The sequence below is a fragment of the Cryptomeria japonica genome, chromosome 9 (assembly GCF_030272615.1).
Source record: "Cryptomeria japonica chromosome 9, Sugi_1.0, whole genome shotgun sequence".
NCBI classification, from domain to species: domain Eukaryota; kingdom Viridiplantae; phylum Streptophyta; class Pinopsida; order Cupressales; family Cupressaceae; genus Cryptomeria; species Cryptomeria japonica.
The window spans coordinates 538107708-538179796 of record NC_081413.1 but is presented as its reverse complement, the minus strand read 5'-3'; the positions used below and the strand labels follow the sequence as shown (position 1 = coordinate 538179796).

The 72089-nt window shown below is 37.4% G+C and overlaps 1 protein-coding gene across 2 annotated transcripts; it reads left to right on the top strand.

Annotated features, from left to right (window-relative positions):
* Positions 1 to 11784: 11784 nt before the first annotated feature.
* LOC131077111 (uncharacterized) lies at positions 11785 to 69701 on the top strand. 2 transcript variants are annotated; one of them, XM_058014543.2, is made up of 2 exons: positions 11785 to 12750; positions 69327 to 69701. In XM_058014543.2, exons 1-2 carry the CDS (start codon positions 12137 to 12139, stop codon positions 69457 to 69459), a joined length of 747 nt encoding a protein of 248 aa, XP_057870526.2. In that variant the 5' UTR covers positions 11785 to 12136; the 3' UTR covers positions 69460 to 69701. The 2 variants fall into 2 exon arrangements, with proteins under 2 accessions (XP_057870526.2, XP_057870525.2); XM_058014542.2 differs by lacking the exon at positions 69327 to 69701 and adding an exon at positions 59070 to 59741 and having other exon boundaries at positions 11793 to 12750.
* Positions 69702 to 72089: the final 2388 nt, after the last annotated feature.

Genomic DNA, 72089 nt, shown 5'->3' with positions numbered 1-72089 from the left:
AGTGTTATGAAATAAAAATCAGAACAGAGATAACCAAGTTACTTGCCAAGTTGATAGAGCAACAAACCAAGTAAATCGATGGTTAAATAGTAAGTAAGCATGAAAATTGTAACATGTATATGCTATGTATCAAGAGGAAACTTGCAGAAAAGAGATAGTATAAGGAAATAATTTACCAGAGTTAACTTGACAAATCGAAGGGAAGAAAGGTGAGTAAAGAGGGCGTGATTCAGCAGACAAATTGAACAACATTCATTTCCCTTAGGCGCCTTAGCATTGATCTGAAATCATGTGGAAAGAGAGGGAAATAGTAGAAGTGGTGTGGTGAGGAGGGTAGGTCACCAACGCCCTCTCCTTTTCCACCAATAATCTCCCAATCAACCTGCCAACTTTCTGATATGTGGAAGGAAAAGGAGGAAGGGGTGGTTCTTCCACAGTCAAATCGATCTCTCCTTCAAATCTTATCTCCGCAGCATGAAAAGAATATGGTGGTTTAAACTTGGACACCCTCACATGATATTTGGCTTTGAATTATACTAATTTGGCTGAGGGAATCAATCCAAAGAATGTGGATCTAGACTGGAGAAAATCATGGTAATTGAAGAGTTAGAAGTGAGGTAAACTCAATTAGATTAGCCAGTCAGGAAAATTGATTAAGAGTTGGACTGGATTTAGGAAGATAAAATTGAAAGATGACAAGAAGTTACTGAGAGTTGACAGGAAGAAACAATTAGTTCGATTCTACTCCCAAAACTCACATGTTTTATTTTAAAATTTAAGTCATTAAATTAATATTTTAAATTCATTTATAATATTTTATTTTAATATTTTATTTAATAGTTTATGTTTAAATTATATCATAATGTTATTTATTATCGACTTTCCAAATCGGTTTTATTATTTAAATTGATTAATTTAATTTATTTGTTTAATTATTACATGTGTGTGTGTGTGTGTCTGTGTGAATGCACATGCCACATTCCCTAGGTTACTGTCGATGAGCTAGGAGACCCCTCCTCGGTTATTTGTCCACCTTCGACAGTCGATCCTACATTTACTTCATACTTGACAAAGTCGTCAGATCATCATGAAAAAAACATATCATTCAATAACATCATAAAAACCATTAAAATATCATCACGTAATTAACATTACATTAACATGTCAACCATCATATTAATTGTCATTAACAACATCATAATGTCATAAAATACTTCAAATATAATTAAAATATCATAATGTTATCATGTGTAAATGTCTAATTTAATGTAAAAATTATTAATCTAATTTTTTGGGTTGTGACAAAGAGTCTACCATGACATAATAACAAACATCTTGTGAAATAAGGATAACATGTAAAATGATAAACATAAACACCTCAACCAAAGAATCTAAGAGTCCTCCATGGATCCATGATGTTAACATCTCCAAATCACCTGAAGATAACCATCTTCTGTCAATGAAACTAATAGTGCAAAAGATCATCCACCATCCAATGGTTAATCCACATCTTTGCCACAAGCTCCCACTAATACATGGCATCGTGATAGACCATCATCTAATTGAATACCATTTGTGGCCCCAACATAATAAAATAACTCAACACCAAGAACTCCCAAAGGGAAGAGTCAAACCACAATCTCCAAACTAAGAACATATAACACCACCAAACATCACTATCACAAGCTCCCACTGAAGTGTGTAATCAAGCTATCCATGACATCATGATAACAATATCCTAACTATGAAACAACTAGGTCCCTCACATATTCAAAGAAATCAATTGAAATATCATGAGCTCCTAAAAGCAAAACTAAAACCATAATCCACAAACAAAAATATATGTTGCCATAACCAATCAGGAATCAATCCAACACCACCAACAAAACACTTGCATAAATAATCATTTCATGCCAAACTATCAAAGAATAAGGAAATTCCATGACACCATGATCACCACCAACTAAACAAGCATCAAATTCCCACTATGTCACACATATCTATATGACATATTCAACAACATAGGTCCCAAATCAGGATTGTACCTAGTCTAGCATTATAAATTATACACCCTCAATTAGGGTTGTACAATTCCACGCCTAGGTTAGCACCCACCTTAGTGTGTTGCATTTTGCATTTTAAATAATTCTTGTATGTTTTTAATTAAATCTAAAGTCATGTCTTATCATTCGACACATTATAAAATTGGGTCCTTAATCCTAAGTGTGCCCCTTTTAATTTTATCTTATCTTCTTTAATTAATTAATTAATTAAATCTTGATAAGGTCCTATTTCGACCTTCAAGGCCCGATTTCCCATATCTAAACACCTTGGATTGTCGCACCAAGCTAGGATTAGCTTTGTAATCATGAAACCTTGCATCCCTAAAAAATTGGAAAGTCGGCCGAACCATGGTGCGAAACCATGGTTCTGACTTTTTCTCCTTGAATTTTGGGATCATGTTTTGTCAGTATTATAATGTTTAAATCTTGCTTTGTGCAAAATTATAAATTATATCAATTTTAGGTCGCCCTATGATTAAAAATAAAGTCAGGGTTTCATATATATAACCTTTCCTTTCCTCATTTGAAGGATCCATCTATAAGCAATTGAAGGAGACCTCTTATGAAGTGAAAATAAAGGTTTATGTGGAGTCTACGATCAACAAATCAAGCATTCATCAAGTCTTCATCAACCTCTTTCATCATCAATCGAAGCTTAGGAGATATTGAATAATAATAAAGAGATCATTGACTGTTGATTGGTCTGTACCTCTCCCTTAGGGTTTGGTATGGTTTCATGTTATTTTTATATGATCTCTATATGAGTTTCACATCATTCATTTTTAGATTTACATTATTGCTTTAGATCCATATTGCATTTTTTATTTGAAGCATTTACATTATGTTCATTTAGGGGTTTTACTCAAAACATAGGGTAGAACTCTAATTTGCATTCTAACTCATTTAGGATCTTACAAACAAATGAGATTCTAGAGAACACACACTTTTCAATATTACATCGTCTATTTGTGGAGGTGGAAATCACCAAAACAAGGGGTTTGACTAAGGAAAAACCCTATATAGCCACCCATACACCCTTTTTTTCACATCACAGATGTAGGTATAGGATTCCGACGGAGCTACAAACTTTTCGGAAGCTAGAATTTGTAGGTACAGGTTCAGATTAAGAGGAAGGCCCGAGATCCATGGAACCAAGGTGCCCAATGCCTTAGTACTGGACCAAGGTGCCCAATGCCCTAGTCCTTAATATTTTTAGGCAATTTTTGGCAACTCAGTTTGTGGGGATCTCAATTTATAGACTTATATTCTCAACTCGATATAGTAACAAGGGCGTGCCTTGGTCTAGCTTGGTCAGGCTCAGATTTTTCTAAGAGATGCATATCAGAATTCCCTTCCTAGCTCTGTACTTTGTATCTCAGTTTCATCTCTATATATATTTGTTATTTCAGTTCATATAGTTGCTTTCATTCATTTCTCTAGCTTAGTTTGTCATTACCTTACATTTAGCTCATCCCTCTTTCATAGTAGTAAAGGAATAGAAACTTTAAAAGTATTCCTTGACTTTGTTTCACAAGTAGTCAAAGAGAATCACTTCCTTAGGCTCTTTTGTATTCCAATGCATGGAGAAAAGTGGAGTTAAGTCCTAAACTAACCGATCCCATTCTTCACCATCACACCTAGTAACACCCTCTTTTCTCCTCAACATGACAAACAAAACTAGCAAATCAAGTGACTAGACTGAGACACAATTTTAAATATACATCAACATTGAAAAGTCTATAGGTATAGATAACCCACATCCAAGTCATATATGAAACATGTACATATAGACCAACTACAACATTGCATAAATTGTAGACTCAACAATGCAACATATAAATCCAAATAAATCTTGATAACAGTGGCAAAATGAGAGTAATGTGAGATTTACAACTAAGTATACAATGAAACAAGCACCAAATCACCAATATTTGACTTGCCATAAACTCATACAATCCCATAGACATAAGAACCCATAAACATCTAATAGAGGAATAAAAACACATAAATCACGACAAAAAAAACTCCAAACCTTATCCACCATGTAGTGCTTTGAACAAGATTTTCATCAGCTATTTGAAGTCCAAAATTCAACTCTGTTTGCACAAGTAATGACCTCTCCAAGTCAAAAAGGTGCATCAAACTTCCAATGATAAAATCACTATTAGAATGACAAAATCTAGAAAAATCAATAACACCACTATGCAATGCTTAAAACTACCTTTCCAACTCTAAGAAGTTGGAATATCAAAATTATACACCTACCCCTAAAAAAAACCTATTTTTCTATATATAGAGGGAAAAAATATGTCATACAACATGTTGAGGTCAACAGGCATTGTTGGGAATTAAGGCATCTCAACCTTAGCCATTCCTAGCATTGTATTTATTTATCTAATACCTCAAATATAATTTCTTGCTCATCATATTTTGTCATCTAGCGAGACATTACACGGTGAGTTGTTTTCACATCGGAAGGTGACATGGAAGATAACAAGAATATATTTTCTCCTTATATGGGCAAGTAGGCATCCCACCTTGGTAGAGTTATTTTTCTCTGTGTCAAAATCTCAGAAACCTTTGCAAGTTATTATTATGTGACAGATTCTTATGACAAGTTATGATAGATTCTTATTCTTATGAAATATTTATGTAAACCCATAATCACTTAATTAGTTTCCTACATAACCCATGAGAGAAAAGCTTTCATAAAAGATTATAGAATCACCATTATGAAAAGATCAAATAGACAAGCCACAAGATAACATAAGATATACCCTGGTAAAACCCTCACGAGGAAAAAAATAACCTCCAATAGCATTCATACTCCATGTATTAATCAGCCATAAAGAAATACAAAGCACTTATAGAGTTATAATGAATACCCTCGTGTTGGAAACAATGCATAAAATTGAGAGGGGGGTGAATCAGTTTTCTCACAAATTTTACTTAATTCAAACTCAATTTCAGATCTGATAATAAATAATGAAAGCATTGGTGCAGGAGCACCCAAGGCACCATCAAGCCTCTATGAGGCAAATTATGAGTCTTTTGTGTTTTGAAGGTTGAGAGTTGTAAATAAGGTCTTTTAAGACCATATGTGATGTAATAAGGTCATTGAGACCATTGGATGTTAGGTTAAGTCCTAGTAGGGTCATATTGTTGATATTGCTCAAGAATTATCAAAATTGTCAAAATTGCCATTTTGTGACAAATATGTCTTAACAGGGTCATAAATGGGTGTAGATGATTATTTTGGTCAATTTGGGTCCATTTTGATATGGAAAAGTGATTAGGAGTGAGTTTTGAGTCATATTGGGCTTTTTGAGCAAAAGTTGTCAAGTTGCTCAAAAGTTGCATTATCAATTTTTACACTTTTGTGTTAAATCATGCTCCCAAGGCTAACTGATTTGAAAAGTAGTTAGAATTAGTTGGGATTAAGTCAAAATGATTTAATTTCTATAGTGGGGGGGAGGATGGACATGAAGGAGGATCTTCCCGGGTAGTCCCTCCTTCATGTCCATCCCCCCACCCCCGGGCAAGAGTGGGAGGCCCATACACCCCCTGCCGGAGGCAAGACTAAACGCTATAGTTGTTTCTATCCCATTTCATTTGAATTTAGGGTACTATAACTAAATCAGACAAAACCGACTATAGAATGGTAGGGAATTGAGGGCATTTCCATCCTTTGAACCTATTTCGGGAGGGAAGAGTGGGAGGAAAGACACTTTTTTGACTGACGGAACTGAACTTTGGGAAGCCGGAGATAAGTTAACACGGGTTCAACTTCATTCACCCCTATGGGTCAGCCAAAGAAACTAGCCAGGAAGTCATATGACCTCAACTTAATATGTCTCCCCTCGGTCGAGGCATGGTTGTTGGTGCTTTTTATGGTGGAAATTCAATCAATAAACTCCGTTTTCTGCATTTTTATCACATTTTTATCTAGAATTGTCAATTTGTACAGAGTTGTACGGATCCACATGACCCGAAAATGAAATTTTGGGAAAGATGGGAGAGTTAGATTTAATTTGGCTTTGGTTTGGGCTCATTTCATTAAGTTTTGAGTGAGATATTGATTTTTTTGTAAAAACAGTCTAGAAACCCTCCTTATCTAGGGCTTGGACACAAAAATTGTAATAACTCCCATGTCCATCGTGGGAAAATTCTGATTTTTGGTGAAATGTTAGTTTTTTGTATTTAATTTCATATTCCTTTGGTTTTAGGGCAAAATGAGGAGTTGTCAAGAAGTTATTTGATTCCCTAGTCCTGGCATCTCTATGTGACAGGCCTAGGAAAGTGACTTAAGGCTGCAATAAGTGGAACAACAAAAGAAATTGACCCCTTTGATGCCTAAATATGATGGAAAGGGTCTTTTAGAGGCTAAATATAAGTGTTGGTTCTCTGAGTTGGATAGTGGGGTGGTCATTGGAGTGGAACTTGTGTGGGGAAAGGTTGTTTGTGAAGCACAGTCATAGAAGTCCTTTGTAAAACCTTCTAAAAACCTTTGTGTCTCTTTGTTTTTGTTGAAACCAACCCTATTTGGTGTCATTGGAGGGTTATCAGTTATTTGAGACCCTGGTTGTTTGCAAAACTCCATTGGGAAGGCTTATAGACCTAGTCACCCGGGTAGGTGCAAGACACCGTTTTCTTGTCCATTTTCAAGTCAAGGTAAGTTGTTTTGGGGGTGTTATAAGTGTCTCAAACATGTAAAAGTCATTATTTCCATGGGTTAAAGGCGTTAAGGCTTTGCTACCCGAAGAAGTGCATTTTCTTGTCAATTATGACCCTGGGTGTAACAGGGGTTGAAGTGGTTATAAGTCTAGATGGTCTCATAATCTTATAGGGTTGTAGTGAGTGGTTTGAGTTTTTCTATATCCCTCTGCATAAAGCATAAATCAATACCACATCAATAACACACATAACACCAATATTTTTTGACGTGGAAAACCCGGCTAAGGGAAAAACCATGGTGGGAACCTACCCACAATGAGATAATACCCTGTTAGGAGTAAATGAAATATTACAATGAGGAATACACATGCATTCAGGTACACTTCCTATAGATCATTTCTCAAAAACAACAAAGTGCTACAACCTTGGGAAGGCTCACTGCCTTACAAAAACATTGAGATTACAGCTAGAGGATCACGAACTGATAATATAACATCTCCTCATGCCTAGTTATAGTTCCGGTTAAGCACATAACACAAACTTTGCTCTTTCCCACTACTTCACACTTCTTTGCACTTCTTCTTTGCTACTGAAAGAACGAAACATTATTCACACACATAAATGATATCTCTCTCATGACTATTACATATATTTATACAAATCATCAACCTATGTCTCAAGGTCGGCTCATCACTTGTTACACATTATAAAGAATATAACCACACACGCTACAACAATACATGCAGACCAAAACAATGTCGACTAAGACAGTCTGGACCCAAATCAACACCTCAAACACACAACACCTTCAAGAATTATGCCTCAAACATCCACAACATGCTACAATCATCCAATTGGCCAAGAACACCACATAACATGAACATACCAGTTAAATCATCAATAACGTGCACAACGATCAATTCAGACCATCAACACGAATAAAACACAATTTTAAAATATACACAAGCATCATGAATTACCACAACAACAACCACAACATCATCACTTACTAGAATCTTCATTGTCATTATACCGAACCTCAAGAACACTAACTAAACTGACTGTCAAACTAAAAGATTCACTTGTAGACCTCAAAATCATGAACCATCTGAATTGAGGACACATATGGACGTCCCAAACACTCTGTTGAATCCGCAAACCAAGATATTGCAATTCCAAAGCATTGAAAAGCAAAATCCAGAGTACTAAACAACATAAACAACTGAATACCAACAATAATACTGGATCTCATAACTTGATCAAATCACCATGAGGACCTCTGAAACATTAGCTGAATCAACTAGAGATACTTATCTCAAAACCCTTTAATCCGTAACAACTCATCTGCAACACACTGACCAAACCAACTCACCCAATTTGACTGCAACACTGGAACACATGAATATGTTGACATCAACGACAACACATCATTCCAACAAAATTCTTAGCAATATCCAATAATACTTCTTAGCAATATCCAACACCTCGAACCATCAAGCCCTCCAATGTATTCTCATGTGTTCAAGCATGAATCCACACATCCCATGCTGTGCTCCACAAAGGCAATCCTCTAAAGGACTAATATAATGGCAGCCCAAACCACCAACCAACCTTAACCACTAAACATGTGCTTGCTTTTATAGACTCAAGCTCACATAAATCCAACCAAGTAGCCCTTTGTTTAATATTGTGTACTAAGTTTGCATTTTATTAAATACATTTCGTCAATATTAAATAATTATAATACAATATTACAATGTTACAATATAACATCATGGTGACCTCAATAATATTCCAATAGAATCTCTACATGTTACATGTCCATGTGCAACTCATATAAAAAATAAAGTATTACATTAGAACATTATTATGCAAGGTGTACAACACCTTCACTTGTTGTATACATTGTATAAGGGTCACTCAATGAAATACGTCATCATATCCATACATGTAACCACACAGTAAAATATATGTGAGGCTCAAGTGGATGAAATTAGAGCATCTATTTAAGACACATGATTGGGGCCAAATCCCTCCTCACTTCACTTTGTCCTCTAAACAAAGTTGTGCCAAAAATGATAAACCAACCTTATAGGGCTCGAGTCTTTCAACTCCCAATTGTTGAATTTATGTGCTTCACTTAAACACATGGGTTTGGGTCAACACTAGGAGATGAAATCCAAGTCATGCACACTAAAAAAAGAAAGAGAAGAGATAGATGTTTTTGATCACCAAGATCATGAAATTGCATAAGGAAAAAACATAAACACTCAATCTTCAAGTTATGCAAGTGAAAACTTATATTATTTATTTTCAAAACTACCTAATGATGTAAGATAAGAGCATCCATGACTAATTAATGATTTTCTAGTTTATTTGATTTTTTAAGAATCTTCACCTAGTGTAGTTGCACTATATAAACATTGATAATTTTGAAGTCAATATCTTTGATGCATGATATTTCCAAGCTATCCAAAATGGATTAGTAGCAAATCAAATCGTGAAACTTGGCGAGTGAAAAACACTTACAATTTTTATCAAATCAAATCATTAAATTATCACGTGAGACCATTAAACAATCTTAATTTCTATGATAACGATTTTCCAACCAACATTAAATAAAATGTGCCACATGAAGTGCATAGATCTGAATCGACTCTTTCTAATCGTGGGGAATAACTAATTTGTGATATTAAACTCAACATCTACACCACAAACTTCTCATATAAATGTTTCATACAATAATTACATTAGCAAAATTAAATTCCCGCTAGTAGATGTATCAACAAAATCAATGTTTGAATAGAAAAATACCAAAACTCACTTCCTTCTACTTAGATTAATGTGTAAAAAACTCACAAAAGAAGATTTCAGTGGCTAAATGTGTAATGTTTTATTTTCCTGAATCACTACAAATTTTGAATGGTATATCCGAGGCTACACAACCTAGAGCTTATCTAGAATAGTTGTCAATTCTTTGGAGGAAAATACTATTGTGTGATTTGTAATGATATTCAAGCATGAATTGTTTGACAAAGAGTTTCAAGTGATCTTAAACAAATAAATTGTACCTCCAATCTATAACTATTGACACATGTACATAAATCACTACTAAAGTCTTTAAGTTGCCATTCACATGTAAAAATTGCACCCAAAATTTGCCCCTTTATCTAAAAACACACCCCTTGCAAGATGTTTTCCGCCAAATTACACCTATTTAGTCTTTTTGTTAGTAGCCAACATAAAATTGCATCCTCATATTGACTTTGATGTAGACTAATCACATTGTATAGTAAAAGGTTTTACTCATATTGCCATCAAAGCTATTGCATCTCAAATAGTAACAAGCCTAAAATAAGAATAAATTAACATCAAAATTGAAATCTTATAGTGTTTGTTATTGTCAATACAATATAGCTAGATGACTCCATCTCTTGAGCATTTTCTCATTAAGTACACCTATAATATAGAAGAGTGTTAAACAACAAAAGCAATTACTACAAGCCCAAACCTAAAGAAAGTTATATATCCCTTAACTTGGCAACCATTTGCATTTGATACAAGAATAATAACAATTTATAGTGCCTTATTCCTAGCATAAAAGAAGCATCCCAATCAACTTCAATAAATGAACTGATAAGTTTTGGCAATATAAATGCAACCAACAATATTCATACTCTATTTAGCACAACTCCACTTCATAGTTGTAGTAGTTTGTTGTGAAAACAACACCACAAAAATAATTGAACTCAATATAACCAATTTATGATTTAATTTGACTTATTTGATGAGACCAATTGGTTATTCCAATCATATTTTTTAACAACGGGTAACATCATCTCAAGTGGAGGAACAATGAGAAATTGTTCTATTTTAAAAAATATCAAGACAAAAGCGTTGCCCCAATAGACATGTAAAAATTAATGAAATGAATTCAAAACAAAATTGAAATAAAAAAATATTAAATTCTTACTCTAGATTTATGCAAACCTCAAATGGAGCATGAAGTAGATTTGCTTGTACTTTAATGAAGGATTGTGGATGCTCAACTACCGTGTAAACTCTTCAACAACATGATGATATGATTCATATATTTAGAAATGGATAGAGATTTTTCGAAGAGCCCCCCCAAGTTTAAAAAAAGAATGGTGTATATATATGAATGATCAAGATTGATTTAACCAGTCTTAGAGATTATATACTTATTTAGAGTTAACTAGTTTGACTTACTAGTTCACTAACTAATTGAGTTGTCAACTAACTTGACTAATTGATTAATGAGTTTGATTCATAGTCAATTCACTTAAATATTCAATCAATTGATTTGATTTGATTGATTAGTTAAGTTGAACAACTAATTATTTAACTAATTTGTTTGACAAGTGAAACATGTAGGATAAGCTCATTGGTTAGTTGAATCTAATTAATGATAAAAGTATGAGATTGACTAATTGGTTATTTATTTTTATTAATGAGTGAAATGTGGCTGAGGATAATTAAGATTATTTATTTATTTTAATTGGATATATGTCTATAAATTAATTATGGTCTAATTAACTAATTAATGATAATTAATAAATTAGTTGGACATGAGGTGAAATAAAAGGAAAATGAGACTAATTAATTAATACAATGCAATCAATTAATCAACAAGATGAATTAACATGATGAAGTTGATTAATCAAACAATAAAATCGACCAATTAAAATATAAAATTAATTGACATCATAAAATTAAAATGATAATATTTAATGATTAAACCTAAAAAATTAGAACATACAATATTAATTTGAAATGTCTAGACACTTTCCTCAATAATACATAATGCACAAAATAACTACTATTCTCAAAACAAAATATTGTTTACTCATCTCTTTGCTTTTTACAAATTAAATTCAAATCCATATGAAATCCTATCACCATGCTGATTACACATTTTAATCAGTAAATATTATTAAAAAACACATATTTGTAAGCCCTTAAATTTCCTGTCAGCTCATCATTCATAACCCCTTCCTTTATAAAAGTGCTCTTCTATGTTCCCACTGCAGCCATGCATTTAACTGATATTGGAAAGTTCCCCGTACAAAACAAAAACAGTAGTAGAAACTTGATATATTTATTCCCTCCAAAATGATACAACAAGAATGTTAGCGAACAGAATCGGCCAAGAAAAGCTCATTAGACTTGTCTGTGGGGTAGCCCCAAAAGCAGAAACAGATCTTGTTAGCACAAAAGTGACATTTAGCTTTCAGAATAGCCGTGTAAGATGTTCAGATCCTTAAATTCCTTTCTGAATATACTACACAGCTGACAAATTCAGTTCTCTGAACTCTTGCTGAGAAGTTCAAAACGAAAAGCCCTTAAAAAATTTGTTCACATACCCATTTTCGGTCATAATGGGTAGCACAGGCAAGCAGAAGCTTGCTAAAAAGAATTCACAGCCACCCACAAAAAAAGGTTCTGAAAATCTTGCGACCAACATCTATCAGAGTTTAAACCCTCAAACTGATGCCAGCTGCAGCTGCAGTGACACAGAAGGAAAGCAACAGGAGGATCAAGCTTCAGACAATGATTTGGAAGCACCCGAGATATGCATTGATGGTGCCAAGGAAGATGCGATTTTACAGAATGCAGATGCCTTGACTGTCGAGGAAGTGGTGAGGAGAAGGGCTCGAAGGATGAGGCAGCTGGCTAGATTGTACAAGAGACATTATTGGGCTCTCATGGAGGAGCTGAAGTCTAAATACAGGGAGTTTTATATGAAGAACGGGAGAAGTGGGTTGAAAGAGGAAGCTGAAGAGGAGGACAAGGAAGAGAAAGATTTTGTTGATAGGAATGGTGGAGCAACTGGCTCTATGCATTCTAGGTCAGAAAATGGGGTGGAGCCTATGAAGTGTTGCTTTCAGGGCTGCAAGTCCAAGCCTATGGCTTTGTGTTCGTTTTGTTATAACCACATCCTGTCGGATGCTCGGCAGCAACTGTACAAACCCTGTTCTTATGTTATCAAGAGGTTGGTCCTTTCTTTTTTGTTTTGCTGTTTAAATTTCAGACCTTTTCCCGACCCATTTCTGTATATGAATAAAAGTTTGAGCTTCAATCTGTCACACACATATTCGCGAGCAAACTTGAATTTTGATGTGGGTAGAGGAAAGCCTCCTGTTAGGTGTGCGAAGGTTGGACCATTGGGCTTTTACTGTATACCGGGCTGGGGGTTTCTCTAGCAATTGGGTGCTATCCCTTGGTGTCTGACAATTCTCTGCTGGAGCATTTCTTTGCAGCCAAGCTTTGAGCTGGATTACTGGGCATTTGAGCGCTGAGTATCACCAGCTCAAAATCAAAATCATAGTGTTGTAGGTAGAGAAAAAGCAACTTTTTGTCCCGCCAATTGTTGTTTTTCCAATTGTCAAATGCTGGAATCAAGGTATGAAATATGTAGCTTATACAACTTTTCAAAAGCCCTTTTATATATCATAGGAGTGTAAAATTTCTTCCATTAGAATGTTAATCTACACTAAATTTTGTAGTAAATGAATTCTCTAAAAAAAACGCTTTATTATTCAATTGTGTTAAATCACCTGTAATCTATTTTTTATCAAGTAATCCTAGGTTCATTGTTAGGGTTTTTGAAAGCATAGGTAAGAAGTTCTTGTGTTCAACCATTTTTGCTTCTGTGCTACTCCATATAAGTGATAAAGTCGAAACCAGGTAGCTTAATTCAAGGCAGCTGATTTTGCAGCTCTACCCACACAAAGGCCTCTTATTTTCAACTAGGTGATAACTGACTAAAGACAGTGATTAATGGTTTATGGACTTGATATGTAATGTCCCCTTTTTGAATTGACCTAGAATTTGCCCTAGAATTACAAGTTCAATAACAAAAAGAGATGAAATATGGTTAGAGATATATCTGTACCAAGTAAAATGTCATTAACAAGATAAACCTTGATTTAAATCCTGCAACCACAACCAATGATATATACACATAATTTTCAATCAATAGGGTTAGATGAGAATATGCAATTATCTCAATTCAATAAGATAGAGCATATCTGTATTGCTACCTAGTATTCAATCACAATTGGGTTTGGAGGAAGAAGCATGATAGGTCTGCCTGAAGCCATCCCCACAGTAAGACCAACAGTGGACACTCACCCTCTTGGCCCCAGTGGTAGGCACATTGGACATCTGCTCGGGGTGGTCTACCTAGTGGGGTGCTTGTTTCTGCTTTCCCTATTCATGCCTCATCCCTTTAAGTCCATAGTCAATCATCGCAGAGATGGGAAAGTAGATCGCAATAGGGGCCCCCCGTAATCCACCTAAGCCCAAGAGTGGACTCTCACCCTCTTGGCCCCAGTGGCAGGCACATTGGACATCCACTTGGGGTGGCCTACTTAGATGGAGATATTATAATTACTTACCTTCCTTACACCGCCTTCCTTTCCCTATGTGACTGTTTGAAGGTCACAAACAGATCCTTATGTATTTTATATTCAACATATATAAGAGATTATATCATAAATACTAACTTATAGTGCATAGGCTGAACATATACCACAACTTTAGTTATTAATGTTTGGTATGAGAAATCTCTATTAGATGTTTGGTATGAGAATTCTAGATCTGATCTATTACAGGTCTGATATTTGTTTGTATTTGTTGGTCATAATTATCTTCGCCTGATTTGTGTGACTGCTGTAGATGTTTAAACTGTGGATGTTCTTCTCCCAAAGGGATTGCTTGATCTCCTTCGATGTCCCTCCTCAGATGCTGGGTCTGTTCCTTTATACCCCTCCTTCGATGGTGGAAGGTCATGATCCTTCCTGTTGAGGTGATTATTGTAGGAGAGGTGCTTCATTGTTGCTAATTGCTGTCCCTTCATAACTAATCCTCTGTTTTGAGACATCTTGTTCCACTTCATTAAACCGCTCCTCTCTAATCACCATTTTCTATTCCAATTTATCGCTTGACATAACTTGGACGAGATTGCTGTCATTGAGGGAGGGGAAAGCAAGCAATTACTGATCGATGTGTATGATAATTCTGATTTTATATGGTCTACTGCAGAGACACAGACTGCTGCTAGATTAACATTGAGGGGAAATTGTGAAGTCTTACTTATTGTAAGACAATTTCCTGATTGCTAATAAGATCTTGTTTGATGTTGGTTCTACTTTAAATGCGGGGGCATGACATGATAATATTTCCATGGATGAACTATTATAACAGACCAGAAGCATAAATATCTTAGAGCCTAGCTCAGCACCCCACAATTCTGCAATAATTCATATTATTGTTCCATAACTACAATTCAAAATTGTTCCTGTAAGTGACAGTCACAACTTTTAACGGCAGGAACTATGTCTCCCCAGAACACTTTTTAACAGCTTTACTACACTGCCTCACACCCTACAAGATAGACTACCACAATATTACCTTTGCTAATCTGGACTCTAAGAAATGAACAGAAAATGACCTCTGCTAATGCTCACGACTAGACTAAAAATTACACTAGATCCTCCTAGACGATGTATGACTCTTCTTCAAATTCCTCAGCTCGGCTTCTTCCTTTTTCCCCATTGATGACCAAACCTTTTGTTTTGCATTGTATAAATAAGCAGCATAGGAACTAAGTTTAGAAAATCGGAAATCTGCCACAGATTGTCGTTAGCTACAGGTGCTAAATATAATGTAAATAAGCTGTCGCCAGCAAGTAGAGATTCTCCACTAAAGGCTGCCATGAATTATATTAAGCTGTCTTTACTCGTCCATAATAAATAAAACTGTCAAACAATCAATTATGATGGCTATCAGTGCTAGAATAAGGAATGTAACTCCCACCAATAAATTCAGGAGTAATGCCTAACAAGTGGGACCTCCCAACATCTACAAACGTAACTGCACAGCTAAAAGGATCCGGTCAACAAGTGCAGACCTCAAAACTGGAACTGGTCCTGATACTCTTGCAAGTTGCATCAATAAGTTACAATCTAGTGAACAGGATTGATTTTGTTTTAAGTGAAAGACTAATTGTGAGAGAGTACATTGTTTGTTGCCAAAATATCAGCTACATCCATGCCAACACTACTCAACTTATGTCATACTTAATAGAGTTTTTAATGACTGAGAAGGCTGTTTACCTGTCTGAAGTGATCATATTAGTCCACTGGGTAGCAACCTCCTTGAGTAACCTTATTATTGTGTTAGCTATCCCTGTTTTGGTTTTAACTTAGAAAAACATATACAGCAGGACATGTAGTGATTGGGTTCATACTTCATACCATGTAAAGTTAAGGAACTCTGGTTCAATGCAGAGTTTCTTTTGTCAAGAGTTCATTAGATACCTCTGTTTCAGAACACTAGTTCAACTTTTGCTAAATATATATATTATAGTAACTTCACGACAACGTTAAGTGATTAACAATTGTCTAGATTCTATACATTTGGTTCTTGACAGCCTTCTCATGGATTGTCTGGTAGTCATGCACAATTCATTCTTCTTTTTGGTAGTGAGGTCTCGGTGACATGTATTATCTGTTTTGGCTCCATTAACACTGCTAAGTATATGTTAGTGTTTCAATATGAATCTGTAGTACATTTACAATCAGACATCAAGCTGTTATGGCTTATGCCAGTAACTGTTAATAAGTGCAGATGAATTTAACCTTCAGATCTTATGCTTCTAGTATCATGAAATTAGAAGAAGTCATACATCAAATTACATTGGAAAACAAGTTTGTTGGGGTTTAATGATTGATTATGGGGCAAAGTAAATCATATTGAATATTGCTACTGTTAGCACCTCATTTCAATGTGCCTTGTTTCTTTGTGTTTTGCTTCCGTTTGTGCACTTGACCATATATACCTATTGTTGGTAACCGATCCGAGAAATTTCCTGCTGGGTCCCTTGTGTTATATGTTGCCTTAGAATGTTCATTCGAACTGTTCTAATCTAAAAATTAAAAATCCTTAGTAAAATTTGTTGGTGTATATTTTTTGTCAATGCCTTGTAACGTGGCCCTACCCTAGGTGATATTAGGCCTTTTTGGGTTTTGGACTTTATAGGGATATTAGGACATGCCCCTAGCTCCTCTAGTTCCTTGAATTTCCTTAGAGATGAAAATATGAAAGGTCTTGGGTTTGATGATACAAGGGGTTATATTATAGTTTGTAGATGAAATTATTCATTGTGGGGTTGGTGGTGGTATGAGAAAACTTGAAATTGACATGTGTGTTTCATTTTTGTTCAGTTCATTGTCTCTTTCATTGGGTTTTTGGACTTTCAAAGGTACTTGGCACCTTGGTACCAAATGTTGAGGTGTGAAGCTCCTTCAAAACTCCAAACCAACATTCCTTGCTATTTTCCCTAAGGTCTTAGAGATCCTTGATCCCTTGGAACCTCAGGGTCTTGTGCTCCCCATTCCTTTGTCCCTCTTGGGATTTGATCCTTGACATCGTTTTGTGCCTTCTCCATCTTCCCCTTTCCTCCTTGACTTTGAGACCCCAAACCCTTGCATGGTTCTAGATCTTGGACTTTTGGGACATTGTGCACTCTTGCACTTTTCTTTAGGTTCGTTATCCCCTTGCCTTTTAGAGGTCCCTTTACTATTCCCTTGGTTTTGGAATTCCAAGTTTCCATGAAACTCTAAAACCTTGAGACCTTGATACTCTCATTCTTTGTCCTTCTTGTTCCTCAAAGCCCCCTCTCCCCTTTGGAACCTATACTTTTGGGGAAACCTTGCACCCTTGTACCTTTCCTGTCACTCTTTGTTATCCTCGAAACCTTGAACTCCAATTCTGTCTCATGATATCACAATTTCCTCTAGATGCCTAGATCCTGATGTCCCGACTCATTCCAAAGTTTGGACTTTTGTGGTAACTTGTAACCATTGCACTTTCTCCCATTTTCCCCGAGGTCTCCATTTTCTTGCCTTCCACCTTTCCACCTTGCATTCCTCATCTCCAAGACTTTGGACTTGTCTTGCACCTTTGCACATGTCCTTGAGCATCTTAATGACCAAATTGTTGACATTGTTCCAATGGAACTAGAAAAAATACCGTAGATCAGTATGCTCCTCCCACGTACCCTCCTGCAATTCCAACGCTTCTCAGCTAGTAGAATGAATGGCGCTTGACCCTAGAGGGTTCCCATGCAGATTTCACAACTCTTCTCCATACCCTAGCATGCCAAAATTGAATTGCCATTAATGAAAAGGGCGAAATGTAGATTAAAAGAATGTATCTTCATGCCTCGTGGTTTGTAGGTAGTTTTGTATGCTGTAGATCAGAAAAAGAAGGTGCAAGTTGTATGGGCACCACTAGATGTTATCATGAATTTTGGACCTCTGAGATTTCTTTAAGGCATGCATTTTAGGATTTTGGACAGGGTTTGCACTTTAGCCTTTTGGTGCATCTCGCAAAAGGGGTATTTAAGCTTGAAAGTTCATTATTCATGTGGATGATGGATAGTTGGTAGAAAAGAGGTAGAAAAGAGGAGCAGTTGCAAAGTAAGCAAGAGAAAAATATTGCAGAAAACCCCAGGGTTTTGACTTCTAGCAAAAGGGAAAGGACATTTTTTGTATTGTAATTATTTGGGTTCATCCTGAAATTTGTAATGAATACTTGTAGCCATTGAACAATGAATTTAACGAGCAAAATTGACCTTGATTGAGTGTCTTCATGTATATGGTGTGCATATTTGGATGTGTTGCTGATTAGTTTGCTAGCTAGACAATTGTAAAATCCTTGCAAAGCCTTTGCAAGATATTTTTTCAGGGCATAAAAGAAATGTGTGGGTATTCTCATGGATTACTATGTAAACTCATTTAGTTTCGCAAATATCTATTGTCTTTTCATTTGTTTGTATAGCCTAGCTTACATTTATGGTTGAATATATATAGTTTTTAGCAATATCTTCATTAAGGTGTCACAAATGATTTGTAATGTCCCCACTTTGAAATAGGATTTAATAATAAAATTAAAGTACAAAAGAATAAAAAATAAAATTTAAATTAAAATATAAAAGAATAAAATAAAATATAATTAAAATTTAATTAAGTTAATAAATGGTCAAAAGGCATGAAATGAAAAGTTGTGACTCACTCAAACATGAGATATAAAAGGGAGAAGAGAACCTCATTTGAGAGAGGAGAGGGAGGAGGAAGAGAAATTATGGAGCATGTGATTCAAGGAAGAATCAACGGAATAAAGAAGGAATGGAAGGTAAATAAGGAAGTGATTCTTCCTAAGGAGGGCAGAAATTATGAAAGGTTGTGACTCTTTCAAAGGGTATAAAATGATTGAGGGTTGTGACTCTTTCAAAGGGCATAATTACGGAAGGTTGTGACTCTTTCAATGGGCATAAATGATGAAGAGTTGTGACTCTTTCGAAGGGTGGTGATTGTGAAAGGTTGTGACCATTACGAAGGGCAGGCATGATGAAGAGGTGTGGCCCTCCTTCACATTGGAAGATATAAGGGGAGAGTGTTTCATTTGATGAGGACATCTCAGCATAGCAGGGGTTCTCATAAAGCAATCAGATCAGATCTGAACTGTGATACTCTAATCTCTTGTGGGTAAAATATAAGGTGATTCAAAAAGGGGACATTACAATTGGTATTAGAGCATGATTTGGCCAACCTGAGGGACATTACAAGTGGTATTTGGTTGTGATTGTTTTTAAAGGGCATAATTAAGAAGGTTGTCTCTTTCAATGGGCATAATTGATGAAGGATTGTGACTCTTTCAAAGGGTGGTGATTTTGAAAGGTTGTGACCATTACAAAGGGCAAACATGATGAAGATGTGTGACCCTCCCTCACATTGGAAAATATAAGGGGAGAAGGTTTCATTTGGTGAGGATATCGAAGCATAGCAGGAGTTCTTATAAAGCAATCAGATCCAATTTGCATTGTGATACTCTAATCTCTTGTGGGCAAAATATTAGGTGATTCAAAAAGGGGACATTACATGGTTATAGTTATTGCATCTTTTGAATGAATTCAATGACTTTGTTGCTTAGTTGGATACACGCGTTCGTCTGCCATTGGCTCCACTTCCCCCATCATCCCAACACCCAAAATATTAAATTTAAACATCTTTTGTAATATCCCCAAATTAATACCCAATTTATGCCTTAATTGAAGGGTTAACCCCTATCTCTAACTTTGATTGAAAACTCTGCGAGTTAGAAAATATACAATAATCATATTTCAGTAAATAGATCTATTAATTAGGAAACACCAATCATACGTATATAAGATATAGTTCTAATTACAATATTAAATTATGATTGCAAGTTCAACCATATGAGGTGGAATACCTAGTGAGGTATCCTATCACCGTTTTCCTTAACCTTGTCACCCCTATCCTATATCTCATGATTAATACATTCATTCACCATGATAGAGAGCATGAGGGCCATCACAATAGGTTGCCCATAAAGTCTATCCTTCATGGGCCCAAAGGCAACACCCTTTGTACCATAGAAGCAAACATCTTCAAAAAATCACGATTATACGCAATTAATCGGCGATCAGGGAGCTTGCTGATTTTTTCCCCCAAAAAATCGCCAAAAAAACGTTGGATTAATTAGGGATTAGCCGAGAAAAAAACGCAAACCCTAAATGGTGCAAAGTGAAATATTTTTCAGTCGTGTTTTTTTATGAAGGCCACACTTGTTTCAGGTTCATCATGCACTGTGTCATAGGGTTCGCCGAATTTTCGGCTTAAAGTTCGAAATTCGGGGAATTTATGAAAATTGCACGGTATTCGTTAAAATATGGGTGAACATTCGTACGGAAAAAGGCGACTTCACTTCTATTAAAACATATTTTTATAAAGCGTTTTTTAAGGTTTTTTTTAATAATTTCTTCTCTTGAAGATGGATTTTTTTTGTTGTTGGCGGCTAGGGCACAACAAATTTATTGTGTTTGCATTGCACTACGTCTGGAATAGGGAAATTTGTTGAACAGGGCATGGAAATTGTATGCAACATTGCCAAATTTCAACTAATCTGCAACCTCTGCCACCATGCATTGCCAAATTCTAATCGCAACCTCTGCCACCATGCATTGCCAAATTCTAATCGCAACCTCTGCCACCATGCATTGCCAAATTCTAATCGCAACCTCTACTCGCTTGGAGTCTCCAAGCTAAGTCACCACCACATTTGTCCACGAATTTGTAGTTGACATTTTTTTATATTTTATTAAATTCCAAGCAATGATTTTACATTTTATCATCTTATTTATATAAAATTTATATTAAAAATTAATATTTAATATATTTAAATTTACTGCTATTTTAAAATTAAATATACTTATTAATCATATGTTTTTCAAATACAATAAAATTTGGTATTTTTATTTTGTTTTTAAAATTGAAATAAAAGTTAATATAGTTTGATTTTATACTTTTAAAACTAAAGTTAAGTGTTTTTATTTTGTTTTCAACGTTAAAAATATAAAAGTTTTTAAAAATAGAATTTAGTATTTTTATTTTGTTTTTAGAGGTAAAAATAAAATAATTATATAGATGTCTTAATGTTTTGTTAAATAAAATTTAATGATTGTTTTATTTATATTTTTTTAGACAAATGTTTTTAATGGTAAGAATAAAAATTTATTATTTAAAAAAATATAAATGAAATGTATTGAATCTCAACTTAAATATTAAATACTGTTTTTTATTATAACTACTCAAAAACGGGTATTTTTTTAGAACGTTCTATAAAGGATATTAATAAAAGATATTAAATAAATTAAAAAATATATAAATTCTTAATTAATATCAATAAATTTGTTTATATTTTGGAAATTTGTATTTAGTTTACAGGTTGATTTTGTACAAAGTCACAAACTATACTGTAATTGACATTTTGACAATTGTTACCATCTAGTTATTATTTGTGTTGTGGTATGTTTTGTGCAATGTAATCAGCTATATGAATATAAACAACAAAAATCTATTTTCTACAATTCATGTGTTGAAGTCTCTATTTTATTTGTCTACAATATCTCAACGCAATGGAAATGTTCTTAAATATAAAAAAAGGTAGTTTTTGATTGTTTTTATTCAATTTTTTACCTTTTTTTTGTAAATTTGTTTTTTCCCGATTTTTCCCCGATTTTTTCAAAACATCTTATGCTTTTGGTTTGCCGATTAATTCCCCAAATGATTAATGCTACTATGCTCTATACCCCTTTGGCCTCATGGGACTCCCCGGTCTTATACCATGAGGTGGCGTGCCTAGAAGGCAACCCCAACACCGTTCCCCTACTTGCAATCCTCTCTTTCTCTCTCTATCATGGCTGGAAATACTCAGAATATATGCAGATATACTGTTAGACATTGAGAACATGCACAGAAATATATTTGACATACAATAAGCCAACTACAGAATATAATTCCTCAGATTTCTATTTATTGATTTATATATAATTCATAAAGCATTGCATCATAAATTATAAGGATGCAGTAATAACATATGTAGTTACAACACATTATATTATGCACAGAAATTCATACCAACTGGAGTGTCGGGACAGACTGCTGAGAGGAATAACTAATGACTATTTTAAATTAGAAACCTTCAATGATATTTGTATGATTGATTGATTGATTCAATGAATTGCTTTGATTGGATGATTTGTGGTATTTGTGTGTTGATGACTAAGTGATTGTTAATTAGATGATTGATGAGTGAGTGGGTGATCCTTGAATGCTTGGAATGATCTCCCCTTTATACTTTATTGGGGGAAGAGTCACCACCTTTCGTAACAATTGAGTCACCACTTTTCATTGCTTCCTTTGAGAATAATATATTATTCTTCAAATTGATCTCCCTTCCCTCTCTTCCTCAAATGAACCTTCCCCCTTTAATATCTTCCCATGTGAGGGAGAGGTCACATCTCTTCATCATGCCTGCCCCTTGGCAAGAGACACAACCTATCACAATTTCCACCCTTTGAAATAGTACGACCCTTCATAACTCTTGCCCTTTGAAAGAGAGACAACCTTATCTACTTCCCATTCCTTTCTTCCTCCATTAATCCTTCCTTGATTCCCATGCTTCATTCCTTCTTTCCCTCCTCCTTTCTTCTTTCAAATTATCTATTCTCCCTCTTATTTGTCATTTTTGAGAGAGTCACAACTCTTCATTCAATGCCTTCTGACCATTTATTATCTTAATTACATTTTAATTATATTATATTATATTTTTATTATTTTATGTTTTAATATATTATTATTATTTATTATTAAATCCTATCTCAAAATGGGGACATTACATCTTTTCAATTTGTATTGTAAGTATTTTTACTCACTGACATGTCTAAATATTTACAAGAGCAATAGGGGCTATCAAAAGTCATATTTCAAACATTTCAAGTTGTAGATTTTTCACTTTAACAAGGTGCATGGCTTTGTATGTGCAAACCAGCATATAGATATGAGGTGACAACTTGAATAGGAGTATATTATGCAGTGGGAATGGTTTGCATCAAGGAAAACTTTTGTTGTTTATAATGATTTCTATTGCAACATCTTAGGAAAGCTCCCCTTAGTTAACTAGAGCTAGAATTTGAAGGGAGTTTTACCCGCATTTGTAATTGGTTTGCTATTGCCCAACTTGATCATGAGTTCATGATCTTTGTCCTAAGTTTAGCACCCTTGGGACTTGGGAGAAGATTCAACTTTAGGGATCTAGGACTCACAACTTTGGTCACCAACAACTACAAAGACACGTTTCTATGATGCCCAATCCCATGTAATTAGTCTTTGGAAAACATTTAGCTAATCTTCTTTGTTATTGCATTTGTCACAGGTATTAATGTTGACAATAAATCTATAACAACGATTCATCTTCATGCAAAACCTTGAGCCTTAGTTACATTGTAGGCCTTTACAAAACATAGGTGTAGATTAACCATCCTTCTCCCTTCTATTAGGATTGTAGGATCCTTAAAATTAAGTTTTGCTACCTCTGCTCCATATCCCTAAGGATAGTAATCCTCAAATAGCATGACATTATTGAAAATTCATTCTTGTCGTTTACAACTCTAGTAGATTGGCTAAAATGTTGTAAAATTCATCCTTGCCTTTATGAGGTCACTAACACTTCATCCTTGCCATTTACTAATTAGCCGAATGAATTTACAACCTACATTTTCATCACAACATTTACATAATTCATTTCAACATTAAGAGTCTTACTACGGATTGGACCCTATTTATGTAGAAAATAAAGTTTGTTATATTCATTTGGCTAATCATTAAGTATCATTATCTCATTGATGTTCTTATTGAGATCCCAACCTTTTATTTTTAACAAAGAATGGTAAACGCAACCTATGACCATGCCTTTGATGTGTTGGTGGTTTCAACTTTCAAGTGTTATGCCTTCTTGTGTACATTTTGCCTAGTAGAACAAGCACTCAACGTAAATGATTGGCATGTTGTGGGAACATGCCATGATGTATGTTGTTTATGAACTACTAAATCCCCATGTAAACAATTGGCACATTGACCACAATGTTTCTGTTTAATCCTTTACCAAAATGATTGAGGGGAGTTCCAAGCATGGGAGTGGGGCATGTGGAGAGACTTGACCTAGATTGTGGAGCAGTAAGGGGGATTGGGGTTCTTGCTAGACTAGTCACCGGATCCAATGGGGTTTGCTAGTTATTGCACCTATGTTGTGGCTTAGTGTTGGCTCTGGGAATCCTAGTAGCTTGGAAACTTGACCCCTCAATCATCTTTTTTGGGCACCTTTTTGGTTATTTGAAGTAAGCTACTCTACTCCACTAATTCAAGTATGATAATAGCCTGTTTTTGGTGCTAATATTAACCTACTTTAATCATGGCACAAAAAGGGTCCATATGAAGTTTAGTAAACAAAAGGAAAAGACGTGATGCACCAAAAAAAAAGGTTCAATTTGACTACTTCTTTTAGAGTTCAACCTTTCATTTGTGCTTTCAAATAAAGTGCAACTAAGGCAGGCCCAACCTACTTCTATAGTCTAATTAAGAGTTTGAAATGCATTCTTCTAACAAAGCATACATTCATAATACACTAATTAAACAATTTCCATTCGATGGCCTTGAGCAAGCACAAACACAAACACTTTTGAGCCTAGGACTTTAAGTGGGCACAAAATACAAACACATTTGGTTTGAAGACTCTCTTTAAGATAAGATGCTAAGCAACAATAAGTATAGTGGATGTATAACTTAAAGAGCCAAAAGTTATTTGTAGGATGGGTTTAATCCATATTTATACAACGTTATGAGCCCATAGGATCATGCCACCTTTAGTGACCCAGGGCATAGAAGAATTATACTAAACAATAGAAGAAAGAGAGGAGGATATATGTTAAGTAGAGAAGAACGTCAATTGGATAATTGATTGGAGATGTCTGATGAAAATGGTGAGGCAAACTCCCATCACAATGATGACAATTGATGAGTTGGAGAGAATCCATTAATTGTTTGGAGCAGTGTTCCACGGATGTTGGGGACGAGGAGACGGGGGGACAGGCTTCGGGGACAAAAGGAAAAAGTTTCGGGGACGGGTTTCAGGGACGGGGGGACTTGGGCTTGGGAGGGGGAAACACGTTTCCGTGGAACACTGGTTTGGAGTGAGTTCAAGAGATAAATTAAACGAAGACCCATAGATGAGTGTGTGAGGGGCCATTATTGTAATTGATCATGTTGTAAAGCAAGACATTCCTTAATTGTGCATGTGAAGTCATTAAGATCTTTGGTAGGCAATTAGAAAACAGCATCTACCATAGAGGGAAATGAGTGTGTGCATGGGTGGTGGTAGAAAACCAAGTGAGTAGGAATTTGTAGGGGCCTTCATGAAGATTCTTTGCATAAATGTTTACTAAATTTGGGAAGCTCTTTGTTCAATATGTGCATAGGTGGTGGGACTTGTGTGTGATGGGGCCTATTGAGGCAACTGATTTGCGGTGTTCGATGACAAGAAGACGTTTGGTTTGATAATGGGACTTAAAACTTGCAAAATGTTTTGCTTGATTTTTTTGACTCCTCTCTTTGAAGTGATTCAGTTTTGTGGATTTGCAAAAGGGTGTAGGGACTCTCAAATCTGCTACCTTAGTTGACAACCATGATGAACTTGGAGTTGAAAGGAGTTGATGTGTCATGGATGCCCCTAGTGAATGCTGTGCATTAAAGGCACAACATTTTTAGCAACTTTTAAGGGCTCTCACTTTGAAGAGGTAGAATGTGTGTCTTAATATAGTGGGTGGGAGAATCATGGTCTTCTTTTGGTGAATGTGGGTTTCCTTTCTTCAAAGGGTTAACATAGCCCAAGTGATATGACCAACAAAATTCATTGGGGCCAAGGAGATAAGGCCAACCACTTGATTGAATTGGTAGGAGAAGCAATGGAGTTGGTAAACTAGTTTCCTAGCTATCACCAAGGGACTTACATGCATTTGTTAAAGCCTTGGAAGACAAGGGGGAGTTCTATTGCTTTTCTTCTTGGTTTCATTCAACCATTGCAAATCAAGAGGGACTTAGGATGAGTGTCACTTGGAATACTGTCCACCAGGATTTGTGACCTTAGAAAACTGCCTACACATTATCTTGTGTGAGCCAATTAATTGAATATCTCAAGTGAGATGGTGGTTTCCAAACACTTGGAATTGCAAAACCATTTTGAAATGGTACTTTTGTTTCACTTCTCACTCAATGAAAGCCAAGATGTGGTTCTTCATTTATGGGCCCTTTTGAACTTTGAAGACCCATTCTTAAGTCCCTAGAACCTTTCTTTTGCGTTGGGTTTGGATTTGCAAGCCATATTTGGAAATGCTCAAGTGATGCCCTTGGTATCCAAAATTATAGCCTGATGCAATCCATAGAATCAATCCTCTTTTTTTTTCATGCATATCGTAGTGTTGAAATTGCTCTGTTTGCTTCATCAGTCTTGGGATTAGAGGTTTTGCATCAAGTCTTTTCTTTAGTGTTGTGTGGGACTTGCCATTGGTTGGAGTAGCAACATTCAAATGTGTGAAGCTTCTCTTCCTTAGGCTTCCTTGATGGGCTGTACTGATTGGTCCCATCATTTATTTTCGTGATATCTTTTCTTAGGTCATCTTCCATGGGATATTCTCATTACCCAAGGATCCCTTTGATCTTTTAGCTTCTCTTGACTTTCTTTGGAGGGTCGCTCTTTGACTTTCTTGGCTTCATTTCACTTTCTTGGGGGGGACTATTCTTTGATTATTTCATTTGCTAATATTCACCATTTTTGTCAAGGCATTGGAAGTCCGACAATGCATTTCCCCAAGGGGTAGGGGTAAAGAATGTAAAGAAAATAAAGAATTTGTAGTGAGAATTGAGCTGGGATCATGGGGGGTGAATCAAAATAAAAGACATCCACTCATCGTTGAAACTAAGCAAGGGCGTTAACCAACTTGTCCATTAGTCATCTTGGGGTTCCATCCTCTTTTAATTGCAACCATGTTTATGGATGGTGATATAGAAGTTCTATATGAAAATGTTAAATGATGGAATGCCAAGGCATTGATCTTTGCTTCTAATGTCGCAAGTGGCTAGATTATTTTGAAATTGTCTTTTTATTTTTTTTTGAAGTAGGGAGATTTTAGATGGTGGATTGGATTGTCCCCTTGTTGTGGAAGCATCCATTGGCATTCATTTGTCGGGACTAGTTCATCATTTGTGGTTTTAGGAGGTAAGAAGCCCTTTGGGACTAGACATTTGAATTCTCTTGGCAATTCTAGGACCATTTCAATTGTTAATGCTTGCCAACATTCTCATTGTTTGATTAGCTAGTTGAAACTAAGAATGTAGGTGGCGAAGATTGTTGCGACGTAGCAATTGCTTACACCAATACTTGCTAAATCATGCTCCGAGGGAGAATTTAGTAGCTTCATGAGTCTTTTATCTTTGTCAACTTTGCTTTCAATTTGATTGCTAGTAGAGGCGTTGACAAATTGCATATCCATCACCTTCTTTTCTAGAATCCTTATGAATTGGATGCCCTTGGACAATTTTGGTGTACAAGAGAGAATTTTGCCTAAAAACCAAGTTCATAGGTCTTATATAAATTGCATCAAATTGTTGCAAGCTTGTGCTTGCTCGATTTTTTGTTTTGCCTCTTTCAACGAGATTGTAAGAGATGCAACTCTTTGATCAAGACCCCTATTTATGTTTTGATCTTTCTCTTCTTATTGCATTGTGAGGTTGGATTTTTCTTGCCATGACCTGTAGTTACCTTGTTGCTCCTTGAGGCATCATCTAAACATTTTAATCTTTGTGCTCTTCTCTATGTGAAATAGATTTGTGGAGTTTAGTTCTATTGATTTTCTTTTTGATAAGCTCGATTTAACTTTACTCCTTGGGTGAGGTTTGGCATTCAGAGGAAGAGTGGCTTCTTGATGCCTTGGTCCTTTTGCCCTAAGCTTGTGTCTTAGCCTTGGAACTTAAGCTTGATGGCATTTGGAACCATTACCATATTTTCCTTTCAGATCTTCTTTACGTGGCTTATACGGTGCAAGCTATTTGGATTGTGGACATTGTTCCTTGATAGGTGAATGAGCTTCAAATTTTCATCTTTTGAAACATTAAGGATCTTTGGCATTGGGAGGGGAAGACCTTTATTTACTACAAATGCTTTACATGTTCATACCAATTGCAAAAAACTTTAGCCAACTCATGCTTTTGCCCCTATATAAACATTTTCTATTTTGTAGAAAAATGCTACCATGATTTGATCAATTATGAGCCCCAATAGGTGATGCTTGTGATCTTGTGTGTTATCTTCTTGTGGGGCCAAAGTTGCTCATTGGCTCTAGGGTAATGCTGAGATTGTTGCGAGTAGAAAGCATATTAAAATGGAGGGTATTTGATTCTTTAGCTAATGTTTCCATGTGTTCCCTTTTCTTGGGCCATTATACAAGAGTTTTTCAAATTCCTTTTGCATTTTTTTCAAAGCTAGGGGCCATATTGTCGAGGTTGCAAAATATCTTAAAAATTTGGGAGTGATTCATGCTTGAAAGAATTGGGAACTTTATTGTCTTTTAGGAGCATCTTGAACCATCCCTTTGGGTCTTATGACCAAATCATTGTTCCTTGTTGAAGGGAAAGGGCTTGCTACATGTGCTAAATATCTTTAACACTTTTCTCTTTGTGGCCCTAATGGAATGGAGGAGTAGAGAGGAAGAGTAAATCTTTTGCTTCTTGTGCATGCTCCAAAGTCTTCAATGAAGATATACCATTTGCCACATGACCTTCATACCAAAAGATGCATTGTGCAATATGTTGAGAGCTTGGTGATGGGTTTGCTGAACTAGCAAAGGTGTGCTCCATGTGATAGGGGCTTTGTTGGGATGCAATTTGATAGTGCCAAATTTTGCTTGAGCTTCAACCCTCTTATGCATTTTGGCCTTATTTTGCCCATCATAGATAATTGACCTAAGATTGTTCCTAATGGGTCTTCTTTGGTCAATGTTTGCATAAGTGTTGTTCTTCATTACCCCCATGTGCCTATCATGTGTTAGAAGTTGCAAAGGTCCCAAAATGTCCATTTGTGGAGGTTTTATGTTCAAGTTTCTAAGGACCATGCTTATTTCAAACTCTTGAGTTTCACTTTTTGGTATGTCTCTCCACCCATTCCGCAAATCACAAAGAGGTAGCTAGTGTTTAACAAGTGTTTGTAACTGGATGTTTCACTTTTTGTAACCAGGTGTACAAGTGGGGGAATTCCTAGGTGTGGGGCAAGTGGGGTGTGTGGAGAGGTGTGGCTCCAAACAAAGAGCAATATGAGGTCTCAGTCATATCAATCACGAGACTCATGGGGTCTAGTAGTAATTGCACTTGTTTTGTGGCTTGGTGTTGGTTTTGGGAATCTTAGCAATTTGAAAACCCACGTCACCCAAATGCATTTACCAAAGCATAGCAAGAGTTTTTGAAGAAGGCTGACTTCTTGTTAAGGCTATGTTGGTTTTCTAAATTAAGTCTATTGATGCAAGTCATTTCTAAAAGTTCCAATTTTATACCTCTTAGCATGCTTTGAAACAATAGACTACTTTGATGCTAGAGAAGGTTTGGGATAGTATGGGACATCTTGCAACAGGCTTTGGTAGAGAGATTGTCATTTCGAGATTTGTTCTAGTCATCGTCGACCTCATAAATGTAGTCGTGTTGTAGGGGCATAGGTGGCATTAAAAGTGAAATAATTGCATATTTGAATTCCTGACAAAAGTTATGCAATTTCAAAAAAAAAAAAAATTACCTTGTTTTCAAGTCAATATGCAAAAGCTATGGCCTCCAAAGTGATTAAGTCAAAGAAGGTTGACAAAGTAGGGAATTTGTCATGAAAGTGAGAAAATTGCTTTTGCTTGTTTGCAAAAAGAAGTGAATTTATCATATACGGTTGTGTCTGTCTAGTAATGTTGCCAATTCTTCCCTCTTTTGGCACTATTTCTTTGTCTCTTTAACTTCCATCTGTATGAAAAAAATTGTAAATAGTTCCTTTGGGACATGGTTATGTAATTCTTAGTGGCTTGTATGCATTTGGGGAGTGATTTAGAGAATCATCTTGTAGTTTCTCTAATTTTTGAGATTGTTGTAGTGGTTGATGCAAGGGAAGCCATCTTAGGGTTGGGAGAGGAGTTGGATTTATTAGTGTGAAGCAGTGTTTTGTAAGCCTAAGGGTTGCCACCTCTTGTAATTTCGGATTAGAGTACATTAAGTGAGTGGTTACTCACAGTTTGTTGGAGTTTTAATCACAAGGGTTTTCTCCAGAGCATATTGGTCTTCATTTGTGGTGTTCCCTAGTGTTCATTGTTCATTGTTCCTTGTTTATTTATGCTATTGCACTTGAAGTATTTATGGCTCTCTTTTATTAAAATAATAATTATATCTATTCTATAATGGTCATCTTAGTTGTCGACTTAGTTAGCTTTTTAGTTCATTTAGTGTTTTAAGTTCAACTGTTGCTTCTTTTATTAGAATGCATAGTTAGCTTTTTATCTTCATGTTGAAGCTTTAGTTTAACATTTGTTCTTTTTAGAACACCGTCTTCTGTCTTGTAATTCCTTTATATATGTTGTATATTCGTAATTAATTCATTCAATTATTTTTCATGGTATTAGAGTGGGAGCCAATCGTCTAGGTTTGACTCCCTCACGAGAGGGCTTAGGATTTTGGGGTTTTTTTTTCAGAATTTTTTTTAATCAATTTTTTTTATGAAAAAATTGTTGGAGTTTTTTCAAGGGTCTTTTTTTGCCTAGGGTTTTGCGGGTTTGCTGGTGAAGAATTGCGTGAAGGGTTTGTTGTGTTAATAAGAAAATTTGTGGTGTTTCCGCTATAGATTCATGGTGTTTTTGAAGGTTGCGCGTTTTCTTTTTCCCGACCTATTTTCTTCTTCCCGCCTGGCTTGTATTAAGTTTTCGGCGCGTTTTCTATCTTGGCGATTTCATGTGGCCTCAGCCTTCTGGTTTATTCCGCGCATATTTTTTTGTTTCTCCTGCTTGCAATTGCGTTCTTTTACCCGCGATTTGTTTACAATTTTGGGTCCTACGGCTAGGGTTTTGACACCCTTTTGTTGCTGTTCTAATTTGGATTTTTTGTGATTTTTGCCCCTTTAAAAAAATATGTGGGTTTTATTAAAAAAATTCGGGTTTTTAATAGTTTTTCCCTTAAAAAATTATTTTTCGGTTTTTAATAATTTATTATTGCCAAAAAATTATTTGTATAGGTTTTATAATTTTGGCCTTAAAAAATTATTTTCTGGGGTTTGTATCTTTCTAGGATTTTTGGTTTTTTTTTGCCATAAAAAATCATGGGATGGTTTTCATATTTTTTTCCTCAATTTTTTTTTTTGGGTTTTCACGATTTTTTTCTCAAAAATTGTTAGTAGGGTTTATAATTTTTTCCTTAAAAATTATCATCTATAATTCTCGATGTTCGCTTGGGATTTTGGTTATCTGGGTCTTACTGTTTGTTCCACAAAAATGATGATTTGTAAATCTAGTCCTCAAGGTTTTGGGTCACACCTGGAGTTGCCATAAAAAATCATTGGAGGGTTTTTCATAATTTTTTCCTCAAAAATTATTTTTTGGTTTTTACGATTTTTTCCTCAAAAATTGTTTGCTTGGTTTTTCATGATTTTTTCCTCAAAAATTGTTTGTGGGATTTCATGATTTTTTCCTCAAAAATTGTTCATAGAGTTTATAAATTTTTTCCTTAAAAGTATCATTTATAATTTGCGATGTTCCCATGGGATTTTGGTTATCTGGGTTTTACCATTTTTTCCACAAAAATGATGATTTGTAAATCCAGTTTCTAAGGTTTTCATGATTTTTTCTTGAAAAAATGTCTATTGGTTTTTTTATTTTGTCCTCAAAAATCATCTTTAATTTGCGAATTTCGCGTGGGATTTGGCTTTTTCGATTTTCTCGTAAAAAATGAATTCTCTTTTGGAGGATTCTTGTTTTCAGGGTTTGACGATTTTTTTCCACAAAAATCGTGCTTTGTTGCAGTTTGTTTTGGGTTGTACTTGGAGTTGCTGGGGCTAACATTTGCAATCGTGGCATCTTGCAGTCTGTTTTGGAGTTGCTGAAGCAAACAGTGCTTAGTACTCTTCTGCAAAAGTTTTTGCGGTTTTTGCTAAAATTTTGGTTATTGCTCTTTGGAGGGTTTGCTGATTTTTCCTCAAAATCGTAGTTTCAGGCGTAATAGTTCACGTGTGACAGTTCTATAAGTCACGTGTGAGGATTAGATCAGGTTGAATAGCTTCTAGTAATCTTGGTCATTAACATTTTGCAGATCCTAGGAGGGTCTCCGTAGCAGCAGAGTGTTCTTTGCATTTATGATCAAAAGACCTGCAATGTCTTCTATAGGGTATTGAGTACAATGACCATTAGGGAGGGTGTTAAAATGATAATCATATCTATTCTATAATGGTCATCTTAGTTGTGGACTTAGTTATCTTTTTAGTTCGTTTAGTGTTTTAAGTTCATGATTCAAAAGTTTCTTGCACTACGAGAAAAGGTGGGTTGGTGACTGAGGAAGCAATTCTTAATATCAAGTTGCCTAAAAATGGTGGTGAGGTGAATGTTTTGTTTGATATGTGTTTACAAAGTAAGCTAATTACATAAATATTAATGGATAAATTAGGCCTTAATAACTTTTCAACACCTTAAACCCTATGATTTGGGTTGGATTAAAGAAGATGCTAAAATGTTGGTAATGTATTGAAGTCTATACTGCTAAATTTATTAATGTGATTGTTGTAGATGTTGCTCTTGTGGATGTTTGCAGAATTGTCTTTGGCAGTTCTATTTGTATGACCAAAAGACAGTCTTTTATAGGAGAGAACAAATATTGGGTCATCAAGAATGGCAAATCTTTCATGTTGTATGCTTTTCATGGCAAGAGGCAGTATTTTTAGGCTCTGCATCCTAATGGGAATATGAGTGGTAGCACTTATATCTTTCCTTTGGAGAAAACTGATGTTGCAAATGTTACTCCATGTTCAAACAAATTTTTATTGTATCATTTAACTAAATTTTGGCTGGTATCTGTTTTGCAGGGCAAGCTGAAGTAGCATATGTATTACTTGTCTAGGGGTTCTTCCGTCTTCATCAGCTTAGTCTCTAAGCTTTTAGGGACCAAAATATCCCTAATTGAGTTGTGATCCTTAAAGAATATAGTTTTGTCCTTTATGGCATGATTTGGGACAACAGACTATATTTTCAATGCTAGAGAAGGTTTGGGATAGTATGGGACATGTTGGAACAGTTTTTGGTGGAGGAAATGCCATTTCAAGATTGGTTCTAGTCATCATTGGCTTCATAAATGGAGTTGTGCACTGGAAAAGTCATTACTTAGCTGATGCCAAAAGTGGAATATGATTGCATATTTGGATTCCTCTTGAAAAGTTATGCAATTTGAAAAGAAAATGTCTTGTGTTGGGTTTGTATGCAAAAAGTATGGGTCCTAGAAGAATTAGGTCAAAAAGAGCTGATATAGTGGGGAGTTACTCATGAAAGTGGCAAAAATGCATTTGATGGTTTGCAGAAAGAGGTGTATTTGGCATACCTAGTTGTGTGTGTTCAGTGAGGTTTCAGTTCTCAGTTTTTCCGGTTTCCCTCTTTTAGCTCATTTTGTAGGTCTATTTAGCTTCCATCTGTATGAAATTTTTTATCTAGCAACTTTGGGACTTGGTTATGTAATTCTTAGTGGCTTGTATGCTTATGGAGGGTCTCAGGGTTGTGATTAGATAATCATCTTGCCCTTTATCTAGTTTTTGAGACTCTGTTAGCAGGTGAGGCAAGTGAAGGGATCTAAGGATTGATAGAGAAGCTGTTTTAAATAGTGTGGGGCAGCGTTTTGCAAGCCTGAGGGCTGACACCTTTTGTATTTGCCAACTGTAGTACATTAAGTTAGTAGTTACTTACAATTTGTTAGAATTGTTACCCACAAGGTATCACTAAGGTATATTGGTCTTGCTTTTTGGTGTTTGCTCTAATTTGTGTTGAGCATTTGCACTGGAAGTATTTATACCTCTCTTTATCTAATAATCATAAAACATGTAAGTTGGTGACTAACCTAAGGAGTACGCTTAGTAGTTTATGGTTAATATTAGCTTTTGGTGCTAATAGAGGCACACACAAGAGACAAATACTTATGGTCCGAGGACACTTTCTAGCAGGAGATCTTAGGGAGTGCAAAGTAGAGAAAGTGTATTTATTAATGGGCAAAAAGATATCTTTAGGAGGAAGCTAGCCCATATTTATACAACATTCTAAGCCCTCAGGATCATGCCACCTGCAGTGTTTTGGGCAGTAGAAGAATTACTATATACAAAAGAAGAAAGAGAGGAGAATAGATGTTGAGTAGAGAGGAAGATCAGCCAGATGGTTAGCTAGAGATGCTGATTGGAACATTGAGATGCTTGAAGGAGATGGTTAGCTGCACTTCCTATGCAATGATAGTAGTTGAGCTAGAGGGAATCTGTTAACTGTTTGAGCTGTGCCTGAGAGATCTGGCAAATGAAGGATGTTGGATGAGTGTGTGAGGGGCTGTTGTTGTAGATGATCATGCTGTTAGGCAAGATTATCCTAAATTTTGTGTGCCAAGCTATTAAATTCTATGGCAGGTGACTGGAATTGACATCTATTTTAGAGGGAAGTGAGTGTGTATGTGGATGGCAGGAGGAAACTGAATGGGAAGCAAGAGCTAGTGAGCCTGTGGGTTGTTGGTCCCACATGATGGTGGGGTATGATGTGGTGGCTGATATGCACAATCCAATGCTAGAATTTTAGCTTGCAAGCGTTTGATCTGAGTATGATAAACTTAGAGCTGGAAGGAGGGGATGTGTTGTGGATTCGTCTAGTGATCGTTGTGTGCTGAAAGCATACATGTTGTAAGATGCCTTTGCTGGAATTTGATGTAAAACCCTGATTTTTTTGCCGTAGACTATTTGACAAACACTTTGCTTGCAACCTGTGTATGCTTGCTGGTTCGGTGTTACAGTTTGATTGTTTTGTTTTGATTGGTACCAAATATGTTTTGGATGCTTGTAAATGATCGCTAAGATGTCTAGTCAAAGCTAAGATGCAAATGCAATTCCTTTTTTGTATTTTCAGATGCGTATATATGACCTACTCATGAGAAAAGTGTACCTACAGCAGATAGACATTAATACAAACAGTTGGCATGCAAACTCAACTACAATCCTCTTATTCAATACTGTTATTAAATGGACTGAATCAGTGTTCTGCAATTTTAACATTATTAATCTAATTCTTCTACCATCTAATGAAAATCAACAAAAGAAAGATGCAAACACAAAGCAAATATTCACAACACCATAACACCAAATTTATACATGGAATACCTGGTCAAGGGAAAAGCCACAGTGGGCTTGAGACCCACAATATTAATATACTCTATTAGAAGTATAGGAATATTACATGAGGCGAATGCACATGCATTCAAGCACACTACCTAGAGCTCACTGCTCAAGTTACAATAAGGGCTACAACCCCGGAAGGATCAATGCATTACAAAATCTTTACAAGGATAATTGGAATGTCTGATTTGAAAAATAGCATCTACAAATACCAGGGTACAGTTCCGGTTAAGCACAAAGCACATAATCTTACACTGCTCAGTTTTGCTGTTCTTCAATATTCCGAAGCAGAAATCTTTCACTTCATGCGCACAACCGATCATAACCACTTTCCACACCACTACCGATACCAAAAATAACAATATCAATTGCTCTTATATATCCGCAACATGAAATTAGGTCTTTTACATGTCGGCCCAAAAACACATAGCACACAAATGAAGCGTGTATACCAAGTCAGCTGTATCCGAACCAAAACAATCATGCGGACCAAAAAGAATTGTCCACACGCTTCGCATATGTCGGCTGACCATCCTCGAACACAAAAACAATCACCAAAAGCGATCCACATAATCCACACAATGATTATCCACATGAGACTGCTGAAGAACACTGTTCTATCCAAAAACCTGTATACCAGATCTTCTAACTCACTCCAAAATCAACACCGAAGGCCACAAACCTGAAATATGGTAGATAACATATCCATAATGCTTCCTTGAGATCCGCAACACTAAATATTCAATAGAAATGAAATGCCAACCAAATTACTGCATACTGCCAAATGTCCTGTTCTATCTTGCCAGATCTAACCAAAACTCAATCACTCCTCCAGCATGAACAAATCATTAACTGTGGATGGGTGCATTAGTATTAGTTGCCATCAATGATAACATCTGACTACTTGTGCAACTATACGCTGCAACTCCAAAAGTCAAAAATTCCCCCTAAGATCAACATTTTTCACTTTCCTACAATTCTCCCCCTTTGACATCAATGGCAAAGATGGGGTTCCGGAAACCAAAAGTATACACAAATTTCTGTACAGAGGCATATATACACATAGACTGAACTTACAAAAACTTGAAGATGTCTACAAAAGTGTTCTTTAATGAATCCATATGACTATCCCAGCCTTTCTTGAGGCACTCCAAGATAGATATGAGACCACTGAACAGATAGGCCTGTCTCTCGGCTGATTTAAGGTCTGAGAGTTCACTGGTAGCTTGAGCATCCTGAGTATCCTTTAATGCACTTAGCATAACATCCAACTTGGGAGTGATGAGACTCCGCAATTCTCCAACTCTGCCAATGATTCTATCCTTTTCATGGCTCAAACTTCTAATCTTGTCAAAGGTATTACCTGATCTTCTTGACTGCTCATGGAAACCGACAAAGGATCAAATGATTGAGATATCCGAGCTAATTGATCCTTATGCTCCTTGGACTTCTCCTCAATATCCTTGGTGAAATTTGACAATGATAGACATGCTTTGTAAATGTTGCCACCTTCGGATAATGCATCATACATACTCTTGACACAAGCATCTAATGTGGCTCTATCATCAGCAATCATTCTTTCAATGTACTGAGCCTTTTTGCATTAAACTCACTGCGGACCTTTATTTCAGCAGATTTCTCCAAAGACTCAAAATGAGTATCCACGGAATTTATTAAACTCTTGAGCTGTTCGGTTGGAGTATCTGACGAGTTCTTTTGAAATGTGGGCATTATTTTTCCAGGAGTACCAGATGCCAGGGTGAGTAGTTCACTGTCTTTTGTATGTAATTTTAGCAAGTCCTCACTTGCCTTGGCCTGAGCAAACGAAGCTAGTTGAAGCTTCTGAATGGGGGACAAAGAAACAAGGTTGATAGGGCCTTGAACAAATTCTGGATCATCAATAAATTGTTTGCCCTTCATTGCCCCTGCAGTGTCTCTTGCTTCAGTATCAACTTCAACCTTAACCTCTACTTCTCCTTCTCTGCTACCTTCTCTACATCAGCCTTAGCTGGGACTGCATCCTTCTCAATTGTCTCAACAGGATCAACAGTGTCAACCGGAGGATTCTGAGCATCCTCAACCTCATTTCGTTTTCCTTCCTCCTCTTCACCCTTATCTGCCGCATCCTCATTCTAACTTCTTTCGGAGGATTTACCTCTTCCTAAGCATCTGCCTGCACTTCCGGAATAGGAGTATCATCCTTTGTCTGCCCACCTTGAGATGGCATGCTCTGTGTTTCCAGACCAGATTTCAGAGCATCATCTTTACCATTTTCTGGAATAATTTCATATTGGTTATGAAGCAATACTTTCCTCAAAATTTTCTCAGTGTCCTTTATGACTTCATCTGTTTTGCCAATCATTATCTTATTCACTCTAGTCTTGCTCTTGAATTGATTCTTGGCTTGCTTAAGAATTCTGTCAATTTCTTCTTTAGATATCACAAAGCATATGTTGACTAGCACATATTCTCTTAATCTCTCATCTTCCTTATTAGTTGTTTGTGTTCTCATCTCTAAAATATCATACAGACTTTTGGGTATTTCTGACATTATTTCAATCAAAGCTATATTGTAATCATGCAAATACTTAATAGTAGCTTCCTCTAATGTTCTTTTACCATTCTCACCAAAATTGTCATACCATTCAGACATCAGTTTTAAATTACCATTTTTAACAATCTCATCTACAATTTGATCTAAGGACATAGGATGTTTAACTTCAAATTTTACTTGTTTAATCACATTGTCAATTCCAGAGGATTTTGGTTTCTTGCTTCCACCGGATGGCTTCTCCTTGGTGACTTTGGTGGCCTTAGCTACTTTGGCCTTTACCTCCTTGACTGTTTCATCAGATTCTGTCTTCTCATCATCCACAGTCACTTTCTTCTTCTTCTTCTCCTCGCCATCAGATGATTTGGCTTGAGGTTTTGGAGCAGTGCTTCTGGATTGCTTAGGCTTTAGAGGCAGAGACTTCTGGTTTTGGCTTTCTTTACCTTAACAGTCTATTCTTCAGAGAGGATGTTCCTCTTTCTCGCCTCCCAGACCGGCTTCTTAGAAATCCCTATGCTCTCTGCATGAGCTTCTACTTCTTCTTTACTTTCCTTTGAATCTTTGGCCTTTTGAATTGTTTATGCAGTTTTAGGCTCTTTTCAACATAAGTTTTGAACCTCTCTTCAAAAGTGTCCACCGGTTTGCTAAGCAAATGTTGTGCATAAAGTTCCAATATCTGCTCATCAACCTCATACCCCATAGGCATGATTTACCATGAAGTAGATTGTGTCTTGATACTTCTCCACTATTATCTTAGGGATCCTTTCCATCTCATGCATTTACTTCTGAATTTTTTTGAAATAACCCCAGAGATTAGCATTTTGGACCCTTAGAATCACCAGTGTTATATAGACTCTCCGATTTGCACTCCCACAGGTCTATCAAAAGCCCATTGTACATGTCCAACTCCGGAAACTTCATTCATTAAGTAGAAAAATAGGCATAGGATCAAGGTTTCGTATTTGAATGGGTGTTTCTTGTTTTCCTTGATCTTCTTCGGGTTCTTTATTAGCTCACTCCAGAGTAGTTCACATAGGTCATACTTCTTATTCTCTTTAATCATTTCATATGCAGCATAAATTGTTGTTTCGGATAGAGTTTTCCCTGTTGGAGTTCTATACCTTATACCCAATCACCATTGAAGCAAACTTGATATCATACTCTAGAATGTCATTGATTGTCATTGCTCTTCGATCGAATTTAGATCCGGTTGCATTTGTGACAATTTGATTCTTCACAGCCTTCAATGATGGTAGCTCACTGAATGAACACATCCTAGTTACAGCCCTAATGGCATTCTTTGTGATCTTAAAAGGCTTGTTCAACCACATGAATTCATCATGCATTCTGCTCAGTACATACCATACCATTCGGGTTCATCAAACATAAAAAATATGACATATTGCGCGAAACCCGTTTCCTCCAGTATTTGAAATTCAGGTTTTAGACCACCAACCTCATCTATCATCTGTTTGGTGTATAAATTCAGCATTTGCGCACTTCCAAGCTCCTCAATATTGCAATGCGTGAAAACCCTAATGTCTTCAATATGCAGAACACCGTGTGGTACCAATGAAAATGCACTCTTTGGATCGTCCTCCATGGATATGAGTGGATGTTTCTTGAAGTCTGGCTGAGCCCTTTCAGTGATATCCACAACTAATGGGGTTGCAATTCTAGAGCCAGCCATTATAGAAATTTCAAACTTTGAAAAGTTCACCGGTAAATACCTTGACCATTGGATTAGGTTCCTGCCAAATCACCTTCTTGCTTTGAACTCGTTGAAATCTTCTCTCAGAGCTCGCTCAAACATTGTCGCTTCAAATGCAAAGTGACAAATGAACTGATTAAGTTGCCTTTTATCTTCCGCATACCTAACTTTTAGGTATAATAAATGCACTTTGCCCTAATACTTTCGGATACCCTGTATACACAAACTTGCTCCACAAAAATCTTTTGCGGACTGTCAACATTACTCCAACACTTCAGGAAACACTTTCAATAGATCAGTAATCATCAAGTACAACTTTTGCAACCTGCTGGAATCAGGCACAAATCTCAAATAGGGGGTTTATAAGATTTTCATGAAAACTTCCCCCAAGGTCGGATGCCTTAGCTTAGTTACCGGATGAAATTCCAGCACCGGAATCAGGTTCGGATCCACTTCCTGCATCATTATCACTCTTCTTTATCCATGTCTTCTTCATTTGATCTCTGATCTCCTCCACTTTAGCTTTCTCTTTTCATCTACCTTCACATTCTTGTTCTGGTCTACTGGACCCTTCCTATTCACATTTCTGCTTTTGCAATATTTTGCAATGTGACTGGATTTGTTGCAAGCATAGCAAACAACATTTCCTTGTCTAGGCCTGAAGTTCCCTTGATTTCCTCTTGATCTACACTGATTAGCAACATGTCCAAACCTACCACATGCGTAACATCTGACATTTCTTCTATTTGGAAGTTATTCATCATACTTTTGCATTCATTTGACTTATGACCATACTTATTGCATTTGAAACATTGACTGGAGAAAGATGGAACATTATTACTCATCCTATTTTTGCATTGACTAGCCATATGACCAAATTTATTGCAAACAAAGCAGTTACCATTGAACTTATGAGCATTAGGTTGCCTTATTGGAGGTCTTCTAGAATTGTTCTTCTGATGTGTTGATTTGGTATTGCCTTGACCAGATCCAGAGCTTTCACCTTTCTCAAATCCAAGACCTCTTGTGTCATTAGCATTCTTCCAACTTTCAAGCATCTCATCAAGTCTGGCTGAATTGATTATGAACTTCTCCTTGTACTCATTTGCAGCTTCAAGATCATATTTAAGAAGAAGGATATGCTTTCCAAGCTCTTCCTCATGTTCTCTAGATTCTTGCAGGTCAAGCTTCAGTTGGTCATTCTCACAATCAAGTCTGCAACATTCATCAGATTTGTCTTTCAATAAATGAGCAAGCTTCTCCTCATTCTTCTTCCTTTCCTCAATCTCTTTTGTCAATTTCATCACAATAGCTTCCATCTCATTTTTCTGAAGTGCATTATCTCTACCAAGCTTCTCACATTCCTCTGTCTTCTCTTTCAAGGCTTCATCATCCATGCTTTGGCTTTCTTTTTGCTTAAGTTGATCAACAAGCTCCTTTCTCTTTTCCTTGGACCTATTCAATTGCTTCTTCCATGACTGAATGAAATTTTCAGCATCCTTAAGATTCGTTTTCAATTCTCGGACTTTGGCTTTGGACTGATCAACATCATCAAGTGCAACAAGTAGCTGTTGTCTAAGACTACTAGAATCCATTAAAACACCTTCCTAGATCTTCCTCAAGCTGTTAAACTTCTTTCGAGGAACTAGGCTCTAATACCAATTGTTGGAATCAAGGAACATTGAGAGGGGGGGGTGAATCAATGTTCTGCAATCTTTAACATTATTAATTTGATTCTTCAGCCATCTAATGCAAATCAACAAAAGAAATATGCAAACACATGAAGCAAGTATACACAACACCATAACACCATATTTATATGTGGAAAACCCAGTTAAGGGAAAAACCACGGTGAGATTGAGACCCACAATATTAATATACTCTATTAGAAGTATAGAAATATTACATGAGGGGAATGCACATGCATTCACGCACAGTGCCTAGAGCTCTGTAAGAACCTACCAAGGGTTCTCAACTTAGACAACGGAGGTTTAGTTGAACCTGTTGCGTTTTATGTTTTGTATTTTGCAATTTCTAACAAGGGCTAGTTTTGAACAAATAGTATGCAAAAAGCAACATTGGAGAGAGCTGGAAATTAATTGAACTTCAGAAATTAGGATTATCAAACCCTTATTACATCCAATTTGCATAAACACCTTCAATAAAGAAATCAGACAAGACCAGGAAGATTTATTGTCAAATACCTCAAATTTATGAAACCCCTTATTTGTCCTTGCTGGCGTACAACAGTAAATAATGACAGCAAAATTATTTATCAGTCCAAACTACTCGGAATGGTGAGTTAGCAGCTCAAACTGAAGCTACCAGCTAGGCATCTCCTTTAGGATTTATTTCAGAATTTTTGGATGACTCCTTCAACAAAATCGTACCCTTTCAACGAAGAAAGGTACGGCAGATCTGCAGGTCGTACATGCACAAAAACCCCAGTTGTAAACACACTTATTTCTGCCTTTGTTCTAACTTTGTGGCTGCAATCAATCCCTTGCATAAAATGAATAAAACCATGTCTAATCTGCCCAATCTTGTTTCTTGGATAAAACCAATTGAAAGCAAAATCAACTGATATTTCACAGCCTCTAATGTTGATGCACATAAATCCACCGTTTTCTTGTATCGATACTCTCAGATCATCTGTAGGAAGAAATCCCTTTTGAACCCTCAAGCCAAAATCTCCCCAGAGCAAACTCAATATCAAATCTTCACATAATGAAAAGAAGACCTAAAAACTTTTTTTATCTCCTTTAGGGTTTGGCGCAATTCCCAAGAAAAGTACGATTTGGCATTTAAATGATGTTTTAACTTTTAATATTTATTTTTGACTATTGAGGCTTCAAAAATAAATCATTTTTAGTTTAATATTAAATAGTGGCCCCATCCGATGAGAAATAGACCCTCACTTAAGTTATAACTTAAAGTGACTTAAAAATATTAAAACATTAAAGTTTGCCACTTAATATTTAATTAAAGTAATTAAATATTAATATCTCTCTACGTATCCATCATAATTGCCTACTGTCAGAACTGAAGTTTGCCAAGCCATACTCTACCACTGCCCAACCCAACTGGCTAAAAATAGAAAGTATCTCAAACGGAGTCTTGGAGACCTCAAATGAAAGCCAGTCTTGTAATGCTCACTCTGAAGAAGAAGAATCAATCTCCAAAAGACCCTCTAACCAACCTGACAGATGTGAGCTAGAAGGGGACATCACAGTCCAGCTGACAGATGTGAGCTAGAAGGGGACATCACAGTCCAGCTGACAGATGTGAGCTAGAAGGGGACATCATAGTCCACCCCTCCTGAAATTGCTTGTCATCAAGCAATCTCAACTCCAGATGCTGTAAAATCTCCTCGCTCTCCCAAGTAGCATCCTCTACCGGCAAATCCTTCCATTTCACCAATTACTCTATGATAGTACGTCTCTTGAAATTCCTCTCCCTGAACTCAATGATAGCCTCAGGTACAAGTATCAACTTCCTCTCATCATCCAGGGGTGGTAAAACTGTAGAAGGAACAATACGGTGTCCCAACGCCGTTTTTGAGACGTGACACGTGAAACTCATTGTGTACTTTGCTATCTGTCGATAAATCCAACTTATAAGCCACCTCACCTATACGCCTGGTCACTCTAAAAGGACCATAATATCGTGGCTTGAGCTTCTCTGCTCCACTCTTCCTGAGAGTAGACTGCCGATATGGCTGCAACATCAAATACACCATGTCTCCTACCTCAAATGACCTCTTTGTCCTCTTCTGATCAACATATTGCTTTTGCTGATTCTGTGCCTTGGCTATATTCTCCTTAAGAGCCTTTAAAATGTCTTGGCTCTCCTGTAGCATGTCTCCCGCACTTGGCACCCTACTGTCACTCAGCAATAAGTCAATGAAACTAGGAGGCTCATACCCATACAGTGTTGTAAATGGTGTCATCTGAATGGACATGTGAGTGGTATTCTGACAATACTCACAGAGGTAAATCCACTTCACCCACGCCTTTTGCTGCCCTTAAATGTAGTTCCTGAAGTATCCCTCCACCCATTTATTAACTATCTCAGTCTGACCATCAATCTAAGGGTGGTAACTGGTGCTCGGTGTAAGCTCGGTCCCACAGAGTCTGAAAAGCTCCTGCCAAAAGTGGCTCATAAACCGAGTATCCCTATCACTGACAATAGTCCGAGGCAAGCCATGTAATCTGAATACCTCTCTGAAGAACAACTTTGCTACCTGAATAGCTGAATAAGTGGCGGTGATCGGATAGAAGTGGGCATACTTCGTCAAACGATCCACAACCACAAATATACAATCACGTCCCTGTGCTCTCGGTAACCCTGTGATGAAATCCATAGATAGACATTCCCACTTCTTGTCAGGAATTGGAAGTGGCTGAAGTAAACCAACAGGGTACGTATGCTCCTGTTTATTCTACTGACAAACAGGGCACTCTCTAACATACTGTAAAACATCCGCCTTGAGCCCTTTCCAAGTGAAACGCTCATGAACCTGTCTATAGGTTTTGAAAAACCCGGGATGTCCTGCCATCGGTTCATCATGAAAGAACCGCAATACCCTACTCCTCAACTCTGATCCTGGGATCAAGTACACTCTGCCCTTGTAAATGATCAAGTCATTTACAACTGTATACCTGCTGTCCACTACTGATCCCTCTATCAAATCTGCAGCCCAGCTATCTTTGGCATACTCTGCCAATATAATATGCTGCCAATCCTCTTCTATTTGGATCATAGAACTCAGGTGGGTACGAGGTGATAAGGCATTTGCAACTACATTTTGTGTGCCTTTGATATAGGAAATATCAAAGTTATAAGCCTGAAGTTTGCTGACCCACTTTTGTTGCCTGTCATTTAAGTCGCGCTGCCCAAGGAAATGTCTCAAACTATTGTGGTTAGTCTTAATGCAAAACTTGCTGCCCACTAAGTACTGTCTAAACTTGGCCAGTGCATGCATTATGGCCAACATTTCCTTATCATAAATGCTGTAACTCCTCTCAGGTCCACTGAGTTTCCTACTCTCATATGCAATAGGGTGCTTGTCCTGCATAAGCACCGCACCAATGCCCTCACCAGAGGCATCACACTGTAACTCAAATGACTTCGAGAAGGTAGGTGTAGCAAGTACTGGACATGAAGTCATGAGCTCCTTGAACCTATCAAAACACTCCTGGGCCTTAGGAGTCCATAAGAAGGCACCCTTCTTCATCAAGTTTGTCAAAGGTGCTGCATGGCGTGAATAACCGTTAAGAAAACGGCGATAGAAACCACATAGGCCCAAGAAACCACGCAACTTAGTAAGGTTCACAGGAGTAGGCCAATCTACAATAGCACAGATTTTCTATGGATCCATCCGCACTCCCTTTGCATTGATAATATGGCCTAAGTACAATAACTTAGTCATTCCAAGGTCACATTTGGATTCCTTGGCATGCAAGGACTCCCTATTTAGAATGCTCAAAACTGTATCTAAGTAATTGAGATGCTCCTCCCAAGTGCGACTGTAAACCAGTATATCATGAAAGAACACCAATACTGATTTCCTTAGTTGATGTCGGAAGACTTTGTTCATTGTGGACTGGAAAGTAGCAGGTGCATTGGTTAGCCCAAATGGCATAACCACAAACTCAAAATGTCCATAATGACAACGAAAAGCAGTCTTCTCAATATCCTGCTCACGGACACTAATTTGGTGACAGCTTGATCTCAAATCAATCTTTGAGAAATAACAGGCACCATGTAACTCATCTATGAGCTCATCAATTCGCGGAATGGGATATCTGTTTTTTATCGTCCTCTTATTAAGGACCCTATAATCAATACACATCCGCAATGTGCCATCCTTCTTCACCAAAACAACTGAAGAAGCAAAGAGGGACTGACTAGGCCGAATATGTCCCATAGCCAGAAGCTCCTGTATGGTCTTCTCTATTTCATCTTTCAGGTGCTTCGGATGTCTGTACGGAGTAATCATTACTGGCTTCACACCCTCCTCTAGCTCAATGATGTGCTCAAAACCCCTATCCAGTGGCCTCCCTAGTGGTATGCCATTGAAAATCTTATTATGTTTGGTTCTTGTACCTGAATGTCAGGACAATATTCAACTTTCTGAGCATCCTGCTGTATAGGCACAATCATACACTTTGCTGCCCACTCATTCTGATCGTGGGGTACAAGCCTCTCCATCCGCCTGAGTGTAATCATCCTAAAGTTGCTGTCCTTAATAGCTTTCAGCACATGTGTCTTTCCATCAACAGTGAAAGACATCTCCATCTCCTGCAAGTCAAGTGTAAACTTGCCTAGCTCATGCAACCACCTCATACCAAGGACCAAATCTGTATCGCCCATTTGAACCACATAGAAATCAGTTTTGAACTCATAATTATTTACACACAATGGGAGTTGTGTAATCATCCTGTTACACTTTAAAGTGTAACCATCTGCCACCCTCATTCGGATGCCCTCAAACTCCTTTGTTTGGATTCCTCTCTTCTCAAATAATCTGGCATCAATGAAATTATGTGTGGCTCCAGTATCTAGTAGGGTAATAACTTTCTGACCAGCAAGTACTCGTCTCATTCTGAATGACCCTTCCTGCTGAATACTAGTGAGAAGTGCCTCCTTAAGGTGTTCATCACCTTCTGCATCCATCTTGTCAAGTCTCTGTGGACCCTGTGTGTCATTTTCAGCCTCTAAATCATCATAACCAGCAGACTGACCTTCTTGTTCAGATTCTGAATCTTCATAATATGCCCACATTACTCTGTTTGCCTTTCCCTTAGGCCTCAAAGGACAGTCATGGTTGGCATCATATGGACCTTTGCAATAAAAACATAGTTTTTTCTGCCTCAAATCGTTAAGTGTCTCACGATCTAAGGGGGGAGTTGGTGTCTTCTCTTTGTAATCATTTCTAAAGTCTGGTTTTTCTTTCCCTTTGCTGTAATTCTTATTATCTTTGAAAGACGTTGATCCTTTTGACCCAAATTTATTCTGTGTGGTTGTCACATCCATACTTCGTGCTTTTTTAATGGCAAGTAGAAGTGTTGGGGGATCAAATGCTTTGACCCAACCTCTCAAAGGCTCCATGAGTCCCTCTATAAACAAGACTACTAACTGTTGATTTGACATGTTATTTACCATGCATGACAATTTCAAAAACTCTGAAACATACACCTCCAAGTTCCCTGTTTGTTTCAGCTGAGCTAACTCACGGAAGTAAGACTCTGGATCTCTCTTATCAAACCTCTCCACTAACAAATCAGCAAACTCCTGATAGGTGGTAATCTCATCATGTTGGAGTGTGATGAGTCTATTATGCCACCACTCATGTGCAGTACCGTCCAAATGTAAGGTTGCAAACTTAATTGCATCCCTTTCAGTCATGGGTCTCAGTGTGAAGTATGTATCCAGTTTATGGATCCAGGACCTAGCTATAACTGCACTGCTGCCATCATAATAAGGTAGAGTGAGCTTGCTTGTGGCAAACTCAAGATCTCTATGTTGGAAACGAGGCCTCCTCTCTTACTTGTTTCTCTCTACCTCTTGTTTTTGCCTCATGAGCTGATCAAAATTCAGATTCTGCCTAATATCAGGTGGAAGAAGACTCCACTCGTCATGTATAGTCATGACATTATCAACGAAGACAGGCTCTGCCTTAGCTCTAGCAACATCCTCAAGTTCCTCTACCAAGAAATTAGGCCTTGAAGGCTTGTCAACTGTGCGTGTAGCTGCCCTGTGAGGTCTAGGAATACTGGCTACACTCCTATTAACCTCTGGTTCTTGATTGTGTCGGTTTGGAGGATTCATACACTCCATCACGATGGTGAGTGCTTGTAAAGCCCGAGCAACTTGCTGCTGCCCCGTAGCCATAGTCCTAAAAAATTCTCGTCTCTTCATCCTCAGCTTTGTGGCCTTTGGCTGGGCTGCCTGTATGCCTATCACCCATAGTGTCTGACTGCCTATTAAGACCCCGTTCTCCTTCAAGGAGGGCTCTACTGCGTGTGTAATACCTATGTGAACCCGCTTCCTGAGATTGCATGTAACTTCTAAACTTTTAGGATGGCAGGATTTAGCTCTGATACCACTGTAAGAACCTACCAAGGGTTCTCAACTCAGACAACAGAGGTTTAGTTGAACCTATTGTGTTTTATGTTTTGTATTTTGCAATTCTAACAACAAGGGCTAGTTTTGAACAAATAGTATGCAAAAAGCAACATTGGAGAGAGCTGGAAATTAATTGAACTTCAGAAAATAGGATTATCAAACCCTTATTATATCCAATTTGCATAAACACCTTCAATAAAGAAATTAGACAAGACTAGGAAGATTTATTGTCAAATACCTCAAATTTATGAAACCCCTTATTTGTCCTTGCTGCCGTACAATAGTAAATAATGAGAGCAAAATTATTTATCAGTCCAAACTACCCGGAATGGTGAGTTTAGCAGCTCAAACTGAAGCTACCAGCTAAGCGTCTCCTTTAGGATTTATTTCAGAATTTTTGGACTCCTTCAACAAAATTGTACCCGTTCAAGGAAGAAAGGTACGACAGATCTGCAGGACGTACATGCACAAAACACTTATTTTTGCCTCTGTTCTGACTTTGTGGCTGCAATCAATCCCTTGCATAAAATGAATAAAACCCTCAATCTTGGTTCTTGGATAAAATCAACTGAAAGCAAAATCAACTGATATTTCACAGCCTCTAATGTTGATGCACAGAAATCCACCGTTTTCTTGTACCGATACTCTCAGATCATCTCCTCAGAGCAAACTCAATATCAAATCAAGCCAAAATCTCAAGCCAAAATCTCCTCAAAGCAAACTCAATATCAAATCTTCACATAATGAAAAGAAGACCTAAAAACTTCTTTTATCTCCTCCTTTAGGGTTTGGTGCAATTTCCAAGAAAAGTACGATTTGGCATTTAAATGATGTTTTAACTTTTAATATTTGTTTTTGACTATTGAGGCTTCAAAAATAAATCATTTTCAATTTAATATTAAAAGTGGCTCCATCCGTGAGAAATAGACCCTCACTTAAGTTATAACTTAAAGTGACTTAAGAATATTAAAACATTAAAGTTTGCCACTTAATATTTAATTAAAGTAATTAAATATTAATCTCTCTAAGTATCCATCAGAATTGCATGCCGTCAGAACTGGAGACTGCCAAGCCATACTCTGCCATTGCCCAACTCAACTGGCTAAAAATAGCAGGACTGCTAAAAATAGAAAGTATCTCAAACGGAGTCTTGGAGACCTCAAATGAAAGCCAGTCTTGTAATGCTCACTCTGAAGATGAAGAATCAATCTCCAGAAGACCCTCTAACCAACCTCATCAGCCTACGAGGGTCAGTGATAGGTTAATCTACCCAGCTGACAGATGTCAACTAGAAGGGGACATCACAAGCTCATTGCTCAAATTACAATAAGGGCTACAACCCCGTAAGGCTCATTGCCTTACAAAATATTTACAAAGATAATTGGAATGTCTGAACTGAAAAATAGCATCTACAAATGCCAGGGTACAGTTATGGTTAAGCACAAAACACATAATCTTACATTGCTTTGTTTTGCTGTTCTTCAATATTTCGGAGCAGAAATCTTTCATTTGATGTGAAACTGCGCACAACCGATCATAACCACTTTCCACACCACTACCAATATAAAAAATGACAATATCAATCGCTCTTATATATCTGCGACATGAAATTAGGTTTTCTACATGTCGGCCCAAAAACGCATAACACACAAATGAAACGTGTATACCAAGTCGGTTGAATCCGAACCAAAACAATCATGTGGACTAAAAAGAGTTGTCCACATGCTTCCCATATGTTGGCTGACCATCGTCGAACACAAAAACAATCACCAAAAGCGATCCACATAATCCGCACAATGATTAGCATCACGAGACTACTGAAGAACACTATTCTATCCAAAAATCTATATTTCGGATCTTCTAACTCACTCTAGAATCAACATTGGAGGCCACAAACCTGGATTACGATAGATAACATATCCATAATGCTTCTCTTAGATCTGCAAAACAAAATATTCAATAGGAATGAAATGCTAACCAAACTACTGTATACTGTCGGATGTCCTGTTCTATCTCGTCGGACATAACCAAAACTCAATCACTCCTCCGACATGAACAAATCATGAACTGTGGATGGGTGCATTAGCATTAGTTGCCATCAGTGACAACTTCTGACTACCTGTGCAGTGTCTCTTGCCAACAATATTATTTAAAATGATATTTTATATTTATCTTTTGATTTTATCAAATGCATCAATAAATAGGCCTCAAATATTAAAAATGATTAATTGCACTTTAAGTCAATTGAGGGTCATGGACCCATTGCACATAAAGTTGCTTTAGTAACTTTATAATATGCCTTTAATGATAAATTATTAATAAAGTATTACTTTATTAATAATTAAATTAACATAACTCCATAAATACTCATTATTTCTCGATCTCGTCTGAACCAGAGAGTCAACCACTACATCCACTGTGCATCCATCTGCCTTACTAAAAATAGTAAGGGTCCCTCTCAATCATCCACTGACTTACTATAAATAATAAGTGTGTAGAATTGAGTCCAACGAAAGCCAAACTTGAACTCTAGATGGGAATAAGCCTCCTGTTCTGATAACAGAGTCCCTCTAACCAATTGCCTTAGCCTACGAGGGCCAAGAATAGGTTAAACCATCCAAAAACAAGAATAGGCTAAAAAGGGTACATTACAGCTCGCCCTCCCTGAAATTGTTTGTCCCCAAGCAATCTCAGTTGCAAAGAAGACTATCCCCCACCTGGATCCCAAGGGAAGATCTGTGTAATGTCCCAGATATCACCAAATAGCTCTTGTAACACCAACACAAGAACAATTGACGGAACCTGCCGAACCAAAGTAATCTCTCCATCAGGTGTCGTAGGAGGATGAGCTTGAAAAGGAAGCAACTCAAAAGATTGACAACATTTGTTTCCAATTTCTTCGCAAAGCAAGCTATCATACAAGTTGTTTAGCACATGCGCCACTGAATTGTGCATCTGAAATAGATCATGTACATGAGGACCAAATGTAAAACCGTACGCACTCCTCACTATGCAGTACCGATAAAAAGTACCAGCCTCTGTCAACGGCTGACTGACATAGTCTTGAGTATCACCCTCGTCATTAGACTCATCACTCACGATACTAGAATCAAAAGATGGCTCACGTCCCTGATCCTGAAAAGCTAATTGGGTAGATGCTTTGCCAAGGCTCTCCGCATACCCAATAGCATACTCTGTCATGAAACAAGTGGAGGTAATCTAATTTAAATGCCTCCAAAGCACTCCGAATGAACCTCAAATCATGAATATGAGTACTAGCCTAGACCCCATACTGTCTCTCCTCAAATTTTGCTCTCCAAAGAAGGTACTCAACATACTTATGCATGCAGTCAAAGTGAGATAAGGTTGAATCAACCTTCTCTCTTGTAACCTTCAATTGATCCCTCCAACTCTGTGGCTCAACAAATTGTCGATCAAAATCAGCTACATGGGATGAAATAACTAATTTGCTTCTAGGAGAGGGGAACAAATCAACATAGGAACCATTCTCACAACTAGATGATACTCTGACTCTGCATATCTCCTGTAAAGAAGATGGAGTAGCGTTGTGAATTGTCACACAACTCTTAGAAGAATCAACTACTATGTCGCGAGAGTTATCAATAATCTGCCCTACATAACCTGTCATGGAACTATCCTTAGGAGAACCTAGTGCATCATGTGGTTCCCTGCAACTCTCAATAGATGCACTCATCCCATCTGCGTCAACTGCACCTGTAACTGTGATAGGTGTAGCCACATCCTCAACCTACTCACAACCATAATCCGTGGATATAAGATCATCACCAACTGCCACTGTAGGAAACTGTACTATATCTGTAGATGGTGGAGACTGTACCAAATTCAAATCCACGGTAAGCTCCTCCAATCGTGATTGCGACTCTTGAAGGGCTAGTTGGGCAGTCTTCAATGAATCCATAGTCACCTAAAGCTCATGGGTGAGCTCACCTACCTCCTCCTTCTTTCCCTCCAAGGCATCATAACCAAAGAAACGGGACTCGGACTTGGCTCGGACTCTGCAAAGCCGACTCGGACTCGGACTCGGGACTCGGCGTCAGACTCGGCTCCAGACTCAATTGGACTCGGGAAAGTGAAAAACTCAAGAAATCTAGAGATTTTTAAAGATTTAAAACTTGTTTCAGGCACCCGTTATTGAATACACCTTAAAGACAATAACATCATCAAACTCGGCTCATTTGATTACATACACAAGTATACATCAATCACATAAGCATAAACGCAAATTGTAGCTGAAGGAAATAACAAACATAGATATATAAATATTGTCAAATGTATACAATATTACAAAACTCATGGAATAAAAAATCCATGCTATCATATGATCATCATCAAATGTTTCATACAAGTACCAAAGGTAAATACAACTACAAGCCTATGGCTCAGAGGAGCCTGCACCCTCTGGCCTCGGCCCCATGCGAAGGTGTCTAAGGTAGGTCCTGGATGATTTGACAGCCATAGTCTCTCCCCATGACACCATGCCATGCTCACCAACATCAATAACATCCGTGTCACTATCTGCCTCTGAATCTCCTGTTTGTGCTCGTGCTCTCCGCTCCTCCTCTACCATGGCTACAGTCTCAGCCTCTATATCTACCTGGTCGATCCAATCAGTGTCAGACTCGGAGCTTAAATTTTCCCTACTTCTATCGACGCAGTTTCCCCCCATATTTTTCAATGGGGGTTTGGGGGCAGCACCCCCAATGTGGGGTCAAGGGCCAAAAAAACTTATTATTTAATAAAGGTGTTGGGTGTTATTTTTCTATTGGCTGACATGTTGTAACCCTAATTTTTCTCATTCTCAGGCGAAGGTTGTAGTGAACAAAGACAATACCATTCATTTAAAAAAAACTTTTTAAAGTGCATTTTTTTTGTCATTTTACTAACCCAGCCAGTAGCCGAGTTTGGGGCTCGGGACTCGCCGAGTTTAGCGAGTTTGAGCCAAACTCGCCAACTTGGCGAGTCCGAGGCTGAGTCCCAGAGACTTGGCGAGGATGACTCGGACTCGGAGGTGAGTCCGGGCGAGTTCCGTTTCTATGATTCATAACAGATACCATCCCACTTGAGAAGATAATCTCTGTCCACAAGTAGTTGTAGGTAATTTTGTTTCATTATTCCAATTGCCTCTTGAAGTGCATGAAACTCTGCAAGGGAAAGACCACTATCACAATGCTCATTTGTCACGGGAGTACTCCAACCATAAGTTGCCAACATCTGACAAGCAACATCAAAATGCTCAATGGTTGTGGCAATCATACTGTCATTCACCTTTAGTTGCCCAACTAAATGATGAGGACTCTGTAGCTTATGATTCTTATACAAGCTTTCTGATTCAACATCTGCACTGTAATGTGAGGCTGAATCGACATCACTCTCCTCATGAGAAGCAGTGTCATGAGTGCTATCAACTTCACTCACAATATCATCAATGGTACTGTGCCATGTCCTGAAAAAATGGCTCAACTGGCAGGGTGGAAGGTGTTGTTTTGACAATATCTTCGCACACTTCTGCTACCAAAGCATTTGCATGTCCATCCAATTCACGATCCTGGTATTCATTGCCATTAAATAAATTTTCTGATTTGTTTTCTAAGGTCATATGAAAAATCAGACTCATTGTGGCATGAATCTTCATCATAAATTGCATCATTAGTACCCACTCTTGAGTACTAACATTCAACAACTCCATCGAAACATCATCCACCTGTGAAATCTTTGTTATCTCATGCTGATGCAAACATAACTCACTGCTGTCATGAAAATCAGAATTGTTATAGGTCATATTTTCCAAGCAATCTTCATGTTTGACACTCCCATCTTGCGTGTCAATACTCAAGGTGACTCCCGCAACATCTTCTGCACTTGCCATGACATCAACACCATCATTACGCTGAAGCAAAGGACTGCTGTCATAGAAATTAGGATTTTTATTATGACTGATAACAACTTCTTGAGCGCTAATAATGTCAACATTCTCTTCAAAGCTCACCTTCTTTTCCATTATTTCCTTTGTACTGAAAGATTATTTGTTTTAGTGTTTGCCTTCTTTTTCTTTGCAAACAAGGGATCCAAAATTTCCGGATTCGGATTTTGTAAAAGCCTTGTTAAATCCCTATCATAGTTTTGAAAGCCCTGCATGAGCTCTGTCATGAGTTCATGTATAGATTTCATTTTACCCATACTTAAACAAAAACAAGAGTGTTGGTTACTCTAATATCAATTGTGGGAGCTCAATGATTTCCAATCCTAGCAGGATGACAGGAAACCACTCTGATACCACTATAAGATGCCTTTGCCGGAATCTGATGTAAAACCCTGATTTTTTGCCTCACACGATTTGACAAATACTTATGCTTGCTGGTTCGGTCTTACAGTTTGATTATTTTGTTTTGATTGGTACCGAATATGTTTTGGATGCTTGTAAATGATCTCTAAGATGTCTAGTCAAAGCTAAGATGCAAATGCAATTCCTTTTTTGTATTTTTAGATGCATATATATGACCTACTCATGAGAAAAGTGCACCTACAGCAGATAGACATTAATACAAACAGTTGGCATGCAAACTCAACTACAATCCTCTTATTCAATGCTGTTATTAAATGGGCTGATTACAAAACTCTGATTATTATGCTCACAAGCAAATTACAATGACTGATTTTCCCAGTACCAATCCCCAACATATCAAGATTATGCCATGTCTAATGGCTGCGATTTGCTACAGTCTGATTACAAGCAAATAACATGAGAATTCAATATAAAGAACCTGTCACAAGTCACTGGAATGATCTATTGATGATGACACGAACCCTGAAAATTATAGCAGCAATAAACCCGTTCATTATCTTTCACAAATCTACTCAAACACTGTAGCGTTTACTGTTCACGTGTTACTGTAGCAGCAGTTAAAACTTGAAATCTGATTGATAATGGCTGCCAATGGTGGAGCTACAGGTCTGCAACTAATTATGCTTCAATAATCTTCAAACCCTAGATGAAATTCCTTCTCTTTTGAGCATAATTAGAACTTCTGGATGAACTCCTCCACAAGCAATGATTTGGCTGATCTCACACAACCTCAAAATTGCAAAGACACTGAAGAGTTTCCTTTCTCCAATGCTGGAAATGACTGAAACTCTAGTGTATTTCTACACACAGCTCTCATATAAAAAAGCACAAATTTATAATCTTCAAGAATGAAAAGCATCTGCTTTTTGAGTCCTTTTATAACCTCAATCTCCTTAATAGCATTTAAATCCACTTTCAAATCCACTTTAGGGTTTGCATAATAACTTTATTTAATATCCTCATAAGCGGGCGCCCAAGACTTGAATTATTAGATGCACATTAATATCATTTAAAATGATATTTTATATTTTATCTTTTGACTTTATCAAATGCATAGTAAGAATCCCTCTCAATCATCCACTGACTTACTATTAGTAAGTCTGTAGAATTGAGTCCAACGAAGGCCAAACCTGAACTCTGGATGGGAATAAGCCTCCTGCTCTAATAAATGAGTCCCTCTAACCAACTGCCTTAGCCTACGAGGGCCAAGAAAACCATCCAAAAACAACAACATGCTAAAAAGGGGACATTACACATGTTGAGGCACACATGTTTTCATGGCACCCCTTTAGGGTTACAGTAGTTTTAACAGAAGAGTTTGTCAGTCTACATGTTTCTCGAGGTTCTATATTCTTGCTTTATTTAGTATATTCACCAGTACAAATCAGATATCTCATATTGATCTCCTCTAGCAACCCAATTTATGTGCAGTACAAAGGTCCTTGTTCAGCATGGCACATCAAATGTTAATGTTTGAATTTACTGTGGAAATCTATTTTTTAATTGATGCATGCTTAAACCTGGAACCAGAACTATATTCAGTTGCAAAGAAACAGCTTTTACCAGAGGAACTATGGCCTCATGATCACATCCACCGAGGTTTTCATTGCTAGGCCATCCATCAGCTAAGTAATGGATCATCCTGATCACTAACCACTTTGCAGACAGTATGATCAACAGAACTTGATCCAAATGACATAAACTTGCAAACATAGCAAAAAATTGCTGAGAAAAGTTGATTTAAAAAATGACATCATTGGAAAGGGTTTTGACCTTGTACCAACAAGGTAACTCAGTAGCTCTATATTGAGAGGACTTATTCTTTGTGACCACTTAAAGAACTGGGAAGGATGAGATGGAGACATCAAATTAAAACCCTGTTTTTCCAGAGCACCTGAACTGTTGATTTTTTTCTCTTCCAATATTCTTCAAAAATCTATTCTTTTCTTCTTTACCCCCCCTCATAATCACACATATCCACTTTTCTCTTTAAGATTAACAGAGTTTATTTTTTTCCTAAGGCATATGGGGGTGAGAGGAAGGAGGGGAAAGCCATGGCTGAGGGAGCAGGGATTGGATTAGGGCGCCTAGACATCTATCTACTCACTTCTAACTGCCATCCCACATTGAGTTCAATGGTTCAATTAAGTTTTGAAAAGGTCAATCAATTCATCATGCACCTCTTCATTATCCTCCAGGTGATACATTCCCTTATTTTTTTTTCATCAATAATTTTATTATTTCAAGAATTTTCAACACCATGAAGTAAAGTGGTTACCCCATGCTATGGTATTTTTAAAAAGTATTAAAGTTTATTTATAAATCTGAGTGGCATATATGCTCAACCCATAGTCATACACATGATCCCCAAAATAGAGTCAGCCAACACTATGACAGCTAAAAAACTAAACAGTCAATTCAAAATAATACAACACTAAAATAGTAAAATACACAATGCCAAGCCAGTATCTTTTCTTCTTCAAGTGGTATAAGGACCAACATAGATTAACTGCCTGTTATCCTACCTGGGATCACCCCTCCTCTAGTGCATCTGCAAACAGAAGACAGTGAGTGGCGTTAGTAGCGTCTGCTTCATGTTACAGAATATGAGCTGTGTACAGAGAAGTGGACACATAAATTAAAAAGTAAAAACCTAATTACCTTTATTTTAAACATGGTCAGATAACCAACCAAAAATGATACGTGGATTACACAAGTCAATATTATAAAATAAAAACTCAAATTACCATGGGGTTTTCCTCATAGATGAACAGCATCACATATGAGAACATGAGCAACGAAACTGATATATTCCTAAAAAAATTGACCAGAGTAAAGTAGTGAAAAAATGGAGGGTGCCACGGGTGTTCCTTTTATCATTGAAGAAAAAATGGTGATATCTTATGGACCCTAAAAACCATTTCCCAGAGGGCAGGATGGTTGTTTGACTGTCTTAGGAGTGTATTTGGGTACTTATAGAAACTGTCTCAAATGGATTGAAACTCTCAGAAAAATTTCCAGCCTGCATATGGAAGGTTTTTCCATGCAGCTTTCTGCTATTTCCCATGGGGGTTGGGGAAGATGGCTTAAACATTGTCAATGCAATTGTATATTTTTTAATCCTCAAGTTTCTAATGTGGTTTCATGCCATTTCTGATGTTATTTAATATTATTTCTCACCATTTCTCTGTGTAAATCTTTTATTAATAGGATTATACCCAGAGTTTTTGCCACCCGATGACCTTATCTGTCTTCTATTTCAAAACGTAAACATTTCTGATTATTTGGACATCATATATGTTACCGGGTTTGCCACGTTTGATCCACGCATCTGAATTGGGTTCACTTGGGTACACCCTTGGTATGTACTGAGGCGTTTGGGTTTGCCAGGTATGAACCCAGGCATATCCAAAGGCGTTGTGTGCCAAAACATAACAAAAACAGACATTTTTGACCTTTTTTTGCATCCAAAAACCCTAGAAAGTGTCCCTTAAAGCACAATTTCTATTGTTGGGTTCTCCTCATGCATTGATCAATGATGAAGTAGCATACTATCAAATGTATTTCGTTTTATAATTCTGAATATATCTTTATATATATATATATATATATTATATACATACACACACACACGGACGAACCCGACCCATGAATGCAAAGGGCAAAAAATTTTTACCCGAACCCATGAACTGGGTTCGTGTACCCAAACCCGAACCGGTAGCTTAATTATATTATTCTATTTCTTGATTTTTTTTTTCCTTTCTGAGATCTTGATGTAAATAATCTTCATAGATAATAGTTTCTCCTGGTATAGGGAATGGATATAGAATCCAATTTGTTTAATATCCATTGATTATTGAATACAGGTAACCAAAGTAAACGTCCACAAGTTTTAAGGGAATCTAATTTTCAGGAAACTCAGCTCATAGGGATGATGAGTTCATGAGGAGGAATTTACAGAGATTTCTAAATCAATATTGATCAATGGTCTTTAGGCCATTCAAATTCTAATGTACGTGTTAGATAGGTGGTATGGACTATGGACATCAAATGGTCAAAGGGACCTGTGTAATAGAGACACAGAACCGTACAGAAATCTGTGTATCGCTCCACAAGTCTTGTTTGGAATGGTAACTGTCAAAATTCTGGTTGATTTTATGTCCATAAGCCATTATGTTTTTGGGGCCTTGGGTAGTGGGGCAGTGAGGTCTTAAAGCTTTTTATAACCTGGGTAATAGAGATGAAGTGTTTTTTTTTTATTTACTCTAGAGGTATCCCTGCGACCCAGCCCAGCACCCACCTGCCTTACCTTGGGCTGGCTTACTGCCAAGTTGAGGCCAGGAAGGGGCAAGCTGAGGTGAGACTAGTCCTCTAAGGATGAACGCAGCGCCCGCAAGCCACATGCATTGGGTAAACCCGAGAGCAATGGGGAGCAAACCTATGGCCCAAGCCAACTCCGCTACTTGTGCGGCCTAAATCATTCGTTAGATATAGATACAGTTATTTGATAATCTTGGGATCATACAGTTATTTGATAATCTTGAGATAGAAAAACGTGTTTCATGTTTCTTAACATAGTAATCTTATTGTTAAAGAAATGTGTTGCGTGTATCTTAACATACTAATCTTATTTGATTGGATTTGCAGCGGACAGAATAAATCAGTCACATGTGGAAAACCAGTGCTGAAAGCAGCTGTACCCTCTTTGTGCACAGTTCACTTCCAGAATGCCCAGAAACACGTTGCACGTTCTTTAAAAAGGGCAGGGCTTAACACTTCTTCCAAATCTGCCCCGAAATTCCACCTTATTATCTCAGAATACGTAAACTATATTCAGAGTAAAAGAAGGGAAGCTCGGATGGCTGGACCCATCGATAATGCAGACAAGGAAGGATTCGTCAATTTTAGTGCAAGAAAAGATCCTAACAATCATTAGAGCTTGCGTCTTTGTCTTCTTTCTGCTTGACTTTTTGAGCAGTTGACTCTCAAATTCATAGCTTGAGTATGAATAATCAAACTTGGAGTCGCACATAGTAACTAATGTATGATGGAGCCTTGGGTGCTATCTTTTTGGACATTCACGCAAGCATATCAGAGAAAAAGACTATTTACAATTACATGACTTATTTGGAGAATGTGTACACTGAAGATTTCAGATTCCCAATTGTGTCAACGTAATTCCTGGGAATTCAACTTCTCAGTTACTCTAATTAGGACTGTATTTTATGCAAAATGTCTGCAAAATACCTTTTGGTGCTGGTTCTTTAACATATCATGTTCTTGTAATTTATCATTTTATCTTTTTATTTGTTTATTTTATGCTTGTGAAGTTGTGATATGATTCAAAATTTTCCATCAGTTGTGTACAATTAATTCAATTTTAAACTGCTAAATTTTTATTACATCTTGATTGTACTACACCTGCATCTAAATACCCTGCCTTCTCTGCAGTCCCAGTTCCTACTCTTACAAGATGCAGAGGTTTTTTCCTGGCATGAGGTAAGCAGTGTCCAAATTGGTTGCTGAAGGCCCGAAAAAAATGCTTTAGCTCTGGACGGATCTTTTGAGCTCTGATTACATTCTGTAGAGATGACAATGGACTCAACAGACATTATTATAACTTGTTTTGTTCTCGTAACATCTGCAGTGAAAGGGATGGCCCATTTTCAAATTTCTTTGCTTGATGGCACAACAACATATGCTTGTCATATTTTCCAAATTTCCAGTAAATGATATTGGTTTTGGAGGCAGACTGTCATATTCCCGTGTAGACAGCAGGCAATGATTAGAAACATTAAACAATACATGTACATAAATATATATATTTACAATACATAAATTATTTTTACTGCTTAAAATACGTTTTATCTTAACTAGTGGGAGTAATGAAATGACCCGTCCATTCCCAAGCCACCTCCAGAATAGACGCCATGTTTCAAGGGTAATCGCGTGGTTTCAAAGAGGTATAAACCTGCACCCCAAGGAAACACAGGAGAGGAGGTGACAAGGAGAGAAGGGCAAGGAGAAGCATCCAACAGGTAACTTCGTTACTCAGTAATAATATTTATTTCAGTTTTCATAATTTATGATGCCTACACAACCTTGAGGACTGCCCTGGGAATGCATCAGTCAACAGACGATGTGAAAGGGCTAGTTGCTGGTTCTTCCCAGCGATGAAGAACCAACGCCTAGTAAGCATCCCTCCCTATCGCCAGCAGGTTGGTACGTCCCCAGTCCAATCCGCTTAAATGTCGAAATGATGAAGTATGTCTTTGTGCAAGTTGTATTAAATCCGCTTTCATTCCTCATATAACAGTAATGAATATAATTTAACTAGTGGCCCAGATTAACTGCTAAATCGGTTTCAAGCCTAAAAATGTCTTGCCAAATGAACTAAGCACATCTGTAATGTACAAAAGGGTAAACTGAACTCAATCTTCATGCCAAATAGGTAACCTGCAATATCAGGTTTAATATGCTGTATTAAAATACACTTTAGTGATAGACAAAAGAATAAAAAATAATTCATTCATTTTCAGACACAACTAATAAGTAAAGAAAAGGAATACTAATTAATGATAGTCATGTTTTTGCAACTAGGTACAAATATAATGAATTAATCCCTACAAATTTATATATAATGGATAAATGTTAACCAAGTAATAAAGTCATGAATCTATGTTTTCTGTATGCATTTGTTATCTTCTTGATATCCTCTATTTTTTAGTACATTCAAGATAATGAGTGCAAGCCAGGGGTATGCTGGGCCCATCCTCATGTGGCCCTATTAGCCCTAAGAGATGGGATGGGTCTGGAAGGGTAGACTAGCCAACCTGGAAAATCCTCAAAATCTAGAATGGGTCGTGTATGTATTTTGTGTTGCAATAATTATGCCACTGATCTAATATTACTGTTAACATATAAAATAAAATATCTAAATGGTGCAGGAAATTGTAATTTCTTTTTGTGGTCCTAAATCCAACCTTCGGTGGATAGACCAGGCCCTAATTATCAGGAAGGCGAGGTAGGTACAACAAAGGTTCATTACAGTGGTATCAGAGCCTCCTTCTTGCCACCCTATGGAAATAGTTGATGCGACAAAGCCAAAGATCCCGTAGGGCCTTAGAGAAAAAAAGGAGCCAACAACATGAGTGAACAAGCTAGTAATGAACCTAGGGCCTTCATGGAGCAAATCGCTCAAGCACTGAGGGAACAAATTGAAAGAACCATGTAGGCCTTCATTGAACAGAATGAGAGGAATAACCAACTAGTCCTTCAGGCCCTCCAAAACATAAGCAACCATAACACCAAAGAAGTCCAATCCAATCATTTTGAAAACCACCAACCCACCCTGTCAAAGGAAACTAGCTCAAGGCCCACTTGACCTTCATTCCTACTTGAGGAAGCGCCAATAAGTGATGATAACCATGATAGACCCATGGGAAATGTAGACCAAATCCTTGCAGACTACCGTGGGTTGGATCCCGAACTACGAGATCTTGTAACCTTCAAAGACTATTGTGATGCCAAACTAAAGACACTTGGCCGTAACAAAATACATCCTCCAGTCCACAAAGAGCTTCAAAACAAGCTCAGTAAGGTGATTATCCCCAACTATGATGGGGAAGGAGAGGTATTGGCTAGGTCATGGGTCCAAAAATTGGATACCTATTTATCCCTCAGCCCCATGACTCAATCCAATGCCATTAAATTTGCTATACTTCACCTATCCGGAGTTGCCCATGAGTGGTGGCACCATGGCCTTATCACTCAAGGACATCAAGTTATAAACACATATGAGTTCACCCAAAAGTTCATAAAAAGATTCGACCAAAAGCATCCTGAGTGGTACTTTCGAGAGCTCACCCAACTAAGGCAACAAGGGACTATTGAAAACTATGCCACAAAATTCCAGAAATTAGCAGTGATGGTACCGGGTCTAACACAAGAAAGGCTTACTTACCTATTCATAGAAGGTCTAAGGGGATCAATCAAAAGCACAGTAAGTGCCCATGAACCCCAAACATTAGATGAGGCTATACAAAAAGATATGAAATTTGAAGAAAGCTCACCCAAGGACAAGACCAAGCCCTTTGGCAACTCCTCCAAACCTCCACCCAAGGACAGTAAACACAATCAAGAAGGGACTGTAAGGTCTTTCACCTATTGCAAGGGAAAGAGAGAAAATGGACATATGTGTTCAGCCTTGGAGGACCTTAAAAAGAAGGGACTTTGTTTCACATGCCTAAAACCATATGAAGAAAGGAGCCATAAATGTCAAGGTGGGGGCTCACAGAATAGAAGCCTCACCATATGAGGATGAGGAAGAGACACCTAGCAAAAGGATGAGACTGGGGGAGGAAGATCAGGCCATAGTTGCCACTATCACCCATGCTGCTAAACACAACCTGTTTAGAATCAAGAGTTCACTTAAAGGAAGAAAGTAGTCACACTTGTGGACAACAGAGCCTCCCATAACTTCATTGATGAAAGGGTTGTCAAGCAGCATAAATTACCCACACAGACTTTTAAGGGGTTTGAAGCAGCAATAGCCACTTGGGCAAGGGTCCAATGCGCTAAGTTGGTACCTAAGTTGGAGTTCATAATAGGTAGCCATCCGGTAAGGGAAGATCTCTACGTGGTACCATTGGACACATATATCATATTGGGGACTCCATGGATTTATTCACTGGGATGTTTCATGTTTGATCTCCCAAACCAAATAATCAGATTTCAGCATGAAGGGAAGGAAGTTACTCTCAAGGACTTACCTGATGGTAACCCTAAAGTGGTTTCTTGTAAGAAATTGGAGCAATTTTTTAGAAAAGGACGAGGAGAATGGGTGGCCCAATGCATGATATTAGATAAGAGCAATACTCATGAGAAATCCACGCATATGGACATCAAACCCATCATGGAGAAATATAAAGGGGTGTTTAGGGAAATTCCCCAAGGTTTGCCTCCCAAACGGGGGTTTGAACACACTATAGAATTGGAAGAGGGGGCAAAACCAGTCATCACTACCCCTTATCGCCACCCTCACAAATATAAGGAAGAAATTGAGAAAACCATTAAGGAACTACCTGCTATGGGACACATCCAACCTAGTTCCAGCCCTTTCGCATCATCGGTGGTACTTGTTAAAAAAAAAGATGGCACTCTAAGAATGTTTATTGACTACAGAGCACTGAGTATGAAAACCATCAAAAATAGGTACCCAATCCCAAGGATAGATAAGTTGATTGATGAACTACACAGCCAGATATTTCTCCAAGATCAACCTTCGATCAGGATATCATCAAATCAGGATGAGGGAAGAGGACATCCACAAAACAACTTTTCGGTGTCACTGTGGACATTTTGAATTCTTGGTTCTACCTTTCGGTCTAACCAATGCACCAGCAACATTTCAGTCATGTATGAATCATACTTTCCGCAAGCAACTAAGGCAATTTCTACTAGTTTTTTTTGACAACATTTTGATCTACAACAAAACTTGGGAGGAGCACCTCAAACACATTGAGGACACATTAGGATCCTAGATCAAGAGTCACTTTATGCTAAGGCGTCCAAATGCGAGTTTGGAATGGAGGAAATCCTATATGTAGGGCATAAGATTAATGTGGAGGGGGTTAGCGTGGATGAGGAGAAGATAGCCACTATCAGAGAATGGCCTAGACCTAAGTCCCTCACACAATTAAGGGGGTTCTTGGGGTTATGCAGTTACTACAAAAGGTTTGTACAAGGTTTCTCCAAAGTGGTAGCCCCTCTCACCGATCTAACTAAGAAAGGGGCTTTCGCTTGGAGTCAAGTAGCCCAAAGAGCTTTTGAAAGTCTGAAGGAAGCTACGAGCTCATGCCCCGTCCTAGCTATCCCTGATTTTTCCCTTCCTTTTGAACTACAATGTGATGCCTCCGGAGAAGGGATTGGAGTTGTCCTCATGCAAAACAAACACCCCATAGCCTTCGAAAGTCGCAAGTTGACATAAACAAAAAAGCATTACCCCATCTATGATAAAGAGATGTTAGCCATCATGCATGCCCTAGCCAAATTTCACCAATACCTGGTTTGCACCAAATTCCATGTAAAGACAAATCATAATAGCCTAAGATTCTTTTTAAACCAAAGGGATCTAAATGATAGGCAACAAAAATGGGTCAACAGGATACAAGCTTATGACTTTGATATTGAATACGTTAAAGGCACAACCAATGTGGTAGCAGATGCCTTATCAAGGAAGCCACAAATAAATACCATAACTTCTATAAATGCTGATTGGAAATATGATCTTTTGGCAGAATACGCCAAAGACCCTTTTGCTAGCGAGATCTTGAGGGACCCATCAAGTCATGCATAATACAAAATTGTGGAGGAGCTTATCCTATATAAGGATAGGTTGTACTTCGTGCCCAACTCTAAACTCAAGGAAGTAATAGTTAAAGAGTACCATGATAATCCATTGGCAGGACACCCAGGGTTCTATAAGACATATAAACAAATCAGAGAACGGTATTCTTGGAAAGGACTTAAGAAGGAAGTCCAAAAATACGTACAAGAATGTACACAGTGCCAGAAGAACAAAGCAGAACTCAACCACCCAGTCGGGTTGCTACAACCATTGCCCATTCCTGAACAGAAGTGGGAAAACATTTTGATGGATTTTATCACCGACCTACCCAAGGCCGAAGGAAAAGATTGTATATATGTGGTCGTGGACTGTCTCACTAAATATGCACACTTCTTTGCTATAACAAACAAATTCCAAGCATCTCAAGTAGCAAAAGTGTTTTTTAAGGGAGTCTTCAGAGTTCATAGGCTTCCCCAAAATATCATAAGTGACCGAGACAACCGGTTTATGGGGCAATTTTGGCAAGAAATCTTTAGGATGGTAGGGACTAGTCTCACTTCAAGTACTAGCTATCATCCCCAAACCGATGGACAAACTGAAATCGTCAACAAATGGATTGAAGGATATCTAAGAAATTATGTCATTGGGTAGCAAAAAGCTTGGATCAAATGGTTACATTTAGGAGAATACTGTTATAACACTACACATCATATGTCGATCCAAATGAGCCCATTCAAAGCACTTTATGGTTATGAACCCACCTCTTTTGGATCACTAATTACTCCAGAAAGTCAAGTACCACAAGCCAGGGATTTTATTCAGGAAAGCATGGACATCCTAAGGGCTCTAAAAGATCACATACATCAAGCTCAAAATCAGCAAAACATATACAGTGATCGTAATCGTATTGAAAGATCATTTGAAATAGGAGACTTAGTCTTCCTATGGTTACAGCCTTACAAGCAGTCTTCGCTGAAATCTAGTGGGGCAGAGAAGCTGAAGCCACGGTTCTACGGACCCTACCCAATATCAAGGAAGGTAGGAGAGGTAGCATATGAACTTGAGCTTCCTCCAAGCAGCCGCATCCACAATGTATTCCATGTGTCTAGATTAAAAAGAGCATTAGGGCAGCAGATATCCCCATGCAAGGAGTTACCTCCGTTAGATGATGAGGGAAAATTAATACTGGAGCCAGAAGCCCTTTTAGACGTAAGAGAAAGGAGAATAAAGAGTAAAAACATTGTAGAATACTTGATCTTATGGAAAGGGTTGCCGAAGGAGGATGCAACCTGGGAGGGTGAAGAGATCTTCAACCACCCAAATCTCCACATCGCTTGAGGACAAGCAATGTAAGGGGGGAGGACTGTCATATTCTCGTGTAGACAACAGGCAATGATTAGAAACATTAAACAATACATGTACATAAATATATATATTTTCAATACATAAATTATTTTTACTGCTTAAAATACGTTTTATCTTAACTAGTGGGAGTAATGAAAGGACACATCCATTCCCAAGCCACCTCCGGAATAGACGTCATGTTTCAAGGGGAATCGCGTGGTTTCAAAGAGGTATAAACCCGCACCCCAAGGAAACACGAGAGAGGAGGCGACAAAGAGAGAAGGGCAAGGAGAACCATCCAACAGGTAACTTCGTTACTTAGTAATAATATTTATTTCAGTTTTCATAATTTATGATGCCTAGACAACCATGAAGACTGCCCTGGGAGTGCATCAGTCAGTAGACGATGTGAAAGGGCTAGTCTATGGTTCTTCCCAACGATGAAGAAACGACGCCTAGTAAGCATCCCTCCCCATCACTAGCAGGCTAGTATGTCCCCAGTCCAATCCGCTTCAATGTGATGAAGTATGTCTCTGTGCAAGTTGTATTAAATCCGCTTTCATTCCTCATATAACAGTAATGAATATAATTTAACTAGTGGCCCAGATTAATTGCTAAATCGGTTCCAAGCTTAAAAATGTCTTGCCAAATGAACTAAGCACATTTGTAATGTACAAAAGGGTAAAATGAACTTAATCTTCATGCCAAATAGGTAACCTGCAATATCAGGTTTAGTATGTTGCATTAAAATACACTTTAGTGACAGAGAATAAAAAATAATTCATTCATTCTCGGACACAATTAATAAGTAAAGAAAAGGAATACTAATTAATGATAGTCATGTTTCTGCAACTAGGCACAAATATAATGAACATTTGTTGTTTTCCCGATATCCTCTGTTTGTTAGTACATTCAAGATAATGAGTGCAAGTCAGGGGTATGCTGGGCCCATCCTCAGGTGGCCCTATTAGCCCTAAGAGACGGGATGGGTCTGGATAGGTAGCCCAGCCAACCTGGAAAATCCTCAAAATCTAGAATGGGTCGTGTATGTATTTTGTGCTGCAATAATTATGCCACTGATCTAATATTACTGCTGACATATAAAATAAAATATCTAAATGTTGCAGAAACCGTAATTTCCTTTTGTGGCCCTAAATCCAACCTTCTGTTAATAGATCAGGCCCTAATTATCAGAAAGGTGAGGCAGGTACAGCGAAGGTTCATTACACAGACCCATTACGACAATGTTCTTCTGGATAGCCAAGGAAGAGGCGAATTTTATTTTGGGGTGAAATTGTGCTTTTCACACGTTAAAAAACCTTTCCTATGTGGACAAAAGATAAATTCAAGTTTCTTAGTTTATAGCTGCAGTGTGACTGCTTCTTATTTCCTTGAACACAATTGCTTGTTAGAAAGTTGTTCCATCGCAAATATGTCCCTTTCATATGGATTAGCTTATGACTATTTTGTTTTGCGCAGAATTTGGGTTTAAAATTATCTCCAATTCAACCGTATTAGCATGCTTGAATTTGGTTTAATGTTTACTTTTGGATAGCCATTACCAGTGTTGTGTGTCGTACATATCTGCAATCGTGTTGATTCTTATCAGATAATATTGTTAAGCAATATACTTGGAGATTCTACCTAGCAATTACTCTCATTGAGTGACAATGGATAGCACCACACAGTGGAGTGATAAATGAGACTTCCACGAAGGGTCTATCAATAAACAGATTGCTGTATCCTCTGGGTTGGTTGAATCACCATTTTAGTTTCAAACTGGGGCTGCATCTTTTTGCTTGGTTGCAACTCTACGATATACATAAAAATTTAAATAATATAAATGACATACCTTCAACTTTTTGTAATGCATATTTGCACTCAGTTTAGTGTCCATGATGTAGTTAGCGTTTTAGAGCCTTGTTTTAGCTTACATTTTGCTCCCCAACGATCATAAAGACTTGGCACCACTTCAGCATATTGCTAGGATGACCTCTAGCCTCCCTTAGAAAATTGGATTCCCCATCACTAATTGCCACGTGCCTCCTTGGTAACTGGGTTTTGTTGTCTTCTGCTACCAAAATTAGCCTGAAGCTTCTAGATGTCTCTGTTGGATTTGTTTTGTCATTGATGTCAAAGAAGAGGTATGCAGAATTTGCCCTGTGTACACGGGTATGAGTTTCAGATTTGAGTTTCGATTTCAGTTCAGAAGTGGCCATGTGTGCACAGGTATGAGTTTCAGATTGGAGTTTAGAATTTGTCTCTATGTGTGCTGGCAATCTTTCCTATACGAGCTGTTTGCTGTGGTCTGAAGTTATAACGTTTTTTTCTTAGTGCTTCAGAACCTGCCGCAATAGAATATTCTCTCCTTACACGGCAGTTTTGTATATCATTTTTTTTCCATCTTCCTGGCAGGTTCAGTCTTTGATCAGTGGCGTTTTTGTTCTTGAAAATCTGTCAGCATTCTTATTAGCTGGGTTGGAACATTTCAGATAGGCCTTTTTTGGGGGGATATTACTGGAATTGTGTATTTTGTGACAGGTGGCCATATCTTTTCATGCAGTAAGGAGAGTCGTTTCTTTTGTTGAAACGTTGTTGTTATTCTTTGGCATCAAGTCGTTAAAAAAGAAATGATTTTGTTAAGAGTTTTCTTTGCTGGAGATGAAGTGCTAGCTGGGCGTATTTTTAAAAAAATACGTATTGATTCTTTTCCTCTGTCATTTCAAAAAATTGATAAAGATGTGCACCAAAAGTTTTTATTAAAATATACAGGTGGCTGCGTTTTTATTAAAAAGCTTTTACTTGACTTTCATTTTGGACTTTTTGCTGCTGGGAAGAGGGTTGAAATATATCGAACCTTTTTTTTGGAGCTGTTAAAAAATGTATGACATTTACACCTTTCTTGAGGCGTTTCTGTTATGATTAATAAAAACGTCTTTGGTTTGCTTCTGAAGGTGTGAGTCGAAAACAGGTTTGAGGAATGCGATGTGTAGACAGGGAGTGAAACATTTTTTTTTTGCGTGACTGAGTTTTGGATAGAAGGCTATATATCGATGCTAAGTTAAGAAGATAATGTGGTAGTGTGGAAGATATGAGTTGTTGAAGTAAACAGCGGCTCTATTAGCATAATCTGAAAATATCTCTTGGTCTGGAAAATATTCAGAATTTACTACATTGGAATCGGCTGATAAAACATTCATATTTGTGTACAGGATCGATTCATTCAGATTTGATATTTTTGGAGCACTGGAGCTGTCTGTTTTTGAGACAAGAATTTCATCAAATGGAGAAAGAGTTGTGTTACTGAGTATAAGAACAGTCTTAAGTTTTTATCCGCAGCCATAGTTCATTCAATGGAAATATTCATCTGAAGGAGAGTATGCTGTTGTGTTATGTATTACGAGAGTTTTATGCACTGCTGCATAAAACAGTGAGCTCTCAGTTGTAATTCTCTTAAAAATCTGAAAGTGGTCCTTAGTGTGTTGATTTTCAGTTTGAGGTAGGAGCCTCTTATATCTTGAGTTGGTGCTCATTCAAGAGTTGGTACTCTTTTTGTAATTCAAGGTTCGAGCCCGTTTAATTTTAATGAAGCCTGAAAGGGTTTTCCACGAGATAATCCTTGTGTCTTCTCAGTTTATTGTATGTTCTATTTTATATTTATCAATCTGTTTAAAGATATTGAGATACTGATTCACCACCCCCTCAGCATCTCTGTTTTGATTTTCAGTCTCACCTGCTACATTTTCAGTAATCACTTCACCGTAAATTTAGTTTGGAAACCTTTACGAGTGCATCTTCCTTCATTGTTCGCTCATAAAGCTTACACATGCAAGACTCTCAAGGTTATTTGCAAGTGCATTATTAAGGATAACAGCTTAAGTTACATCATTGAAGATCTTAAGCTATGGATCCCTCTATGCCCCTTTGATTGATGCTATATTGTAGTTAGTTCCCCACCCTTGCTTCCTAGCTTGCTTGCCTTCCCTTTCTTATCATACCTAACCTACCGAAGCCTCATTCATACTCTTTAAATTTGAAAAATATTAAGTGACTAGATCCCTTGCCCACCTTGTGTTTGTGATCTCTCCGCTTCACACACCACTTAGTGCTAGTTTTGCCCCCATAGGGTTCCCTAGCCAATCACCATTGCTGCATACATAACTTTTACATTAGATTTAGATTTCACTATACACGTCTGTTATTGCTCTTATGTGGACACGCGTTGGAATTACCTAGAAGGGGACTGATTGAGGCAAACTCCTTTTTAACATTAACGTCTTGCAAGGTTTTCAAGTTTAAAGTAGCTTACAGTAGTTTCTTAAAGGATCTAGGGCAAGTGACAGACTAGAGAAGGCATTGAAAAGCTTGACGAAGCTTCACTAGAAATTGTAGAGCATCCTTAATAATTACCAAGTTTACCCCTTATCATACGTGACTGGTAGGCATTAGACATTTGCACCCCTTCGTAGAGGAGAGCTCTTGTAGTCCCTTGATTGGATCAGGCACTTATAGGCATCTACATCTAATTTCTAGTCTAAAATCTGATCTTTCAGTGTTCTTCATTCTTTTTTCATAGGCATATTCGAGCATCTTGGTTAATTGTTATCCTTTGTTTTCCACCTTTTGTTGGGAACAAGGACACGTGACATACATAGACAAATTCCAGAGCATAGGACAAAGCTTTAGTTCCAATTTCAAGTCATTTTGAGCCCCTGCCAAATTCGCCACATATCTCTATTACGCTGGTATATTTTTATAGCACTTAAATACAGTCATTCAAAGCCTTCAAACACTCGGATTAAGTTTGACAGGTGCACAAGTTTTTTCTTTTTCTCAAATTTTCTTCCTGTTACTTAGCTTGCTTTCCTATATATCTTGCAAGGTCGTGTCTCAGGACTTGTGTTTGATATTTTAGATTAGATTAGGATTGTATGTTCTACAAATTTTTTTTCTGATTTTATACCTAAACAAAAACATTAAGAAAGAGTAACCCTGATTTTGACAAAAACTACATTAAAGGGAAACCTCTCTTTTTCCTTAGTTCATTTGGTGAACCTGAAACTCTTACACTTTCTCCATGACCCTCTTTATCAAACATTTCCATTGATCCATCAAACAGTTCACCTCCCAATACATCTCTCTTGTGTCTCATTTCCTTGTTCTTGCCTAGTTCTTGCCTAGTTCTTGCCTACTTTATTAGTAGTTTATTATATTTTTGCAATAACCTCTCTTTTACCTTTACAACCTTGTGACATTTCCTTATCTCTCCTCATCATGGCGCACCTATTTTTTTCAAGTCTTCACCTCAAGTTCACAGAGTTACATTACTTCTCTTTCTCAACGACATGTTTGCACTTTTTACAACACATGCTTCTCTTTCTTTACCTTCCTCATGTTTGCCTTTCCTATACTTATTTTCACGATCAATTAATTTACTACTTTGCTTGTTTCTTTCTTTGCCTTACATCCTTTAGATCTTGAACATTTAGGCTCCTTCAATCCATCTTCCTTTAAATGAAGCTCTTTGATTACCTCTATACCATCTACCTAATCCATCTCTTTCTCATTATTCCTCTCCTCTTTTAAATTTGAGCCCTATCTCTCCTCTCTTGCAATTCTTCCCTATCCACAATCATATTTCAACTTTACGCTTTGTACGACCTCTATTTCCCCTATCCACACCCCAATCATATTTTAACTTTTACCCTTTGTACACCCTCTATTTCCCGTATCTAGATTTCCTCTTGTCCTCCTTTGTTTCCCATTTCCACTCATTATATCTCTCTTTTATCCATTTCAAATCTCATTCTAACGTACGTTACATGTTATATGATACAAGTTGCATTAAATCTTGCATAGGTGAAAATTATTGTCATGCTTACTTTGAGCAATATAATGGCAATAATGACCCTAAGGAACATTTAGAAAAAAAACAAAAAACCTATATGCTCCATGTTAAGGAAATTGAAAAATAC

What these genes read in the sequence shown, in the direction of transcription:
- LOC131077111 (XM_058014542.2), top strand. Translation starts at nt 12,137, where the DNA reads ATGGGTAGCACAGGCAAGCAGAAGCTTGCTAAAAAGAATTCACAGCCA. An exon ending in TGTTCTTATGTTATCAAGAG is followed by an intron (nt 12,751 to 59,069) that starts GTTGGTCCTTTC and finishes TTGGATTTGCAG; the next exon opens with CGGACAGAATAAATCAGTCA.